Here is a 72089-nt window from a genome sequence, read left to right as displayed (position 1 = left end):
GACTGGTGTGCCCCCTCATCGAGCCTCCCCCTTCCATTCCACGCACTGTGCAAGTGAGTCCTGCTTTTGTTTCACAGTTGACTTCTTACCCAAGGTTTGGCGGGTAAAAGGAGGAAATGCTTTCATTACATGTTTGTTTCTTGCATCTTTAACATTTTCAAAGCAAAGCAAAAGATGGGTGACCCCACCCTGCCATGGATAACATCCCTGAAAAGAACCCCGTGGGCCTCCTGAGTCCAGCGCAAACAGTTCCAGGGCTTCCCCTGCTTCATATTCACACGATGCAAAACACATGGGACAAATTTATGTCACTGCAATTTGCCTGGCAGCCTGCGTTTAAATCACCAACTTTTGCAGCTCCACGTTTTAGGGTGTCGTTTGCAGTCCTGCAGCCAAGAGCTCTGAAGGAACAAGCTCACAAGAAGGATCGTTAGCCAGCGGATGTAATGGGCTCCCCTAGCAGAACTAATTAGTATGCTGCACTGTATCTGCATATCTCTCAAACAGACATTGTTTGTGTCTTTCCTCAGTGACAGGGGAGATTGTTCAGTAGGACACCTTACCTTTTAATATGCAGGGTTTGTTAGAAGAACAGCTCAATTCATATTTCCCCGGGTCTGATGGTAAGTGAACAGCAGTGGCAATATTAATCTGTAGTAACCTGTCAGTGAACTCTACAGCTAATATGATGTAGTTATGATTTTACCATCAATCAGGCCTGAACAGGCTCTGGGCAATCCTTACAGCATGGCCTCAAAAAATCTAATTGTGCAAAAGCTTCATTGGTTTCCAACATTTCTTTTTTATCTGTCACAGGCTTTAGGCCTAGTACACAACCTTTTATTATTGGCCTTATTGCATTAGCTTGTCGGACAAAAAGAAAAGGCTAAAGCAGAGGCTCCCCCTGCATTCCATCATTTGTTTGCATGCGGGATTTTATTTGACAGTCCGTATTGTTTTAGATGTAGATAGAAATGATTGGGACATATGGCATCATATGAACTTTTGAACTGCCAATTGGCAGTGTGTCCTAAAGGACGAGAGGCATTTAAAAATGTTGCTCTACCTATGGAGACAGGGATGCTACATGGACGAACAAATAAGGTCTCCCTGGGGAATTGCATTTGAGCGTCGACATAATCTTGCATGTTCTCCTTGACCAATTTTTATGCAGGGGAGGAATAAAATCATTGGGAGGTAGAACATTAGCAACTGAGATGATTTTTAGGCAAAATTAAGGTTGACTATTTGTGATAAGATAATAAAAAGCAGTTCCCTTGCTCCAAGAACGTGCACACACAGTCTGAAGTAGCATGGGGCCACGCAGCCTTTGTTCACACGCAGAGCGTTTCTTGGGGTGTCTGAGACGCAGCCCGAGTCGGTGCCACTGGAAGCACGCACAGAAAACACAGCTCCACATCACAGTAGCCCCGTGAGTCCGCAGGGCTGGAAGGAACTATAAGACCTACAACATATAAAAGCATTTAGGAAGATGAACTATTAACTTTATCTACTTAGGCATTTTAATCTTTTGTATCTTAAATGCAATCGGGCTTTCTGGAGCTGGGAAATTGGTAATCAGCATGTTCGTAAATGTTTCTATTTTAAAATGTGCACATTTAGAAATAACAACGGACCATAAAGTACATATTTATGTTTGTGATTTAATGTATCACAAACTTTGTGTTTTATTTCATTCAGCTTCACATAGAGACCATATTATTTTTTTGCAAACATTACATAACTTTTACAACAGCTTTATGACTTAAGAAGTACATATGGCAATAAATCAGCTATGTATACAATGCCTAAGTTTTACAAATTTGAAATGCCTTTCAATAAAAAAAAATTAAGGATTATATCCATTCCTTAGACTGCTCTGACTCATTTAAAGATTCAATAGAAAATTCCTATTTATTAATTAGGAAAAATCTGCGTGGGATTCTAGTGATTGTCTTTTGAAACACTGCACCCTTGCTTCAAAGGAAACATATTGTGACTTAGGGCACATTAACAGCACAGCTGAGTATTAACCCTTCAAAAACCAGGGTGCATATTGTTCACAACCTAATAAAAACATCTGCACAAACTAAGGAAATGGCTGGGGCATCCTGCAGTAAGCGTGCAGGAACGGGCCTTGGAACCACGGAGGTGGCTGCTGGGGCAAAAAGACAAAAACAGGATGTGAAAATCACCATGGCAGTGGTGGTGACTTTGGAAGTTCTCTGGCTACCTCGCCATCATTTGTGAGGTTTGCTTTTAAAAAAAAAATGTCTCTAGGGAATCCTTTCCAGCTATTCAAACGTAAGTGATTTTAGGAAGACCACCTGAAAACATCTCAGCTGTGCCAGATTTCTTAGAAATTGACAGCTGCTAATGAAAGCATTGCTGACAGTGTGGTTGGTACACATTAGCACAGTCCTTTGTCAGTACAGGAAAATGTTAGCATTTGTTGGAGCAAGATTAGTTTCAAAGTGTTAGAGCTAAAATCAGGGAAGTATACTAGATCCTATTGTGCTGTTACTCACAATCAAAGTACGTCTATGACATAGGACATTCATATGAGCAGTCTCCAGGTCTGAAAGTGAGGAAAGATCTCCAAACTGGATAAAATTACCCCATAGTAGGAAATCTAGACAGTCTAACCCCAGACATTGCCGAATACCCACACGCTTTTTTAAGTTTAAAAGGCATCCACAGAGACATAGGCACTATACTCGTACATGCAAACAGTCACCTCATATGGTTGGGAAAGTTAAAAAGGTTAAGCAAAACAATTGCAACAGACAAAAGGTTTATAGAGGAGAATTGGAGGAAAGAGTTCAGAGCAGAAGTGAAGTTCCTTACAGAAGAGTCTCAGCGGATCATCGTGATGGATAAAGGTAGAGGGTTGTGGGAGAGGAAGGGAGAAAAGCTTACAAAACCCACACATTAATCAACTATAAGTTTGGTAATAAATATTAATATGAAAATTTATCATCAATGACGATAATAAATATTACCAGGAAAATTGTTTCTATTTTCAAACATTACATGTCCATGTAAAATATACCTTTTATGCTGTCATTAGGTTTTTTCTAGTAAAATGTCAATTAAAATGTATCTTAGATACATATAATTTTGGAAGGTTTTGTCCTTCTTGAGAGTATTTTCTGGATCCCAGAGAATTTAATACAGGTCCAAATAATTTAGGTCTTATTGAGTTGTTCTTCAGTTTGGAAAGCAGGAAAGCAATAGTCACTCTGGCAGTGTTGCTGAACTGAGCAGGGGAAGAACTGAGAAGTCATGGGAAAGTCAAAATGGTAAAATGCGTGAAGTTCAGCAGCCAACGAGAAGGGAGCACAATTATAAGTTGGTCTGCATACAATAAAGCTTATAAAAATACAAAGATAATTTCAAAATTATTAGTAAAATGTCAAGTACTATATGAATCATTGAGGTAGGATCAGTCAGGTTCCTATGGTATTGTGCAAAAAAAAAAAAAAAAAACAGAGAGAGAGAGAGAAATTGAACTCAAGTCTTTAAATACAAGCATGTGTACTTGCATTTCTTTTTGGATAACACTATGGTATCAGTACAAAAGTTGAGCTCAGGTCTATAGGTCAAATGGAACATATGCTGTGGTATTTGGTTTAAACACAGGAAACTGCCATGTTGTAGGTCAAAATTGGATGCATTTTAGGAATGTCACATGATTCATGTATTGTCATGTATGTTGTAACGGGAGCCGTTTAGGATCGTTTTGAAGTCAAATGCGCATGTACAGATTCCATCTCAGTTCTACTGCTGGACTGGCTGTGAACTGGGGGCAAGTTACCAGGTCACATGCTTTTCCCTCTCCCGGACTGTCCCCACCTAGATGACGGCCATTGTGGTGCCTGCTTTTGGAGCACTGGGCGGGTCAGAGGAGTGATCCACATGAAGTGCCTTACACAGGACTTCATCCCCGCATAATGAAAGGGTGGTCCCCCACCATTTGTTTTACAGTTGATAGTTTAGAACTCAGAAAGAAGGGACCCTCTTCTGGATTTTACTGATCTTTCGGAGATACCTCGTGATGTTAAGTGTTCTGCGCTTCTGGTCACCTTCCTGAAAAGCCACATGCAGCACCAGCCAGCTGTGTTGTGTATGAGGGCATCCCACCAGAACATCTGCTCTGGGTCAAGGTCAGCTTCCTCTTTGAAAGATATCCCAAATCTTGTTTCCACACCTCACCCCGCCAGGGACAATAGAATTTAAAATTACCGGGAAGACACAGAGAATACTTCTTTGAAATTTAATAGCTATTAAATTGGGAAATACAGTGGGCGGGGAGCTTATGTCAAGCCTCTCACACTTCATAAGCAATTTGAGAACCCCTTAGGCCTGATGGTCTTATTCCCATTGCCCTTACATACTTGGGTTAATTTTCTTCAGGGTAAGCTTTCTCACACCCCATCCAGCCAGAGAGTAGGTAGGTATTTAGCAAACTCTGAAGGGCACCAGTGTGTGGGTTCTTCTCAGTGGAGTCCTGGTCTTTAACATTCACTCTGCTTTTCTCAAATAAGCCTGCAGAGTGAATTCACTGCCTAGAAGCTTTCTGGCTGAAGAACATAGAGTCCTGAGAGTGAATCTTACTGCTAAACTGAGGCTGCAATGGCTGATTTCCAAGTATTATCATGGAAGTTATCAGTGCCACTGAGGGAGACAGGAGGAAACAAGCTCCACCTTCCCAAAGTCACATACAAAGTAGAAAGGAATTCCAGAACCTGGCTTCTCAGCTAATACACCCTGGTGCTTCTGAAAATCAAGACCAATTTAAGAATGAGCATGTTATAGAGACTTTATTATTATCCTTTTGAGTAGAATTTCCATATCAGACAATCAGTTAAGATAGACTATTTCCCCATTACACCCCACCCGGCTCAATCCCATCATCCTTCAAAATGGGTCAAAATCACCCAACCTTCCCTAAGTGACTAAAAGCGTGGTCTTTCTTGTATATGATTCGCACTGAAGGGAACTCTTTCAATAAACTGATGCATTGTTTTCAGTCTTAGCTCTTGCTTTCCAATCCTTGCCACTGGGTATCTTTCAACTTCAGCAACAGTTCCCCTACCACAGGTTTTTCTGGTGTTAAAAATATCAGATTTTGCCCACTTGGGCCTTTAGAATCTGTGCAAGCCCAGGCTCCCCAGCACAAATCAATATCCTGCATTAGAGAAATGCAGGAATGAGCCAATAAAATTAGCAGAGTAATTTACTGTGCCTCAGCTACAGCTGGCGGGGACCGCAGAGGGAAGCTGGCAGATGTTTGTTTGCTAATGGTGGCTTCCTGGTGCAGTCGGAGCTTAATGCCCCAAACCTCTGTTAGCCAGTCTGCCTGGCTAAATAAAAAAGGATAGGGGAGATTTGGGTTTCCTCCGTTTGTAACGCTAGTTGATTTCTTCTTCACTATTCGTTGAAATGTTCTATGTTTTTCATGGTTATAACATGAAATAATATCATACGAAGTTTTAGATTCATTGTTATGAAAAAGGAAAGGATTTTATGTGGACAAATCAGAAATTGTTATTGGGGTCCTAACTTCCTGTAATTATAGGAGTTTCCTATAATTAAAGTCTTCAGGAGACCGCGGCCGATGACGCCCACTGCAGGCTTGGTAGAAAATAAAGTGGCAGCAAGAGGGCGGCACTAGGGAGCACATTTGGGGCTTCCTTTGCTTCCTTTGCAGTATAGTAAGTTACAGAAATTTTATTTTCTTTATAAAAACAATGAATAAACTTGTGACAATAAAACATAGAGTCTAGGGAAACCTTGTTTCTTTTGGATCAATCTCCCTCCTTGTCCACAGGCTCAACCTCCGGGGGGGAAGCAGGACTTTAAGGGCGGCGATGCCCTCTTCTGCGAGGCCGCTGAGGGGATAGTGCCCTATGAATGCCCAGTAAGGCTTGGTATCTACGTTTGTTTTCGTTTTCCTCTTTTGGATCTAATCTATTACATTGGGGTTTTTATCTATCAACAAGTAGGCACCATGATACACTTTCTGAAGCGGACTATGGCAAGGTTCCAGGTTCCTGGGGGAGACAATCTCACCAGTGAGACTGTCTGTGAGAATTGCAGAGGTCCTCGGACGCTCCTTGGGATCTCCTGGCAAGGGGAGGGGGTAGGTCTGAAAGAGTTTGGGATCCTGGACTCCCATCGTGGCTTCACTCTGGCTTAAGTTTTCCTTTGATAAAGGAGTTCTTGTACATGCAAAACCAGCATGTTCTATTCCATCTTAAAAGAAAACAAAAGCTTGTTTTTGGACATGCTGAATTTAAGGAGCAAACAGAACAGGTGGAGGTGTCCAAAGGTCAATGTGAAGAACTGATCTTAGGGACGCATACCCAGGTTGGGAAGCATGTGTGCGAAAGAAATCAGTGGAAGGGGTTGCCTAGTTCCATGCAGGAATTAGCTTTCTTGTACAAATAATCCCTTCCTGGCATTTGTACTATTAGTAATCACATTCACCTGTCTCTGCTGCGACGGCTCAACATTCCCAGTTGTGCTGGGCTGCCGCGTGCCACCCTCTTGAGTGACTACTCACCTCTGCTCCCCCCAGTTGGGTGTCCGGCTTATCCAGAACACGTGGGCGTATTCCCAAGCCAGATTTTGCTAGTTGCATTTGTTTTTGTAATTCATAATTTTATTCAATCATATGTAAATGAATGCAATCTGAATATAGGAGGAAATAAAGTTTTTCCTTGAAAAATAAGTTGAATTATTTGGAAAGAATAAGCATATTATTTTGCCTTTGTTGGAATGAGGCTGCTATAAACTATTGGGAGAACCATAAAAATCTAGACAGATTCTGGGCTCAGATTTCTTTGTTAGTGTCTTTAAATTCTTACAACACTAAGAAACTAAAACTGAAAATTGTAGATGATGTTTTATGGATACAGCTTATACAAGAAAGTTGCCTTGGCCTCCAAGCATCAGGCCTTGGCGCTACATCAAAAGAGTGGGAGATTAGTGTATATTTATGTTTTAAGTGAAAATAAAATGTTACATGGATTTGTATGCATCATTTTTTATTATGCCTCACTTTAAACAACTTTTTTTTATTAACCTACTACTACTAGTTCTGACCAAGTCAGATAAGAACCCACCGTGTTCTTCTAGTCCCTAAACAGAAAGAGGATTATTACGACTTGAGCACGGGCCAGGCACTTGACTCTTTCGACTCTTAGGTCACACCCATTAGGAATTTGGCAAGGAACAAAATATTATTGAATTGGGTTGAAGCTTCCTAGAACTCATAAATATAAGAGGGTGACACAGGGTGAGAGTTCAGATTTTAGGTGACTTAAAATTATGATTTCCATTTAAAAAATTATGTGGAAAGAAATTTCTTCTTACTTTAAATACATGTAAATTCAATGATTGCTAACAGGCACAAGTCTGCCAGTCTCCCGGTGACATGTAATAGGGTTCAAGGCTGGGCTTGCAGGGAATGGACTATTGTGAAGCCATTTTTAACCGTGTGTGCAAGGTCGGATTTTACTTCGCTGCCCTGGAGAAATACAAGGAGCTGGAGCAAGTAGGGGAGGCGCCCCGCTCCCCAGCAGCTGCTGCGTGGTGACCCGGAAGCCGTGGGCGTTCAGCACCAGCCGCGAGGCCTCTGTCTCTAATTGGCACTGCAGCCAGTGGAGCCTCCTCCCTTTGTGTGCCCCCAGACTGCCAGAGCGGGGGAGAGGAGGGCGAGGGAGGAACATGTGCACGTGGTGTGTGATCACCTGCTTCCCTTCCCTTGTTGCCATGGGTTACGGAGCCCGGAGCTGGAGAGTGGGGCCAAGCACTCCGGGTGGAAATAACTGCGTCAGCGTCTGTAAAAAAGAAATTAGAAATAGGGAGCAGGGAAACAATGGGCAAAAACGCAAAAATCAACATCCCAGGGCAGCCGGACCGTGAGCAAGCAAGCAAGCCAGGCAGCGGCAGTGAGAGCCGCTCTTCAGAAACCAGCTCGCCCAGACGCGTCGGTCTGCACAATGATGAAAAGAAAAGAACGTGCAAATCTCACAGGGCTCCTGCGCCTCTGCCCACGTGGGCCTTGGTGCAGGTCTAGGATCCACCTTGGCGAAAAACAGACAAAGTCTGTTAAGAGTCAAGTCAACAGCTGTCAGGGAGCCACGCTAAGCATAGCATTAGAGAGTACCAGGCACTGAGCCAGACGACACCAACAGGAAGGAGGCTGTGACCTTGGGGAGGCCACCATTTAATTAGGTATCTTAAGTCTGTAAGTCAGGCTTGTTGTGAACCCTGCACCCAAATTCTCATTACTCTTCTTATTTGATAGCCCATCAGGGAAAATAATGTGTCTCCTCTCTTTCTTGTGGCCTCTGACTATTTTGTATGAAGTGTCATAGAATTTAAGAGTAGAGGGGACTTTTCAACAGGTCCAATCCTTAATTTTGAAGCTGAAAAAACAGGCTGGGAGAGCTTAGGTGCCTTGACCAAGATAATCCAGTTTGGGGTGGGGTTTTTGTTTTTGTTTGTTTTGGGGGTTTTTTTGAGGCTTTTTAAATGCTTGGTTTTGTTTTTGTTTGCTAGCTTTTTGGAGAGGGAGAAGAAAATGGAGAAAAAGACTTAAAAGATGCAGTGAATACTTACTTGTATCAGTGTCAGACTGGAGGGTCAGGAGGAGAGAATCCCACATTTCTGCAGACGGAACTATCAAGAAAAAAGATAACTAAGATCCCAGCTTTGCTGATAGCGACACCCACCCCATTGGATAGGAGGGCAAGGGCTGTCCCCACCCACATTGCTCTGTCCAAATCTCACAGATGGCAGGACATTTGGAGAGATGGTAGGTGGGACATGGTTGTAGGGGTGTGATCTTTCTCATTCAGACCATGACTCTGCTGTAAATTTCCAGGAGCAATTTCTTCCTGCTGTGGCCCCCATCCAAGGAGGGGCATCCACAGGTTCTGGCTATGCCTGTTGGCTTTGGCCATTCTCTCCTTCCTGAGTTCATGGTGAGACTGGCTTCTTCTCTGGTCACCAACGGCTATTTGTGGCTAGTCTGTGTGCCTAAAGAGAACTAGTTTCTGGATGCCACGTTACTGACTAGCTGTTTGCCATCTCCCTTTCCTGCTCTGTCTTCCGCTTGCTAAATTCCGGGAGGTGGACATTCTCCTTTTAGCTTCCAGTCTATTTTGCCACCAAAAGAATTTAGGCTATCATAGTAAAACACGTGGGGAGTGGTTTCACTTGCATGCGTCTGGCACCTATTATGAACATGCACTATCTGCCTGGAGGAGAAGTAACACTAGTGGCAGCTGGCCTCCAGGACCCTCTTAGAGAAAGCTAATGTCAGAGAGGGCAAGTGCGATCCTCCACAGAAGTGTGACGAGGTTGTCCAGCTCCCTCTCTCCTCTGAGCTCCCATGGACACAAGGAGGGGAACTTAGTCCAGGTTTCTTAGAGGGCAAATAAACTAATCCACAAACCTCTGTGAACCTTTATTGGGAAGCACATGAGAGCTCTGGTTGCTGGGAACCCACAGGGAGTTGTAGGCTGCGCCTTGGAATGCAGTCCGTACCGGAAACCCCAGGAAACAGGTGTCCAGGTTCATAGCCCATCCAAAGTACCACAGTGATTCCAAGGACTTTAGAAGGGAGTTGAACTTCTCTCTGCTGAAGAAATTAATCCAGAATCTAAATCCTGCTTCTTGTTAATGGCTAGAGATCCTTGAGGTGGAGGGTTCTGCGGCAACGCCCTTTGATCTTGGCTAGCCCTCTGGGGGTGCATATTTCTCTCAGTAATCCAAGTCCATAGATCTTTTTTCTTCCTCCAGGGGTCATCTATACTCCATAAGTTTTTCAAAACCATTATACCATGGCCTTCTCTATTTCACTTCACTCTCTTCCTTGTTCTAAGCCTTTTAAATTTACCTTTCACTTTGATTCTCACACAGAAACAATGCCTTCTTGGAGTTCTGGGATTCAACAACACATCAACAAGCAACGTTTACAGAGCACCTACTGTGTGGCAGCACAGGGCAGGCTGAGGGCTGGCATGTAGTCACAAGCACAGCAGATGTGCTCCCTGTCCTCATCACACTCGTCTCAAGAGTTAGATAAGCTCAATGAAGTGAGGTTTCAGCAAGGAAGGAGGGGAGTTGGGGATGGGCAAAGGGAAAAGCAGGCAAAAAGTCCCCCAGTCAAGAGAGAGCACAGGCTGTGTGAGGAGCAGAGGTCGAGTAAGCTGGAGCACAGAGAGCAAAGGGGGTGTATGGTGAGAGGCAAGGTGGGAGGAGGGAGGTAAGGATCAGGTCATGGAAATCTTTAAACCTTCTCAACCACATCAAGGAATTAGTCTTTACCATTTGGACAATAGGAGCCTTTGAATGTTATAAGCAGTGGGTGGTGTGATCAGATTTTAATGGCAGAGATAGGATGCAAGACGGGAGCATTGTAATGTTTTGCAGGGAGACCAGTTAGGAAAATCTTAGGTGGGGGTGGGTCATTATGACCTGGACAAGGCTATGGACAGTGAGGATGGGAAAACCTGAACAGATTAGAGCCTTTCTTAGAAGTAGAACTGACTTCTAAATAAGCTATGTGGGCTGGCATATGAGAACAGTATGGGCTGCTCTGAGAGATCTTATTAATTATGGAACTTCGTGGTGATTTCAAATGCCAGTCACTTGCCTGCCCATTCACAGCCCCTGCTGCAGGGACAGCTCTAGAGGAGCTTGTGTTAAACAATGTAGCCTACTCCACCTGGACTCAGTTGATTAGAGCCAGGTGAACACCTGATCCAAAAGCAGGGCAACCATAGGGTGGCCAGCAACCAATGGCGTGGTCTGGCCCATAACTACAATCTGGACCAGTTACATTTGTTTCCCTGGGACTATGAACTATGAAAATGCGAAGAGAATGAGTCAGTAATAAGAACTCAAGTTTTAAAAGGACTGTTTAAAGAGAGAGGGGAACAAGAGAGAACATGTACAAGCTGAAGTTATAAAGAAGGGGAAGTTATGAGTAAGCAATAGAAGCCAGTCCACAGAGAGGATAGAAAGGAGCAGATGACAAAAATAAGCCAACAGAGGGCATCCCTGTGACTGCTGGGAGCAACAGACAGCATAGATGGTTCCTAGAACTATCACTGGCCCTGAGCATTTTCTATTTCCACAAGCATCCTTACAATAAATTACTCCTGTAATTTGAGTCTCTCTTCATTGCAACAGAAGAGCACTACCAAAACACTCACCTAATGTTTTGCTCAGTGTCACTGCTTGTCTCTATGCATCTTGCTGCTTGTCTCCAGTGTGCTTCAGGGATGCCTGCCTGCCCAGCATTCGCCAAAAGGAATTCCATCATCTCTGATGAGTTTCTGGCCACACTCAGTAGTTATATCAAAATCAGAAAGAATGTAAAGCCTCATACCAGAGATCCTGCTTTATGGCGGAATTTTAAACCCATGACGTGTTTCAGTGGGTTGAAAATGTCTTTGAAAGTGTGCTCCCGTCTCCAGAGCTATGATTAATTACTGGCGGTTGCTACTGGTTATGCTGCCGCTCTCAGCAAGAAAATGAGTAAAAAGTATTTGAGCTTTTACATTCTGTATCTGACAAAGGGCCTCTAGAAAGAAAGAAGGAAAGAAGGAAAGAAGGAAGGAAGGAAGGAGGAAGGAAGGAAGGAATGAAGGAAGGAAGGAAGGATGGACGGACAAATACGAGGTGTGAGGTAATTTATAACAAGCTTCTGTATTTTCTGGGCAGCTTGGACCCAGCTCGTGTCTGTCCTGGGATGAGATATGACGGAGGCAGGTGAGGTGTGCTGCCTCTCCTCACGTGCAAAGTTATCCTCATCATGCTCCGTGCACATTTCTGAATTAGTTCCAGCTAGTTAGTGTCACTGTGGGACAATTTAGACTGCCATTGTTCGAGTATTCAACATACTCTTCGATGATGGATTCCCAGAAAAGGCAAAATCCATTATTTACACACAGTAGGAAAATAAACCTTCTCCCTAGCCTAAGACATGAAGATCAAGAAAGCTTTTCATTTTAGACAGTTGGAAATTTCACATTCAAGTGGCTTTGTCAACTCTTTTAATCAATGTCCTTTAGAAAAACAAATTTAGCAATTTGGCTCCCTTATTCAGTAGGGGTGAGGTGTAACTAAGGATATTAGCTATCAACGGTTCACGGTCTGTTAGCCAGCACCGGCTGGTAATAAAGTGCAGCTAACTGACAGCTGTGCCTTGGGGTAGCATCATAGGGGGGGAAAACCCTCCAGATTGAAAAATGCAGGTAGGGAAGTTGGGAGAAAAGGCATTCCACTCTAGCTAGAAGAAATATGCTCTCCCCAGTGGATCTAAAGTGTTTCTATAACATATTCACAATAGCGTTGAAGTCAATATAGCAGGTTGTTGGTGTTCTCTGAGTTACATTTCAACAGATGCCCAGGTGTTGGAGAGGATGTGAACTGTGCTATGCCCACCTGTAGACCCAGGGTCAGGAGGTGACAAGACCCCTGCTTTATAGCAAGGCACCACCTCAGCGGCCAGGGAGACTTCCCGTGGGTGGTCAATGTCACTGGACTGGGGGATAGAATTATGTAAGGGTGTTTCCCAAAGTGTGTTTCCAGGCATGGATTAGGTGTAACATGAAAAGGGGCCCGGGTCAGACTAACTGGGAAGATGATGGGTTCCACGAAGCACACAGGTCTATGTGTGGGAGGACTTCTCAGGCCTTTTATTAGGCTAATGACCCTGGGAGAAGGGTCCAGTTTGCAATCTTCTCAATTCTTTTTTAGTGGGGGACCATGGGAGCCTTTTCTGGAGCAGCTCATCCCTGGAGGAAGTGCTGTGGGAAAGGCTTTGGGAGAGATTCTGGCACTTCAGTTCTGAATTCCTACCCCAGACTCTCCCTTCGCCAGCTGCGTTCTGTTTCCAGCCTCAGTCATTGACTTGGAGCTTCCTCTCAGTCGTCCCGACGATAACCTTGACTCCATGTCACCCTGACTGGGCTCTCCTAGATTATGCTCCTGGGCACACTCTTTGTAGCTGCCTGAACAAACATTTCTCTCGCTTTCCCTCACTCAGGACCTCACACTCAGCCCATCTTGTTCCCTTCAGCCCCTCAGCAGGCAAACTTGTGCTTATTATCCAATGGCCGTACTGCAAAGCCGGGCTTGGTCCCGGCTTTCCCCCATCTCACTTCAGGGCTCCTGATGGAGACACAGCCTGCCTGGCCTCCACCCTCTGTGGGGCTCTGGGGTGTCCTGAGGGGCTTGCAGACTCCAGGAGGCTTTCAGGCAAAGAAGCAGAGCTGAAGTCCTCCCTACCTTCTCCCTCTCATTCCAGCCCCTTCCTATCCTGCATGAACAGAGCCAGCCTGGGGCAAAGCACTGAAGAAGGTGATGCTGTTCTTCCAACCACCACTCTGTTTTCTACATCCCATCCCCTAGCCCCCCTCTTCTGAGCCTCTCCCCTCCAAGGCTTCATCTCACCTTTCTTCCCCGCACAATCCGCTCTTATTTTATAACAGTCATTTACACATAAGTATAATTTTAAGTCGGTTTTTACCTCTTTGGGGACGTTTTTAATATTATATAATTGGGGAATGGAATGAGTGGCCTCAGGAAGGAGGTTAGGAAGCTATGTTTCCTGCATGCTTAAAAACACAGACTGCCTTTGCAGAATGCTAGTCCCGGCTATGACATTAAGTAGGGGAGAAAATTCAGGGGAACTGAATAATTTTGTGCTGCTGGCTAGGTGCTGAGGGTGGATAAGCATATCTCTTATTTCAAAAAGGTTGTACCTGGAGCAAATCATTCATACTATGATTATGGTTCTTACCAGCTGTACTTTCCATTCCATTTTTCATAATTTTATGTCTTGCACTGCAATATGGCATCATATTTGACTCTGCAATATGGGAAGAAGACAAGAAAGCGACCCAGAGTTCTAATAAATATTTTCCCTCTTGATATCAGTGGGTCATTACCATTCAGACCTGGGAAGCCAACACCTACAGAACTTGAGGAGAGATGGCTGATGGGAGCAAAAGAGGCACCGAGGACGTCTGCCTGACCAGATAGTGAGCTACAGGGCCATTGACTGAGAATGGTGGTTGTTTGTGCAAACAAGCAAGCAAGCAGACTGGCTAGCCAAGAATAAGTCATTGCTGAGTTAGTGAATATTTAATTCCCCCCAAAGTTGCAGAAAACCTTTGCTAACTAAGGTAAACCTTTTTGGATTTCTTGCTCTGAAGCATCCACCAGAGTGGCCCACAAGAGAAACTCATTTCAGCTGCCCCCTTTGGCTCTAGCTTTGGCAAGGTATGAGAAAGAACACTCAAGTTTAGTATTGTGTCCTTTCCAAGTCCGGCTTTAGGGACTGTCTCTGTATGAAACTTTCTTGATATGGAAATGAAGTTGCATATTAGGTGACTGGAACCCGTCTTTGCCTGTCATACTCTCTCACACACAAGTCCTTTCCACAGACGCCTTCTTGAGCCACTCTACATTAGTTCGTGCCCTCCACAAACACACACACAGCCTTCTTCCTCCAATGCTGATTTCTCCCACATCACCTTCTTATGAATTAAATACTCTGCTTTTATACTTTGTCTCTATCTGTCTCTCCCACTCCTCCCCCCGTAATGGAAGGCCATGAAGGCAGAGTTGTTTTACATATTTTGTTCCCTGCTATTTCCCTAGTAACTAGAACAGCATCTGGCACATAGTATATACTCAATAAAAATAAGTTGACTGACTAAATAACTAAATCAAGTAAGATCATTAACCCTCTGAAAACAAAAGTCCTCTCCCTTAAAACAGGAGTCTGTTTTTATCTTTACACACTTAAACTCCATGCATGTTTTTAGAAATGTACTATGTCCAAAAGCAGGGTAATACCAGTACTAACACTTAAAAGTAAATGCTAACTTTGGGTGGGTAGAAATAATTATTTCAAAGTCATTGAAGGTTATTTTTCTTTTGCATATATGGTAAGTCATGTCTCAGTTATATTTTCCCTAATTTATACAGTATCTGAGTAGTATCTTACTTGTCCTAGACTACAAAGCATTTCCCTGTATTTTCAACTTTATCTAGTAAGTTTCCTGAAAGATAACTAAGAAATTTTCAGTATATGGACAGCTAACTGCTGAGAAGAAATGTGACTCATACAGGTCAAGGGTCTTGCCAAGGATCACGCAGCTGCAAAGAGGCAAGTTTAAATCAGGAATTCAACATCATAATTTCCTCACAAATGAGATTTCTTTCTGCTCACCATAAATGTTGTATCAGAATGTATCATGCATTTGCACCTTGTTTACTAACAAATAAATACCATTAAATTTTCAAGATTGAAAGTGATTTCCAGAGGCAAGTCTGAGTAAAGATATTAAAAGGCCCACTATAAAAATCCATAGCTTCTAAAGCACGCATTTTGAGATGGAAGTCTATGTTAAGTCCTATGGAGTATTTCTAATTAACTTTTATCACCTACTCAATAATTAGGTGCCTGTACCATCAAGAACCCCTTTTAATATTTACTTTATAAAGGTAGCACCTAAAAGGACCTTAGCCATTGTCTTAGTCCATTTGGGCTGCCATAACGAAAATACCACTGACTGAGTGGTTTAAACAACAACTTTATTTCTCAAAGTACTGGAGGTTGGGAAGTCCAAGGACAAAATGTCAGCAGGTTTGATGAGGAAACAGCTTTTTCCTTGGGGCTTAGAGAGCATTGGCAATTGGAAGATCTCAAGAGAAGAACCAACCTGAGGAAGTGAGCAAACTCTATCTGGTGTGTTAGAAGACAAGACATCAGCTGCACAGTCCACCGAATGGGAAAAGACACTTGTCAATGATATATCTGATAAAGAATTAATAATATCCAAATATATTTAAAAAACACCCTCATACAACCTAACACCAAAAAAATCCAATTAAAAAATGGGCAGATGACCTAAATAGACATTTCTCCAAAGAAAACATACAGATGGCCAATAGACATATGAAAAGAGGCTCAATGTTACTAATCATCAGAGATGCAAATTAAAAGCACAATGGGATGTCCCCTCACACCTATCAGAATGGCTGTCATCAGTAAATCAACAAACAAGTTTGGTAAGAATGTGGACGAAAGGGAGACATACTGCACTGTTGGTGGTTTTGCAAATTGGTGCAGCCGCTGTGGAAAGCAGTGTGGAGGTTCCTCAAAACATTAAAAAGAGAACTGCCTTATGACCCAGCAATTCCACTTCTGGGTATTTATCCAAAACACTGATTTAAAAGGATGTATGCATCCTTATGTTCTTTGCAGCATTATTTCCAATAGCCAAGATATGGAAGCAGCATAAGTGTCCATCAGTAGATAATTGGATAAAGAAGATGTTGCACATCAATAAAATGGAATATTACTCAGTCATAGAAAGGAATGAAATCTGACCACTTACCACAAATTGGATGGATCTAGAGGGCATTATGCTAAGTGAAATATGTCAGAGAAAGCCAAATACCATATGATTTTACTTGTACATGAATCTGAAAAATAAACAAAACGGAAAGACTCATAGATACAGAGAACAAACTGATGATTACCAGATGGGAGGGGATTTGGGGTGATGGGTAAAAAAGGTGAAGTGATCATGAAGTACAAACTGGCGGTTACAAAACAGTCATGGGGATGTAAAGTGTAGCATAGAGAACATAGTCAATAGTATCGTGATAACTAGGTGCGGTGCCAGGTGGGTACTGGACTGACTGCGGGGACCCCTTCATACGCTACATACATGTCTAACCACTATGCAGCACACCTGAAGTTAATATAATATTGAATGAAGACTGTAATTGAACACAAAGACATGCGAATCATCATTTTCATTTGTTTATTTTAATTTTATCCTTGCTGTACTTTTAAATAAATGCAGTTGTAAAAAAAATAAACAGTATTTACCTCATAAGGTTATTGCAAAATGAAATAGATCATATAAAGCAATTAATGGAAGGGCAAAGGGTACAATAAATGCATGTGATGATGCTGATGATACACATACATCTTTTTCTTGACACAGACAAGGTATCTGGGTTCAGTCACTTATTTTAATATTACAGAGGGATAGCAAGAGGTATTTCTGTGGTGATGGAACAATTCTGTATCTTGATCGTGGTGGTGGTTCATGCAGCTACACATGTGGAAAAACTGCATAGAACTGGACACATATACAACTGACTGCAAGCAAAACAGATGAAATCTAAGTTATTTCCATGGATTGTGCCAGTGTTGGTTTCCTGGCGTTGACCCTGAGTTACATTATGGAAGATGTCACTATCAGGAACTGGATGAAGGTACCGAGGATGCCTCTAAACTATTTTTACAACTTCCTGTGACTCTATAATTATTTAAAACGAAAAAGTTTTTTAAAAAAGGATTCTTGGTTTTCCCGTAATTCTGAAACCTCTAAAATATGTCATTTAAAATGTAGATGTTTTTATGTTTCCTCATTTACAGAAAGTAATTCTTAAAAGAAAGAGTCTCACCTCTTCCTGGAGATTACTATAATTAAAATGGACTTTTTTTTTGCCAGTAAATGTATTTTCAAGAGTTTGAAACAGGTTTATGCAAATGACTGATTTGTAAGATCACTCATTTAAAAATATTTTACCTTGTACATTATGGCTGTTGACATTTAAAATATTGCTGAGCAGCTGCCAACTTTTAAAATTATAATAAAATCAAAGTGGCCATTACCTAAGGTAAGAAAATCAAGCACCAGTCTACAAAATTATAAAGAAAACAGATAAAAAGCTCCAATATGTTTAAGAAAAAATTATGCAGTTGCCAATCCAAAAATAATATATTTTAGCTCTTAATTATGAATAAACTATTCTTCTGTGCATCCACAGAAACACAGAAAGCTCGGCCTATATTTGCTTCTAAAGGAAATTTTATTTTCTGTAATAAGCAGCTCAACTCAGAATGAAGGGACTAGTTTATATTTGACCACTAGGTGTCACTGTTGGTGGTGGCGTGGGTGGGAAGGAGGGGGAGGGGAAATGGAAAGAAACCTTTTAGGGGATCTTGTTCTGTTGGGAGATTTTTTTTTAACATAAAATTCCCACAGGACTGCCATTCTCCCTGTCTGTGTTCACAGGGGTGATGCGGAAAGGAAATAAAGAAGTATGAAGCTACAGCTCTTTGAGGGTTTCTATTCTCACAAGCCATCACATCCACCTTAGGAAATAGGGAGTATGTGGCTAACTATGGAGCTATAATACCTAACAAAAATTAACAGTTAAAGATAAGTCCATTTTAATAATTCCCTAACCACATAGCAGAAAAGCAGAGAAATGTCAATTACTTCACGTTAGAGAGGGAAGCATTCCTCAACCATGTCTGGCTGGTGCTGAAGAAAGTAGATGAATAATTTATATCACAGAGCAGAGTGAGGGTCAGTGTGTGTGTGGAGGGGATTTGAGGAAGGAGTTATGGCAGCAGGTCAGAAACATCATCCACGAGGCCACAAACAAAGCCCGTCGGAAGACTCTTGGGAAATTGAGTAGATTTTTTTTAAGGTGAAGTCCAATTGAATTCTGGACTTGGCTATAAGAAATGGGAACTTTTTAAAGGCTCGTGGGAAAAAACAAACAATAAAAAAGAGATTCGCTTGGTGTTGTACTTGGTGCAGACTCCAACGACAGCAAGATGGGTGGTGCCTGCCTGGTCTCAGGAGGGGCATCATCCTTTCTTTCAGAAAGCCCCTGGCCTGCCACCAAGACTCAGGGTCAAGGGCCTGTAGCAGGGACCCAGCCCCACACCCAGGATATGCAGGCAGGGTTGGGCTCACTGGCAGAGATCTGCAAAGGAAGCTGCTGCGTGCCAGTGCTATTTCAAGCAAGCGTCTCTAGCTGGAGCTGTTATTCTTTCACTTTCCTAAGGGAAAAAAAGTTTAGGAAAACCGAGGAGTTGGGAGGGAGGGGAGGTTGGAGAGAACCCAAATAATGGGAGGAAACCCCTAATGAGCATCCAAAGGAGGATTTTTTTAAAACAGAGGGAGAAGTTGAACCACTTGACTCCAAACTTTTCATACTTAAAAATATTTCCTTGCTCAGTTATGTTATAAACGAATGCATGAAATAATTATTCTGTCCTGTGCTTTAGACATTTTTGAAAGCAGTACTAGTGGTTTATTTTTAACCATATTCACTGAAGGCAAGGTAGTGGGATAATCATTTAATAAATGAAAATAATGAGGAAATAAGAGTTAAGCAACTAACATTGAATGCTAATCATGTGTTAGGTATTAACCTCGGTGCTTTCTGGGTAATCATCAAACAACCCTATGAAGCAGAGACTATTATTATTCTCATGATAGACAAGGAAACTAAGGCAGAGAAAGGTCAAGTAGCTTGTCCAAGGTCACAGAGTCTGTAAGCAGCAGTCTGCCTCTTGGCCACTTACACAGTGGTATTTCTGCACTTGCTACGTTCTGGCAAATTTGGTGCTGCACCAGCGTATGGAAGACATACTGAGAGTTTCCTGCCCTTGACAGTCATGCCTTTTTAAAAATATATATATTTATTTTTTCTTTTTCTTTAAATTTTATTTTTCAGTTACAGTTGACATTCAATATTATATTCATTTCAGGTGTACAGCATAGTGGTTAGACAATAATATAATTTACAAAGTAATCTCACTGATAATTCAAGTACCCACCTGGCACCATACGTAGTTACTACAATATTATTGACTATATTCCTCATGCTGTACTTTACATCCTGTGCTACTTTGTAACTACCAATTATACTTCTTAGTTCCTTTACCTTTTGTTACCCAACCCTCCAACCACTCCCCCTTTGGTAATCATCAGTTTGTTCTCTACATCTCTAAGTCTCTTTCTGTTTTATTTGTCCATTTATTCTGTTCTTTAGATAGTTGTGCCTTTCATGGCTGACAGCTCCCAACAATACCTGAAGTGAGTCTTTGAGATGTCTCTTTGGATCAGCTTATGTTCATATTTCCACATAATGCCTAGTCAGGGCCCACTAGCTCTATGAGACTAGATCAGCCTGTCTTTGTAATTTACATGAAATGGACACTCAAAAAGTCTAACAGGAAAACACATCTTTTCCAGGAGGTTTTTCATGCCCATAACACATACACATACTAACTAAGCTTTTGCAAAAATAAGTTCAAGCCCATCGTGTAACTGTACTCAAAATATTAGAAACTACATAAAACATTGTTTTTGGCACCGACTCAGGGGGAAAAGACAAAGAAAACACGCTTGTGATCCCTCATAACCCTGGTAGCAGTGCTGAGTCTAATGGATAGTTTGCTAGTCCAGCAGCAGAATTGCAATTTCCCATTAATGGATGTGAGGAGGCCAGTTTCCTCAGTTGGAAGGAAGCCACTGTTATTACATAGCTCCCCCTAAAAACAAAATAAAACCAAGATAAGTAGTCCCAGGAAATAAACCAAGAGGAAGCATTTACTCTGGAAAATAAAAATGAGTATCAGCGCACAAAGATTTTGTGGAGTTTCTTATTATGTGCTTTTAGGACAGACGCTGAGCATGAACCGTGGGACTGCCCATGATTCACCTAGGAAGCCGCTTACACACTCAGAACTAAAGGGACTATAGTCAACCCACCTTCCATTCAAGTGATCAAAGAAACTTAACTCTAAAATCCCCCTTAAACTGTGGTGGAGTTTTGGAAAATGTTTTTTTACTTTGCCACATACATATCCAGACCAATTCCACATTATTATCTGGGAAATTATCATTAAAAAAGGAAAAATAAGAAAGTAAACACAAAATGTTTATTAAAAGAATTGCATCTGAATGCAAAGTTTCAGAAAAATTAATTCTTTCATATTTCGGAAACCTAACTATAATAAGCTACCTATTATCAACCTATCAGAAGTAATTTTTCATTAATAACTGCATTTTATGTTAATATTTTCAACAAATATTGTTGGGCTCTGCTATGGATTAAATTGTGCCCCCCCTAAAATTCATCGAGGTCCTAATCCCCAGTGTGACTATTTAAAGATAGGGCCTTTAGGGGGTAACCAAGGTTTAAATGAGGTCATAACAGGGTCTTAGTATGATCGGATTGGTGGCCTCGTAAGATCTCTCTGTCTCTCTCTCTCCACTCATACATCAAGGGAAAGCCATGTGAGGACACAGTGCAGAGGTGGTCATCTGGGGGCCAGGAAGAGATCCTCACCAGAAACAGATGTGCCAGAACTTGATCTGTAACTTCCACCCTCCAGAACTATGATAGGTTATTTAAACCACCCAGTGTATGATAATTTGTTATGGGAGTCTGAGCCAATACGAGCTCCTACTCCGTGTCAAAGATACTACTGGGGGCTGGTCTGCACTGGTGTCCAGCTCATATGTGCTACCTAATGTCTTGGAGCTTAAGGTCTGGTTGGGGTGATAGAAATTAAACAATTAATCATAAAAATAAATGTATAATTATTAGTTATAACAAGTGAGATAAAAAAGTTAAAGGGTAGCTTGAAGAATGTGGGAGCAATTCAATTTAGTCTGAGAACCCAGGGAAATGACACTTAATCTGAGCCTTAAAAATGAGCCAAAAATGAGCCAGATAATGAGAGGAATAGAAAATTCTGAATGGAGGAAACAGTATATGCAAAGGCCCTGAGGCAGGCAAGAGGATGCCGATGTTAAAAGTACTAACGAGGAACATGGAATGAGTGGTGAGCAAAGGATCCGGGACCACAATATAATCCATGTTTTTAAAATATCACTAGAGTCTCTTTGTCGAGAATAAATTGAGGTGGGGGTGGGAGTGAGGGAGAGTTGCAGCAGAAAGACCAGCTAGGAGGCTGTCACTGTGGCTGAGGGACAGGGACATGATGGCTTCAACTAGGGTGGTGCCAGGGAAAAGTAGCAAGTATATTCAGTTTTCCCTGGGTCCTCAGGAAAAGGGGGCGTCTAGAGGGGATGAGGCCTCACTCACTTCTCTCCCGCAAAGACACAGTGCCACCACCACTGTGGTCTGCTGGGAAAGGACTTAGGAACCCCTTTGCCAAAAGCCTAGAAGAGGTGAGACACTTTCTCATCCTTCTAAATGGTCTAGTATTAAACAATAAGAAGCAATTGGAGAACCTTATTGTTTTATTGACTAGTATGCTTATCCTAACAGATATGAACCTACAGTTATTGCACAGGAGGCTGTTGGTTTCCTTCTGACTTCCATTCTTTCCACCTCCCATAGCTATGGGACCTCAGCTCTTAGAGATAGATGGTGGAAGTTTGGACTAGCACTGTGGTGGGAATGAAGAAATGTGGCTGGTGGAAGAGCAGCTTAACAGGTAAAACCAGCAGGAGTTGGTGCTCAGTGGATTTGGGGGTGAGGGAGGATGAGGGAGGGAGAGATGTCCAGAACTACTCCTGGGTGTCTGACTCGCAAAAGATAACAAATAATGATGCTGTTTCCAGAGAGAAGGATGGAAGACTGGGTTTGAGAGGGGAGGTCAGGGGTTCCATTTTGGGGAAGAATCTGGACTGGAACTATAAATGTCTGTCATCTGATTATAGAAAAGAAAGGTCATCCAGGGAAAGATTACTGACCAAAAATGTAAGGAGGGCCTTGTGAATGCCAGTGTTTCTCGGTCAAGTAAGGAAGGATAAGCCTGCAAAGGAGACTGAATGGAAAAAGTAAAAGATGAAGGAGAAAACTAGGAGAGTGTGGTATCATGGATCCATGGAAAAAGTATTTCAAGTAAGGGGGGATGGCTTATGTCATGAAATACTTCTGAGAGTCTAATTAAATGGAGGCTGAAAAAATATTCCTTGAATTTAGCCATGTGCAGATCACTGGGGACTCTGCCTAGCATGTAGTAATAGAGCCAACAAGCACAGGTAACTCCTCACTTTCCTTGCCAACTCTTCCTCACCAGTCATTATGTATCAGCAACGGTCAAAGCCCCTCTCAGGACAGTCTTCTATATACAGATCACTATCACCGTCAAGAGTGACACTGCTTGGGGCACCGTTATAGATTTTTTGTTGTTTTTTTAAAGATGACATTCACCTTTGACAACCCAAGATTTGGAATGATTTTTAAGGCAATCAGGATAGATGTGCACACTGCTTTGTTCACCCCTTTCCCTCAATTCCCTTTGTAAGAAGGTTGAACATGGGTTAGGAGTGCAGCCCATGGCATGGAAGTGACAGAGCTTCTGTTGGAGTTGCTGGCTGGCCCTCTTTGCTCTCCCATCAGTGTCCATTGAACCCATGGAAGTCCCCAGTTGTGGGAAGCAAGTGAATGAGGAATCAGGTAAGAGGATCCCCGCTCTGTAGGCACTCCAACATAGAAGGAGAGGCAAAAGCAATGGGCACATGAAGGACAAATCAAGGGAGCACTATTTCACTCAAGGCCAGCAGTATAAATTTATTCATCACACAGATGCAAGTTCATACTTGGGGAAACGACAGTGAGAGGCGGGACCAATTAGCTGAGTGAGAGGAATGTATCACCGAGTGGGGAGGTTCTCAAGAAATGGTTTAAATGTGAGAGTTCTGTAGTTTGGCAGAGACTGAAAAGGATATTTTTAGCCAATGAGAATGGGTACTTGGGAATGGCTTAGACATCAGAGAGACAAAAGCAGAGACTGAAGAGTCAGTTCTAGCTCCTGGGTATCTATAGGCCCACAATGCCTGATCTGCAACCCCCAAATTGAAAAAACTCTGAAAATTTAATGTTTTTCCCTAACTCATTTGGCAGTTTTCTGACTTGCCCTGAACCCATTTGGTTGAAAAAATGTGAAAATATTCTCAGTGACCTCACTTCAAGGTGCATAGTCATACATTCCACTGCAGAAATATTAATGTGTTTGACTACAGAGTGCTGCCCAGACCGAACTGGGGGGTGAGGCATGTAATGCAGACGGCACTGACTTATCTTTCTGAAATATGCAAAATTCTGAACTCTGAAGCACATCTGGCCTGGAGGAGGATCTGGATAAAGCATTGTGGACCTGTAGTGGGAGGGGCCGAGAGGACTGTACTCCTGACAGTGTGAGGACCGTTAACACAGAACAGATGCCGAGATCACAGCCTGAGCAACACGTGCACCTTGGTGAAGCACGTATGTGGCCCGCAGTCCCAGTCGGGGGGTGCGAATCGGCCTGGGGCTGCACCTCGCTCCCTGTCCTTGTGAGAGGGGGGTCTAAAGGGCCCTGATGGTTTTTAATCAGGAAACGCGTGTGTGTGAGAGCTTGCTGCATGCCAGGCACAACTCATTACCTGATTTTATTCCACCAGCCACCAGAAGGAAAAATAAGGATCAGAGAGTAAGGCCACAGAGGAAATGGCACAGTCGGGGATCATACCAGGTCTGCATGACTCCAAAACCCATTCATTGCCCATTAAGCCATGCAGATCGCTCACTGAACATAAGTCAACGGGCTGCGGGCTACAGAGAGCAATTATAGCTAATTCTGTGGGAAGTATTTTACAAGTAGGCACCTAGTTTAAGTCTCAAAACAATCAAGCCAAGTTGGTGTACTATGACCCCATTTTTCAGAAGGAGAAACTGAGACTTAATGAGGAGAAGTAACTTGTCCAAACTATTGCAAACCTAGTAAGTGGTGGAGCTGGATTTCAAGCCGATATCTGTCTGTCTCCAGAGCTGGCCCTGCTGCTCTGCCTGCTCTGCGTCCTTCTAAACACAGATCGCTGGTGCCTTCCGCCGGATATTTACACATACACACAAATACAAACCTACCACCCCCTTCCTTGATAGCCATGTGATCACCCGGAGTTAAGTGTCAGTAGTCTTCTGGGGTCCCTCTGATGGGTGAAGGGATAAAGACCATAGTGATGGCCACAGAAACCTGCTTCTTGTCAGGAGGTAACATTTCCTGTCACTTTAAATGAGCCAGAGACCCCCAGACACTCCAGCAAGTCTCCCATTACACTCAAGAACAGCTTCAACATCAAAAGAGAACGAGATATGGGCAAAGGAGGGGGAGGTGCACTTTTCTACATCTGTTGATAGTTGGTCAAGTGAGCCTAATGGCTTATTAATAAGAAGCAATTAATTGTGTAGCCAGCCCAGTAGTTCTAAGAAATTAAATCCCAAATCTGATACACGAAGGGCATCAGGATTGAATAACTGTTAAAAAGCAGTTTCTGGCACTGCTCTGCATCAATAAAGATGTAGAGAACAAAGGAATAGTGTGCAAGTATGGCACGATCAATAGATGCTTGAAATACAAAAGCTGAAAAACCAAAGGACTGTGGATCCTGGTAAAATGTTAATGTCTGCTTTTCAAAGAGGAAATCAGAATCATGGAGGCACAGAGTTGGAACAGACCTCAAGAGGTCCTTCTGTCCCACAGTTTAAATTTTCCCTGGCTGGGGACAGCCAGACTCTTATTTAAAATGTCCAGAGAATTATTACAGACTGTATTCCAGAGAAACCGGAGAATGTGCATTTACTTATTACAGACACTGGACAGCTGGCCCACGGGGAGCAGTAAATCTGAGTCCAAAACAATGAACTACAAAGAATTTCTGGACTCATCAGACCCCCTCTGATGAACAAGACTGACATCTGCCTGCATTCCAACAGAAATCTCATGAAATCAAAATTTTAGCCAAAAGAGGCCTGGACCCTGCAGTGGGAATTCTTATAATTCTAAAGCCAAAGCTCATAAATGTCAGCCACTTAAATGGAGGGATGCAGAGGCCACTTGGGGGAATCCCCTGCTCAGTGTGGTAGTGGTGACAACCTGTGCTACTTGGCAGGAAATACTATCCACATGGACGGGATATTCCTAGTTTATAATCATAAACTAAGAGAATTCTAATGCCAGGCTGAAATTAAAACACACGCATACACATACACACACATCTGGAGACCAGGAATGTGAGAGGATGATAGCATTTGTATCACGATGCCAATTTATTAGTTAAGCCTAAAATGTGTCAGATTTCCATTTTCAGTGAAGTTACATCAGCAATATCCCTGCTTCCAAAATGTCCTCGGTTCCTATTAATAAGGCTAAAAGAAGTTTCTTAGTAAAATATTTGGAATGTTTTGAGATCTCTACATCTCTTGGGAACACCGAGCATAATAATGGAACAGATTTCATGATCTCTGTATCATGCAATGCTGGTTGCCTAGAAACATCCCCCAAAGATTAGTAGATGCCGTTTTTGTCCATTCTCCTGTATTTCCAAGACTTCTACTTTTGTCCATTTAATCAAAAGTGGATTTGTACAGTTTATATCTGTTCAGACATTGCTTTATTTCTGGGTGCTTTTTAGGGATTTGCCAAAGAATTCAGGGGACCTAGGAAGTTGTTTCAGGGGTTGTCGAAGCATTCCTGTGAGGTTAAATACATTTAACGGTAAGTTTGGCCAGATCAATGCTTTAGCTAAGGAAACAGAATCACACACGGGGGGGTTGAGGCCGACATTTGTAAACAGCGATCCCTTCCTTTCTAAGAGGCTATCTTGGTTAAAACAACCCCTTTTATGGAAACTGAGCTGCCAAGCAAAGGCCATTCGTACTGAGAATTTTCCCTTAGTTCCATGATTGTCTTCTAAATCAGCTGAATCCTATGGGCCTTAAATATAAAACTGGCTGATGCAGCCTAAATTTAATATGGCAATGCACCATGCGTTGTTTGAAATGTATGCAAGTGATCAGGTTTTACCCTGTTTTTTAAGAGGATTTGGTAGATCTTTGTGCCTAGGCAGCCTAGCACCTGAAAGACTGATCACTTTCTGTAAGTCAGAGCTACACCCAGCTGGACCCATAAAAGAGGAACTGGTGACTCTCTGAGACAGCAGGAGGCGACAGGGCAGTACTGCCCGAATTGCTACTGTCACACCTTCTGGGAGCCAACGTTTCCTTCCATCCTACATAACCAAGGAAAGGCCTACTTTCCTTGGGGACACCCACGTAATTGGAGTAATGCATCAAGATGCATGTCCTGGTTGGATGGTAAAAAACTCCGCGCATGTCTCTTTGAATATTCATTCTCCCTTTTCTCCACTGACTTTTGGGAGGGAAGTGGGTGGCATTAAAACATGCTTGTGCCCAAGTTCTCAGGTCTTAGGAACACATCATGTCTCTTAAGAGAAAAAGAATAACAGATCTATTCATTTCCATTTAGCTTCTTGAGAAGAATCCAAATAATACAGTACAGTAACTCTGGAGATGTTTCTATAGGGGTTTCCCCTTCTATGTTATTCTTTTTCTTTGTTACTTACGTGAACTCACAGGGAAGAGTCACTACTAGTGGATATACACTGAGTGTCCAAGATGTGCCGAGGAAATTTTGAAGTACAGAAAGAAACACGATAGCATGGCCCAACAGATTAACAGAGGCATGTGCTTCATTGTATGTAGGCTATGATGTTTTTATGCACTGAGCCCATCTTCTAAATCAAATAAGTAAACAAATTTAGTTTGCAATAGCTCACACATCTAGGGGCTATTTAGACAATTGCAAGCAGGAATGATTTTTTTTATTTCCATATTTTACCAAACTTGATAATTTTATGAATGCCTGCTTTTTCCACAGGTTTAAATGTTAAAAGTCTCTTGAGGAACACAGAATACATTAATTGATAAGTTAGGAAACAGTTTATGAAATTAAAGTATAAGATACACTCTTTGCCTCATGTACATGCAATATTGTGTTTACAACCAGTAAGCATTCTGAAGTCATTGTTAAGAACGTGCCCAATTAGAGAAACAGTTGAAAGCTTGCCGGATGGTGATGTATTCCCGCATTCATTCGCAGAGAAGAAGTAACATATGCTGTCTCCGATAATTTGAAAATATAAGCTGAAGGAGTAGAAAGATGAGGAGCCCTACATTACATCAAGCCTGAGAGTTAGCACCAGAGATGATGACACAATGGAAAAGCAGCAAGAGGAAGTTTATTAGACTAGGACCTCAAACTATAATTTTAAAAAATAAGAAGAGATGAATCAAGCACACAGGTTATCAGGCAATGACCCCATGCAGTGGCCCTCTGATCAGAATCTTCTTTCCCTTTTTCTGGTAACCATACCTTTGATTTCCTAGGAGGAAACCACCCTCCCCTCGTCCATCTCAGGGCACACCAAGACTGCGGACACCACCACTTGTGGATAGTAATCTAGTTTTTACCATCAGCATATCCCCTCCCCTTGGCCTCAGTGATTGGCTCCAGGATGGGCACATGACTCCATTTTTGACCAGTCATAACCAAGCCCGGAAGCTCTTTGCTGAGCTGACCATGAGCCCAACAAGATACAAGTCTGAAGTTGCTGGGGGCCATCGCTAGAAGAGGATCCACCTAAGACTGAAGCCAACAAATGGGAGAGTAAGTAAGAGTGAGTTTGAGTTCAAATAAATTTAAACTCTAGGATCCAGCCACATCTAAAGGCACCTAAATTTTTGACGCAGCGGAGGTCACTAAGCAGGTCGGACTCCTCTCATTCGCTGGTTTCGCTCCGCCTCCTCGGCAACCCGAGTCTGACAAACCCTACAGGGAGGGCGAGATGGAGAAATTCGGTAAGTCGAAATTGAAGAAGACAGAAATGCAAGCGAAAAATCCACTGCCTTCCAAAGAAACATTCGAACAGGAGAAGCAAGCAGGTGAATTGTAATCAGGCCCTCACCGCCAGTGTGCACTCTGTCTTCCATAAGCATTGCCTTCTTATTTTACTTCTTTTAGCTGTTTAACTTTGTAAGATGCAAAGAGGTGGGGTCATTTTAAATGACTGTGCTGCCCCTTTCCACATCAGAGAACTAGAAAATGAAGGCCTCCCTGCCCCTCCCACCTGCCTGTCTGGCTGGCAGGGAAGGAAAAGAACTTGCGTGTTGGTGAAGGAAGAAGCTGAGTGGGAGGACCGTGAAATCTAGAGTAAAAACCAAGCCGGTCCAAGGTGCCCTACAGGCTGTAAAATGAAGTTTAATCACAGCGCCATTTTTTCCGTTACAATGATTTTAATTGTTGGAATGTACAATTTGTAAAAATGCAGCTAAAAAGTTTTAAAACTTGAATAAAAATAAAAGGCACCTAAATTATTTTTTATTATGTGATTTCTTTCTTTTTTCTTTAAATTTAAGTCAGTTTGGAAGTGGATTTTCAGTTCCTTATAACCAAGACACTCCTGTCTAATACACTCCAAAATAATGAATATGAACCATATTGGGCCAGTGACTATCAAGTCTGGGTCGGTTGTTCTGGTCGATGACCCAGAAGCACTCCCATCTGTGTCCCAGATGAACCAGGACCCTTCACTTGCTGAGTCCATGTGCCAAACACAGAGTCAGCCAAAGGTGGAAGGGTTCTATGAAAGATTACAGCAGTCATGGTGGGGGAAAACCATCTCCAAGCTAAGATGATCTGACATAATTAAGAAACTGAAGTCCAAATTGACGCAGGTAATCTCTGATTTATCCACTGCCAACAGCAAATGAGGAAAAGAGAAGACAGAAATGGAGACCAGCTGGTGGACATGTTTCGGATTTGCAGAGCATCGGAGCCGGCTGAGATGAGTGAACACGATGGACTGTAGAGGTTCCACGTCAGCAGACCAAGCGCAGACTTCCAGGATGCCTTTGAAAGGCAGGCTTCCCTGGGTTGTCTCTACCATTCTGCCAAGCTTCTGACCTCTGTATGATATGAGTGACAAGTATCCAGAACATTGAAGAGGAATAGAGGCAGAGAGAAGGAACTACTTTCCTTTGATCAATTGGGTACCATTTTATGACAACATATTAAGAAAGAGCTGCTGTGTAAAATAAAAAATATAAGCAGAATCTTAATGTAGTAAGTACATATACACTTAGGGAAAAGAACGATTTCTGTGTAAGAAGAATTGGAAGCCAGGATCAGTGTACCACAGGGTGACCTGATAGAGAGTCCAAAACTTAATTCTGAAATGTTGACAGTCTACAGAGGAGAAAATTGGAAAGGAGAATGAGAAACAGATGAGGTATAAAGAAAAAGATTTTTAATATAGGTGAGAGGTAAGTCAAGTCTCAAGAACATGATCCAGGATGATGATTAAAACAGAAGCACCAGTGGAGGCTTAACGATCCAGACAGACCCAGAAGAAGGACCCGCATCCCACGTTTCCCAGTGTGATTGTGAGAACCAGACCTCCCCCGGGGACTGGTTTCCCACCCATTTCCTGTGCCCCATCTAGAAAAAGCATGGACTTTAAGCCAGATCAAGAGCTTCTCAAGGGCAGGAAATACTTCTTTCTTATTCTTTCTTTTCCTTTATTTCCAGGGCCTTCCACAGTGGCTGTCAAATACTGTTGAAGTAGTGAATAATTAATTCCATCAGAAGTGATGATATTCTGAATTAACCCCTAATTTTATTAATGAGAACCTAAGGGTCAGAAAGGTGAGAAGTTTAGTTCAAAGGATCATCTAAGACAAGGGTTAGAGACTCCTGAATTGAGGGGGAGAAATGTTCATATGCCTTTAAAAAGGATGCTGAATGGAAGTGACTCTCCCAATTGATTAGAAGAACGTTGCCACATGGAAGAGGGGTGTATCTCAACTATGGCAGGGAAGAGAAGAGTCCTTTCCACACTGTTTTGCCCAGATACTCTTTAAGCAAAAATAGCTCGTAACCTGGGGGACAGAAAACGTAGGGGCGTTGATAAAAAGAGACTTTCTCAAGTGTATTGCCAAAAGGTTTATTTGGACTCACTGGGCAAAAGCATCCAGAGACATTAGCCTCGCAGTAAGCCAAGGTGTTTGTGATGCCTTTAGCTAGGGCTCTAAGTTAGAGGCAGAGGATGAAACCTGGGAGACCCAGGACAGCCCTGGAGAGGGGGAAGGCTCTCTGATGTACACGGGTTTAATTTCACACAGCTCATTTGACAGCAGTTGTTAGACCCGGACTAATGCTGCCGACATCACTATCTAACTGTGCGGCCCTCTGTAGGTCTGGTTGCCTCATCAATAATAACTGAGGGATGAGGACCAAATGATCACTAAGATCCCTTCCCGCTCGAACACTACCACATTCTGAGTGCCACTGGGGACGGATTAAGGCCCGGTTAAGTTCAGGTGAGGTTAGTCTAGAACTGTCCATCCCGCCTTCCTCTTCTGGCTTTCGCTGACAAATGAATCTCAACCTGAAGTTCAATTTGTTTCCAGAATTCTTGGGATGTGGAAATTATTCAGATTTTAATCAGATTTTAACAAGAATAGGTAAGAAAGAAAATTAGGGCAATTAAGAAATAATGAATCCTTTATAAAAACAGTAATGATGTAAAAGCAGGGAAGGGAATACTCTTACTGGAAACGCTGCATAGCTGCAAACGAGCAGTTAGAAGCGCACAGAGGGGGTAAGGGACTTCACTAATGGGTAAACAGAGCCATTTACAATTGTTTCCCCCCAAAGTGAGGATAATGCAAATGGCCCAATTATTACCGGAAATGTGTGTTCTCTTTGGCCATCCAGCAGGATGTTGGATAGTATATCTGACGATGTTATCAGCACTTTGCTCAGATGTATTCTCATTTCAAAGATAGCAACTTCCCAGAGTTTTCTTATAAATCATGCTTTTGAAAACTACTAGAACCAGACTTGCTCTCTTTAAAGGAAACAAGTTAGGGTTGACGCTAGAAGCTGTAACAAATCACAGGTGCTTACTCGCTCAGAGTCCAGCGTGAACGCGCCCAGCCAGGGGTGCTCTCCGGTGGACACCTCCTCTAAACGGTGAGGCAAGGGTCTGGGGCCCTTCCACCGTGAGGACCCTCTATCCTCAGGGATCTCAGAGGATCTCACTCCGAGCCCCAAGGACAGCAATGGGGGGCAGGCTGGGAGGTTTCACAGAAGGTTGTATGACCAGCCCTGGTGGCAACCCATGCAGCTCCTGCCCACATTCCATCCACCAGGACTCATTCATCCTTGTGGTCCACTTGTTCCAGGGTGATAGGGAGAATAGCTCCTCTATGAGCTCAGAAAGGAGAGAGGACCTGAAGACTGGCGCACACTAGCAATCTCTACCACAGTACAGACACTAACCCCACAAAAGAAGGTGAAGGAGAGCTAGAGGACAGGCGGTGTTCTGTGTTGGGGGGTCATTCAATACCGCCGATCAAATAGTCCACCGATCTCCTGGGTGACCCCTGTGTGTGTGGCTCGGGTGCTGTGTGGGGCGATGGGAAGAGTGTGGGCAAATATGTCCCAAATCAGACAAGGCCATGACCCTCATGATGCATACAGTGTGGGTCAGGGGACAGCAGATGGAAATTTACGTACCAAGAGGCCATTTAATTATATGAGACAACATTACCCTGAGCTTTGAGAACAGGGGTTTGGCTTTCTTCTTCACCGCTCCCCCAGCACCGGGCACATGGCATAGCATCCGCTGGCACAGAAAATGTGCAGGTGATTTCCTGAAGTGCACTGTAGCAGACAGTGAGAGCAGGGCGCTGACTGACTGTAATTACTAAGCCCTCTAAGTTCAGAGATTGCTGTGGAAGTGGTACAGTAGACATTCGTTTGCTGCCTGCCCAGGATAGTCACAAGCCCCCATCTGCCACCAGACAGTGTCCTAATGTGGGAAGGGAGACTTCTCAACTCTCAGACATGTGGTTTGTCCAACCCTAATTCCAGAGGTAAACACCAATTGGCTTGTATCAAAATTCCCTGTACGTAGCCTGATGCAGGTGTGGGCATATGACCCTGGCCAGATTAAGACAAAGAAGCAGTGCATCTGGAAGCAGGTACCACAAGAGACACTCCCTTCTTTCCTAGAGGAGAGGAAAGACGTAATCCTTGGGCAGCCCCATCACTTCGTGGCTCAGAGTTGTGAGGAGGCTGCCAGATGGAACTAGAGGAAAAAAGCTCATCGGGACCAGGGTTTCTGGAAAAAATCGTATTCTTTGACAAAAAGAAACACACAAGAGGAAGTCTTCCCCCTTGCCGTGGGCCACTGTTGTGCGAGGACATACTGGCCAGAGCTGGGACAGCCAGGCCACACCTAGGAGAGGACCCGTGAGGGACAAAGTCAACACACACTCTGAGAGCAGCAGAATGCAAGAGCCTGGGGCCTGATGACTCCAATCAATCGTTGAATTTACTAATTTGCAATTGTCTTGTTCCTATCTTCTTTCATTTACTTCAAGTTATTATTGATATGATGAGTTATCTCATTGTTTAGGCTGCTTTTGCCTGAGTGGAGGAGGTTTAGGAGTGGACAAGAGCTTAAGGGATTTATAACTGAGACAGGCAGGAAGAAGAGCAGGGAAAAGGTTTCCATGATAGCAAAGCAATCCTATCTACAATTTACTGAGCATCTACTGCAAGTAAGGGACTTCATTTATCTTCTCATTTTTAATCCTCTCATCTTCACAACAATCTAGAAATAGACATTAGTGTGCTATATTACAAATGAGGAAATCGAGTCTCAGAAAAGTTAAGTGACTTGTCCCAAACTACCCACCTATTTTGTGGAAGCACCCAATTCCCACACCACTGTATTCCCCCTGAAATACCACACTATAGCTATACATTTTAGCTCTAGCAAGAACAGTTGTCAAATTTTTAGAATTTGAAACAATATTTTCTACACAGGGGCAAGCCTAAAGTTATATGGGAGGTGAGCGACACTTAACGGAGTCACATTAATGTGACAGGTCACATCAAGAAGTCATCACCAAGAATTGAGAGAATCTGTGCCTTTGCTTTCCTTCAAATCCTATTTCCTCTCGGAATCTTCTTCAGCATTTATTTGCTGCCTGCGTGAAAAAAAATAACCAACTAGTTTATTAAATCTGGGTGCAAGCACAGTAGGAAATGACAAGGAGATCTTTTAGGCAGCCCAACATCCCTTCCCCTTTCTCTTGATGGCAGTCCCATGCTATTCCTAAAGGAAATTACATACTCAGCCCCCTGCATTGTGCACATTCTGGTGGGGCCATAGGTCAAGGGGTCCTGTAATCTCCTGGCCAAGGTGACAAGTGACCCAGACAAGCCATAAAGATGCTCACTCTGCATCCTGAGGGGAGTGAGGCATGAATGGGGTAAATGGCTGGCACCCTACTACCTAGACCCCTGCTACAACCCTTTCCTGAGCCTGGTCCACACCCTTCCCAGTGACCACCCGGTATTGTTCGACAAATCTCTGTCCTGCCTAGACTGTCTTCCACTTCAGCGGAGGAACGCAACCCTAAACAGTCAACTCTGTGAGGGGAGGAGCCATGTCTACTTAGGCTCATCCTCTGTAGCCCGAGTACCTAGCACAGAGATTGGCAAGTAGTAAGCAATCAACAAATGTTTTAATTTCTCCATTAATTAGTGAGGTCCAGAAATAAGTGAATCATCCCAGTCAATAACCAAGTGGAAGTTGAAGTTTACATTGCAGATTTTCCTCAAGGATTTTTACATGGGAAAGCATCTGCTGCTCGTCCTCACTGAACAAGAGCAGAACTTTTGACACGACGAAGAGTGAGTGACAGCTTTATGTGGAAACAAGAATGTGTTTCTTTTTGCACCAAGTCTAGAATGTGATGCTTGAAAGACAGGCAGAGAAGTGTGTGCCTGGCTGTGTGAGATATTTCTATGCCACACATCCCAGGGCCTCCAAGTCTTAAAGAGGGCAATTACGTGGGCAGAGAGGGGATAGAAAAACCAGAAATAGTTCCAAAGGAAGCCACAGTGTCCCTCTGCTAAGAATTGTATGGGCGGGAGTTGCTGACCAGGCCTGGTAGGCTACTTACCAGACAGATAATCCAGCCTGGACTAGAGCAGGAAGGAATCCTCAGCAATATTTCTGCCTATTCTCTTTTCCAGCTGTTTTTGATTTCCCCCAAGTTCGCTCGCTCTCTCCCTCAGTCTATTCCTCTGTCTCCTTACAGCACACACACACGCATGCATACACACGCACATGCACAGAGAGGCTATGGGGAGCCAGAAACATGCAGACATAAAATAAATGGAACCAAAAGAAATCACAACCCCCTGGTAACGATAATGATGAAGAAGAGCGGCTGCCAGATGCATCTTGTGATGATGCCAATGATCTAATTCTCTTATTATCAAGAGATGCAGGTAAAGGAAGCCTTGACAGAAGGCTTTAAAAAATCAAAAGAGCGCAGCATCACTGGAACCGTGTTATCTGATTTATGCCTTTTCAAAGACCAGGCTTGTGTCATATGCTGATAACAGACTCTAGCCATCAAAACGTTATTTTATCTGGTATCTTGATTTTAAAGAATTGTGGAAACTAGCAAATGAAACTGGGCTATTTATACAATGTTTGAAACTGTTCAAACTGTTCACTAGAGGAAAGCGACAACACACACACACAACAAAAATCAAAACCCAGGCAAGATAATAACATAATGAAAAGCAATAGACATGATGTTAGAGGCAGCCAATGACATAAAATGTAATTGCTATTAGAACGAACATTTTCTTTTCCTAATTTCATAATGAAAACAGGAAGGAAAAATAAGGTCGCATGTGGGTTCCCACCAGATGAGACCCTTACCCACACCATCTGAATTCAAAGCCATCACCGCCAGCAGGCGGAGACTCCTGCTAAAGAAGAACCCACACCAGGAAGCGGCCCCGTTCATCTACTCAGTTCCACAGGGAAAGGAGGGTCTCTTGGAGCAGATACAACACACACATACACACAAATTTTTCCAAGTTTTTAAAAAAGTTTAAGTAATTGAACATAAAAACTCCCAGAAGCATGATCTAATCATTTCCCATTTCGTGCAACTTAAAAAAGACATCTTTTCCCTTAAATGACTAGACATTAATCAAATGGACCTCCACACTCGAGAAGATAAATGCCAAGAAAAGGAAGCCCTCTCTATATTTACCTTACTTTTTAAAGCACAGACATTAGAAGTGAATGAGATTTTTGACCATTTATCATACAGAGAGACCAATTGTCTCGCAGAAATTTTTATGTCAAACCACACCTGGCCATACATGTTTGTCTCTTGATTCATGAGCTTTAAACATCCCATTGCAACATTGCTGGTCCAAAGCCAAAAGTAATGTGTTTAAAACTCCTTCCCTGCAGTCTTAAATTAGCTGCGATACGGGAAGAAAAAAGCTGCCTTGATGATCCAAAACTATGGATCATCTCAGTGTTATTTATTCAGTGTTTTAAACATATTATTTAATGGGGTTTGGGCAGTATATTGACCTTCCTAATGAGGTTTGACTAAAGCCAATATTAAAATTAATGTGCCCTCCCTCAGCACCAGTGACGGAGGATAAGCGTTGCTGGCTCGGAAGGGTCTGTGTGGCGGGGAAAAGCAGCCTGGCAATAAAAATAGGCCTCGGACGGTCTGTATGCAGATTATCAAGAACTGAGTTCATCATTGTTAGGGATTCCAGGAACCGTCTTTCCAGACCAAGCTCAGTGCTCAATGATCAGAATATATTGATAGGAAATATCGATCACAGTGGTTATAGTTTATGGAAACTCAAGAGGAGAATATAAAAGATTCTGAAAGTGGTTTTAAACAGAAAGACAAGGACCACATGCACCAGAAATCTGTGGTTGTTGAAAACCAGAACAGGGCCATATAATTCTAGAGACTAGCCAGTGGCGAGTGCTACCAGGCCAGTGGCGAAGTAGGTGAAGTTTGTCATTTCCATCTCTCAACTTCCCCATTTCCACCCTTTACCCCTTTCTATCCCTGAATATCCAGGTTGAAATGATTAGTAATAGCTTATAGTATGACATCTCCTAGCAGCTCCAAGGTCAATTTCAGAGTATGGCCTTTAGTGAGTATAAGCCCCTGGGTTCTATTAAACATCTCACCTGGCCACTTCATAGTTGTGTGACTTTGGGTGGGTTATTTTACCTTTTTCAGAATTAATTTCTCCACTGAAAAAATTTGGGATAAAGAATGAAGTTATATCCAAAGGCTCTTAACATCAAGAGATACTTCTTTGTAATAGAATAGATGTAGGTGCAACAGGGTTCTCCTCATTTTTCTAAGTCTGGAAATTTAAAGACTATAGGTTATTTTCTTTAATATAGTCCATCTGGATATTTCAAACTCCAAAAAAGAATTTGAAGGGCCCTGGCTGGTGTGGCTCAGTGGATTGAGTACCGGCCTTCAAACCAAAGGGTCGCCAGTTTGATTCCCACTCAGGGCACATGCCTGGGTTGTAGGCCAGGTCAGGTCCCCAGTAGGGAGCATGCAAGAGGCAACCACACATTGATGTTTCCCTGTCTTTCTTCCCCCATTCCCCTCTGTCTAAAATAAATAAATAAAATCTTAAAAAAACAATTTGAGGGGCTAAATTACCCAATTCATCCTCAGAGTAACCACATTTACACTCGCTGCCTGTTCCACTGCATCCCAGACAGGACCATTCCCATCTCAAATCTGTTTTGGTGAAATCCCTAGCGATGTTCTCTGAGTGGATGAGTATAAATGGTCTGTTCTTTGTCTTTGAATCTTCTGCTTGAGTGGACAAGACAAGCAGGACAAAGGAGCAAAGGACGAGGACTGACTTTCTGGTGAATTTGCCTATCTTCCATTTCATGGTAAGATACCAAAGCAGTTTTTCAAATATGCTTGCACAGTAGCCCTGTCCTTGAATATCTTCTGCCAGCTCCTGTCTGAGTCAGTGTAATGAGTCTGCATTTTATAAGAGCTGAGCCTGGTCCAAATGGAACCATGTAACTGTTAGGAAGATTAATGGACTGTATCATCCCACTGTTGACTATAAACTTCTAATTGTACGGATCTCAGTGTGGCGTCTACAGCGAGATTGGAGCTGGCTTCCTCAGTCACTAATATCCACTGATATTGTTCATTATTTTTTTAATGTCAACCCTAGGTACATCCAGGCTGGGCAGATCCCTGAGGAAAACAACAACGTTTGTTGTAGGTACTTGCGAGCAGTCATTATCTCTGTTGCCAATTAATTCATCAATCAGTGTTTACCAAGTTGCCACTGAGAACAGGGACCAGCACTAAGTCCTGCTGAGCCAGGGAAGGATGGAGGGGTCTGTGAAGACCAGGGCTGTGCTCCACAGCAGCCATACCTAAGAGCCAGGAGATGATCTCTTTCTGACTTGGGACTGCGTGACATCAGGCAGCTCATTTATCCCTCCAAGCCTTAAACTGGGAAGCAGGATACCATCCAGGCCACCTACCTGAGGAACAACAGACACAATGTGTGTGAACACTCTTTGAAAAACATTAAGCTTGACATAAATGAGAACATTCATCATGACCTGTAATAGAAAATACAGGTCCTTTAGAGCTAAGAATAAATCAAGTTAACTTGGTATATGTACACCCATTTTCTTCCTTAGAAACTCATGCTCCTCTCTTCCCACATTTCAGAACATCTTGAGTGGTTTCTTCACATAGCAACCCTGATTCTTTTTCAGCTTTGAAATCGTGTGCAGAGGTGTCTTTAAGTTGCACTTTATTTGTCCTTGACAGACCACATTCTATTAAAAGAACCATCAAGCATGGCCCCTGGTTGGGATCAAGGAAAAACTAGAGAGGACCTTTTTCCTCTACCTGCTCCTTCCCTCACTCCCTTTTCTCCGGGTCCCTTCTGCTTCCTCTGGACAGGAAACAAAAGTGCTCAGCCAGGCTGCCCTCCACCCTACAGGAAACTGGATCACTGAGCGGAAGTCCCAACAACCTCTGGGTCCTTCCTCCCAGGCATCTAATTGTATAAGCTGCTTTTAATCGCTTTGCAAAAATGTCCCTCTTTCCTTCCTTATAGCTGTATTCAATGAGCACATTCCCTTGTGTTCTGAGTAATCTTTTTTTTTTTTTTCAAGAAGTGGAGAGAGGAATATTAGTTATCTGTATTGCTACAGTACGTTGTGAAATTCTGGAAAGCAATGCTTATTGGCAAACATGACTGAAAATCTCCAAAGTTAATCAAGTTGCTGAGGTTTTCAGGATCCAGATGTTGGCAGAATTTCCCCACACCCCCATGCCAATTTAAATGTTTAAATATCTAGGGAACGGTAAATGTAGAACACACAACTCCAGCATTAAGAAAGAAAGGAGGCTACAGTTCTGTCTGACAAACATATCCCCTTATGTCTTCCAAACTTCCCTTTTCACTGGATGGGGAATGATAATATGCATGCCTTCCCCGGTCCTGGAAAGAGCTCTGCTGGAGCTCTCCAAAAGGTTCAGACATTTGCCTGCCCCTCATTCATAACAAACCAATTTATGCTCTGTGTGTCAGAGAAATGGGCTGATTAGGAACAGATTTGCGTAGACTCAAATCTGCACTCTGAATGATGGAAAAGCTAAAGCTTATTGCACTCTAGAGTTTAGAAATAACTCTGATTCCATCAACTGTCTCCAGTTGTTACAATAAGGCTATAAAAGTACAATCCCAAAGAAACCTGAAAATAACGAGTTGGCAAAAGGTGCAGTATCAGATTTTACCAGCATTACCCAAAAAGTTCTTTACCAGATATGCGAAGATTATATGTCTGCCAAGACATCTCGATATATCACTAAGGCAACGGTGGCCAAGTTTAGGTCTTAAGACATCATCACATGTTTTCTGCTTTGCCCCAAGGACAAGGAATAGTATGAAGTCTGGTCCTGCTAGAGCTACTCTGCTGCATGAAGGGGAAGAAGGTCTGGGGAGGGAAGTTAATGCAGAAGGAAACAACAGAAGGTAAAGATTCCTCCTACCAATGAAATCCTGCCATTTGCAAGCAAGATCTTCCATCAAATCTGGACTGTGTGAACTTTGGTAAGTGAACAAAATGTCCTGGTTGCTACGGGAATGAGGGAAGAAGCAGCTGAAGCTCCAGAAATCCAGAGAGAAGGAGCCTGCTGAAGGCACTGGTGTTTTTCCTCTCATCCTTAAGAATACAAATTGTGGAGGATATGAACAAACAAAAGCCCAATGAGACTCTTTGTGAGGAGAAGCAATAAACCCACCCCGATAATGCAGGACAGAGAAAGGGAAATGAACTTTCCCAAACAGGGCACTAAGGCCCTGTTGGTGGGCACAACGCCCAGGATAAATGATGCCACCACCTTCAGACTCCTTGGTGGTGTTTCAGGACCTTGCTTTACGGCTCCCTATCATTTCATTGGGGTGTAAATAATTGATAACTCGAAGGGACCCAAGGAACCCACTGCAACTGAACAGAGAGATTTTTTATGACATCAGTTACAGGGCTAGTGACTTGATGGGAAAAGGAAAAATATTTGAAACCACACTTCAGTCGTCTCCACCAAGAACCCCTAGTGTTGCAAATGAAACGTGAATCTCCGGGCCTTGTTTTTGTTTGCGTTTTGTTTTTCTCCATTTGCCTCCTCAGAGGAAACGTAAGTTACAGCTGAACAGAAGAGATGGCTAATTGTTTTCACGTTTGTACTTTGCAGTGGTGGCTCGCAGGGCCGGCTCTTATTCTAACAGAGGAGGAAGGGCTTTGAGGGCAGGTCCCTTGTGTGTGCCCTATCAGGGCCACCTGTTATACGACAGCGGCGTTGTGGAGTTAGGCTTGGCAACGAGGGCTACAATTGTAGTTGGGATTGTCATTTATGACACGACAACACCAGGGCACATTAAACTGATATGGTAAGCAGTACCGTTTCAGGCTGTTGAAAGGAAGTCAGAGTTCAAGTATTTGTACACGAGGCACTTTATGTGGTGATGACTTCTGAATTTATAGTTGTCAGAACAGGAGTAGAAATGTTGATTTGCTTTGACAACAGGTCTGTTCACGCTTGTGTCTGGTTGATTGTGACGTCCAGTTCATTTTTATTTTTTTCTGGGAAAAGTCTTGCAAGGTTGCTGTTGCTTCATGACGAAGGTCCAGAACTATGTCTGGAAAGTTATCCAAAAACCCAGATGATGCAGCGCGGGGGGGAGGTGTACTGACTACTCCTTGCACATGGGTCCTGCGGGAGGGGCACTCTGAGGTAGTGCTGGGGTGGGGGACTGGAGAGGACCTGGGCATGTCTCAAAATGAAGGGGGTGGTGGGTAGGGGAGATGCTTCAACCCAATTCCAAGAACAATAAAATCCTATTCTCTTGTGACTCATTACATACATTTGATTCCACTGTAAGCCAAAACACATCTTGAAATATTATTACAGGATACAGGAAAAGTCTCCTGGAATTAGGTTATAATAGGCGTTTGGGTGTGTTTTTCCACTACCACCACTGTCATTGTTGGATTGCATTTCTTGCTTTCTTTGGAGAGGCCTGAAAAACCAAGGGGAGAACATTTTGGTTAGTTTAAAACTCAAGAGTTCTGCCAGGCTGCTTGTTCTCAAGTTGAAAAAGATACTGGATGGCTGTTAGGCCAGATTACTGAAGCTCTCATACTTTAAAGCAATGTAATTCTAAGCTTCCATGCCTTGTAAAGAGCTATTCATTGACTTGGCTCATAAGCAGGAAGAGAGGGGGGCAAATGGTGCAATGAAAAGAAGAATTCTTTCTCTTCCTTCCAGGTTTTTAATACGAATACGTCCTGTTTCTCCAGTTTCATTTCCTCACCATTCTTCTATACTTTCTTAATGCTTCCCACCATCTGATGATGTAAAATAAGCCATAAGATCTTAACATCTTCAAAATGTCAGCAGCAAAGTGCTTCTTGTGGCTTCCTTTCTGGCTAATCTGTAAATGGCACCAGGAAAAATCAATCTGTTTTTATAAGTCTTCCAACCCAACTGGGTCTACTTGAGAAAAATCTCCAGATAAAATTTATTGAAATGCTCCTAAAATGCCTCCTATTTATGTATCGCAAATAAAATGTTATTCAGAATTTGCCAGTGGTTTGTGGAATAATTGAGTCATTTCAGATTCAGCCCATAATGAAAACTTATCAAAGGAGTAGATGCTTTATCACATCGGTGGTAATTTGGGACTGCTGATTTATCATCAATAAAGCATTTGGGAGAAAACGATGTCCATATTTGATGGTCTGGTAACTTTTTCTCCCATTTGATGCCACAATCACTGCTCAGTCATACTGCTGCCCATTATAAATGCGTAAAGTTTTATGGACTAAATAATGTCAAATGATGGAGCGTCAGTCAGACCTGGAGACAACTGGGGAGGGTTTAGGTGGAGAAGGAAGTCATGTAGTCAGTGCCAGCCTTGCTTGTAGTTTTACTGGGTATCGATCCCTTTTTGCACACTGCCTTAGCACCCTGAATGATGATGCCACATTAAATTTAAACACCAGTCGAAAGCTTCTACCTTAAAGGTCGCTCTGAGTCACGGCCATTTTTGCCTCTGTGGTCTCTGCCTCTCTGGAACGAGAGTTTTATTGGAATTGTTCATAAAGGACTGCATCCCTGTCAGCCTGCAGTGGAGAGGACATGTGCGTTATAAGCTTCTGGAGGGCTATGAGCAGCATATGAAACAATGAGCAGTTTGGTAAAATTAAAATATTCACAAAACCTCAGTCCTCAAAGGAACCTCTGGAGGTCATTCAGTCCTGTCTGCTGCCTCTGGGTAAGAACTGCACTTACAGCATTTCCTAAAATCTCCAGAAAAAGCAGTTCCACAGGCTTTGTTGATAACAAAGCTCACCGTACAACATGCTTAACCCTCCGAAACTTTCCCTAGCTGCTCCCCAAGCCCCTGCACTTCACATTCCTTCCCATTTCTTCCAGATCAAAGAGCACTGAAATCCCACATGGTCTACAACAGGAGGAAGTAGAGTATGATATATTGGTCAGACTTTTTAAAAATCGTGAGTCCTTAAATTTTTAATTTGGTATAATGCATTACACTTCAGGCGTTATTTATATATCTTCTATTTGTTTCATATGCACCAGGGCTATTTTTGTGAGTAGAATATGTCTGAAGATCATGCTAGAACTTCCAGGGTGTGTGTGTGTGTGTGTGTGTGTGTGTGTGTGTGTGTGTGTTTAAGAATGAGGCAAGCTGGATTGTGTTCTAGAGTCTCTTTTTAATAGCTGTCAGTTGCCAGTTTTGCAAAACGTATGCTCTATTGCTATGACATTTAATGTCTACAAATTAAAGAAGGAGGGGAGAGAGTGAGGCAGAGAGGAAGGGAAGCAAGAAGAAAAGAGGGGAGGGAGGGAGAGAAGGAGGAAGGAAAATACTTGTCTAATGATTCTTTGTGGGCATGGAACTCACTCCTATACTTCCTGAGTCTGATGTGAGGTTGCCCCATATCTCTTTGCTTATCATTGAGGCCCTGCAGGGAAAGGAAAAGGAGCAGACAGACAGCCAGTGGACTACAAATTGCTCTGTGTTCCATAAAGGTCAAAGGTTACTCCTCCATTGCTGGGCCTAGATTCTGGGAGGGCACCGAGCGTGGAGGGGACAGTAGGAGGACAGAATGTGACTTATTCATGGCAATCTGAGATGATTTCTTTTTTGCTCACCTTTCCTTCCCATGCCTTGGGAAAACCTATTATTCCTTCCCTTACAGTGGTAAAACAAGAGACAGACCCAAGCTAGGACCACGTCAAGGTTAAGGTGTGAATTTTCTCTTTTGCAGTATGGAAACATATAGGTTCCAAAAAATTAAATAGATTAATTATATCTGGACTCCTTATTAATCTCTATGACTTATTAAAGTTCAATAGTTCATCAGGTTTTATAAAGAGTTAATTATTGAACCTCTAATAAATTAAAATGTAACTTTATTTCAATCAAGTGACTAGCTGACGGAACCATGTGGTTTGCAGAATCATCACATTCAATTTTCGCCTAACGGGTTCTCAAACTGTGGTTCCTGGAACAGCAGCGCCACAGGGGCACTTGTTCGAAAGTTGCACATTCTCAGGCCTGAGCCCAGACCTCCTAACTCAGACACACTGGAGTCAGGACCAGCCACCCATGTTTCAGCAAGCCCTCCCAGTGATTCTGACACGTGCTGCAATTGAGAATCACTGGGTTACAGGGTATTCCCACTTTAGAGAGAAGAAAACGGAGGCACAAAGAGTTTGGAGCAATTTTGCCAACACCACACAGCTAAAAAGTAGCGGAGGCTGCATGACTGCAAAGCCTTTGCTCTGAATCAGCAGGTCTTGCTGCATGATGGACCTTCATTTACCCGGGACACCAGTGTCAAGAATATGGATAAATGAGAAACATATTCCAGAGGAAGAATTTAGGTGTTTTTAAAAATAACTAACCTATATGGCTTAAAAGAGCCTTTCGTGGCTGAATTTCTGTCTGTAAAATGCTTGAACTGAAAGTTATGACTCGAGATGTTGAACTCCAACATCAGGCACGTGATGGGAAAGACCACCCGGAAGCGGAGGCCTGGCGAGCAGGCAGCCCTGGCACCTGTGAAGGGGCGGTCACTCAACTTAGTGCCCGCAGAAAGGTGCCACCTGACACGATCTCTGGAGAAAAATCAGGAATTCAAATTTGTGAGTGAAAGCTTGCCACTTCAAAACATTAGCTATTCATTCATACATTCTGAAAAACTATACGGATTTTAGAAAATGGATTTTGCTTTCAGGATGCCATTTTGCAACCTCTCACTGAGAAATCCTCATAACATTTAATGAACCCAAATCAACAGACTGAAGGGGTGTACGGTGTATGGAAAAGATGTTTGTGGAGAGGCGTGGAAAACTGAATGCACGGGGACTGTGCCAAGTGTTCACGTTATCAAACATAGTCTGAACCTGATGGCTATGTCAGGGTGGCCACTTTTATTGATTTATAGTTTAGAACGGTGTTTTACAATATCTTCGTGCTTGTACAATCTTCACTGAGATCTGGTGACTGCAGAGCCTGGTCTCACAAGCGACAATTTGAGTGAACGTTGGAAAATTACCTTTTGAGATGTATGTCAAGTGTTTATGCGGGCACCATTTTAAATTCTCATTGAGAAAGCCACTCTGCGGACTGAAAAATATTCAGAGGAAGCAGGTTGGAAAGGTTATTGCAAAATCCATCTCAACTGCAAACAGAAGTGATTTTAATGCCTGTTGTTTGGAAGCAGTTCAAAGTTGTTTTTTCCATGGTAAATAGCATTAAAGTGCTCTGTGAAGGCAAGTATTACTTTTTTCTTGGCCCACTGCACTTCAGTAATGGTTCTTATACACTGAAAGCATAACAATAAGACTCAGGAAGTTACGCTCAGTATATCGGGGATAGCAGAGGAGTGGGACGGGAGAGGAGGTCATATGGTAAGTATAGAGAAAAGAAATTGGGGAGGGGGTTTTTGGGGTGGGGGAGAATGCTGTGCATGTGAATAGCAGCCAAGACAGGGAACATCTGGAAAACCTGCTCTATATTATGTGGTCATTCCACAAACTTTTCCAAGGAATCACATAAGGAGAATATTACATTTTAATTAGAGCTGGGATTGATCCAGAGAAAAGGGGGGGAAAGAGGATGGCGTGGTGAACGAGCTGCATTTTAGTTTGGCTGGGTCTGCTTAGCTCCCTCTAGATGTGCCCTGCGTGGTCCAATAGCTCAGTGACTTAATGAAACAGCGCACTGGGCTCTTGTCCAGCCTGAACCTGTAGACGGAGAGCAGACGCAATGGACGAGTGTCAATGGAAGGAAAGGGGTCAAACCTGGGACATTGTTTTGTGAGGAAGGCAGCGGAAAGCCAATGTGATGTTCTTGTCTCTACCTTCCTTTCCTGTTTATGTCACATGACAAGTTTATCCGTGATTCGCTAATAGTAAGAAGGTAACAAGGCAAGATGGATGTAAGAATGTGGTAAAGTACATGATTTCTTTAAGGTAATATTATTCTATTTCATTTTATAAGAAAATACAAGTATTATGTCAGGAAACGAAATAGTCCATATGTCTTACATCTTCTTTAATAGAAATGAAATGTTAATAATGTATTAGTTGTGTAGTTAAACATCTTCCAAATTAAATTTAATAGATCTAATATTAATAGAAAGAAATAAAAGAACTATTTCTCATAACTTTATGTTGTTGTTTAAAAACTCATCATTGTACATTTATTGACCTCAGACTACATAGTGGGTAATATCCTAGAGTCCCCAACCCCTTCCGTTTAAGGGACTAACAGTCAAGTAGGAATGACAAAGTACAGAGCCTTGAAATGTTAGTGACAATATAAGGCAAAGATATATATGATGGCATTAAGTAAATTGCCACACTAATGGTTCAGAAAGGAGGCCATGGACTGTGCAGGCAGAGAAAGCAGGGGTGGCTTCCTGAGAGAGGGTGCGTTTGTCTGGGCCTTGAAGGCAGGGCGGAGTCTGGAAATGTGGAGAGGAGGAGGATCAAGCAGGGAGTGAGCTGTGCTCTGAGTAAAGGCCCCAGAGGCATTAAGAGTGTTCAGAAGACAAACCAGAAAGGCTGAGAAGAGGCTCCTGCAGGCAACACAGGGAGGGTGGCATTTGGAAGGAGCCACTGGCCAGATTTAGAGGCACTGACAAGCCCTATATAGGGCATTATATTGGGTTCTAGAAGACTTTGTGTGAGGAAGGATTCCTGGTTTAGGGACGAAAAGTGTGTAAGTGAAAAGTGTCCAAGATGAGAAACTAAATATTTCAGGGGTGCACATACTAAATACATACAAGGGGAAGTGGAAGGGGAGAGAAGGCCATATGGTAAGTACAGAGGAGAGAAATTGGGGGACTGGGATACTTCCAAATGTTCATGGAATGTTTTCTTCTTGAATGGGATCTCTGTGGCATATGACAGTTTGGACATCACGTCCATTGTGATTTCTGCTTCCCTTCCTTTATACCGCAGGCCTTTTGTCTGGTGTTATGCCATCTGAAATACTCAGAATTCCTGACCCCTTGCATTATTGACCCCATGCCAATAACATGTCAACTCCTTTTCTTTCCTCTCGCAGCGTATCTTCTCCAGACAGTATTTTGTTCTCATGCACACAGGCTTCCCAAAAGTCGGAAAAATCCTGCAAAGAAAGAACATGGCATCTGAGTCTTGGAAACCCTCCCTGTAGTCTTTTGCAGCTGCTGTACGTACTTATACTACTTAATTTTATTTAATAAGAAGACTCAAAATGTTTCCCAATTCAGAGCATAACCCTGCATGCTGCTCCCTCTAGCCTAACCAGAAATCCCATTCTCCTTTTTCTCTAACTCAATAAACCAAATCTAATTGGAGAATAATTATAAAATACACTGATGTGCAATTTGTTTCACTAACCCAATAATTAATTAATATGCTACTTACAGTTCCGAAGAGCTCCTAAGACACAGCACTAACTCCACAAGATGAAAGGGAACACCGAAGACAGAAACCAGGGGCAGCGTGTTATGTAGGACAGGCCGGGAGGAAAAGATAAGAGGGAGGAAAAGCCAAGATCTATTTGGCCTTTTTGAATCTGCGGTGAAATTTGTTTTACTCCATTTGAGGATTCTCCTCTTGCCCCGTTTTTTTTTTAACAAGTGAGGTAGAGTGTGTGTTTTGCACATGAATTGGCAGGATGACTCAGGCAGCTGAATCCAGCTGGTGGATGGACTTTTTTATGTTTAAACTTTCCAGCCACCAGATGCTTTCCAGTGAGAGAATCGTCCTAATCAATGGAGCCCATCTCCTACTGACTCCTGGTGGGTTTGAGTACGCATCCTGGGCTCATCCCGGTAATATGCGACTCCTAGCCCCTCTTGCCTTTTTTACAGTTGAATCTGGCCACAGGAAATGCCTTGGATTTTCCCTTTCATTGTTTAAAATGTGCAGTACACATAAATTGCTCTAGAGATTTTATTTGAAATGATTATAAACCTATCTTCTCTTTGCCTTTGGGAGTTGAAACTAAATCAGACTTCTTGTCATTACTGCAATGAGCAATTATTAAATGAGCACTAAAGGCACCAAATCTTTTATAAGACATTTTCTTCTTTTGGGGCAATTGAGTTTATTCCTCATAGCGGCCACTAGATTTTGGGTGGCGCCAGGCCATGGTCCACCAACACACCTTCATAAACTGAAGGATGCTAGTTTTATTTGGGGCAGCTGCAGTGTTTCTCATCTAAGAGTGATAGAACCTCAAATGATGCAGAATGGTTCGTGTCTCCATGTCCTTTTCTTCACGAGGCTTCTGGCAGCCTTTCTTTGAATCGGCTCCCTTTCCTTGACAAAGCACGTTGGAAGCGCTCCCCCAGCTTAGCCTGGGTGTGCCCGTGTCAGAACCCCGCTTTCCTGGAGACCTCGTGTTTGTGCAGCAACACAGTTTGCTTTGGCAGGCCAGCGCCGTATATGACGAATGAAGACTCAAAACCTACAAGTTCAGCTGATTTCCAGTCCAAAGCCTATGTGAAGGAAAACAGTGACTCCACCACACTGTGGTTCTCTGCCAGGGCCTGCATATGCATACTGCTGCTTTATATTTTTATTGCTGTTAACATGAGGTTTGATATTCAGCTGAGACTTGCTTCATCTTATAAAAAGCAACTGATCAATTGCCTACCTATTGTCTGCAACAAAGGATGTACTGAGTAAGTCATTGTGCTTTTAATCCACATTTCTTTTACACAGGATGTTATGTAGAAATGGGGGAGGCTTTCTGCTCACATGCAATGTAGTTAACTATTGAAATCTCTCTCCGGTGTGTCACCTGACCCTGTTTATCTCCCATTAGAAATCCCCTGAATTTGGCATAAAGAACAATTTTTATGCAAGCTTACTGTTTAGACACATGGACCTATTTCAAGAAATTCTTTTTTCCTTAAAAAAAAAGTTTCTTTTACAGCTGTGGGATTTTCGTTAACAAAGAGAATTAGTCAAGCCAAATCTTATGGACTCATCATCCCGTGTCTATTTATGAAAGGAATGTTAATTAGGAAATTCCATTTTATTATATGAAGCCACATTGGACAAAGATGAGACAAACTTGCTTAAATGAATTACTATTTCAAGATTGGAGGAATTTCCAAACTATAGAAAACTAAAAGGAACAGCTCCCTTCCTCTCCAACTCTTCAGGTTCTGCACTGGACGTACGTCCTCAGTGACTGTCATCTGTCAGATTCTATAAATACCATCATATTTCAGATTTTAACTGTCTGGAGTCTAGAGGGAAATCCTCTGCCTGTACTTCTCACTCTATAGGAACGGCATCATGGCACAATATGTGCATGTACAGTTTTAATAAAGATGATGGTGATGCTAAGCAAATAGAAGCACTCGACACTAGAATGCATCACACAACCTGATAAAATAGATGAAAATAGGTTACAGGCTTCTTAGTGATTATTCTCATAGAAAGGAAACTAAACATGCAGGGAACATAGGAGTTGCTTAGTAAATGTTTACTGACGTGATGATCATGTTCACATGATACAATGCTCCTCAGACTCCTTTATACCATAGAGTCGCTTGGGGTTGTGTTAGAAGTGCAGCTTCCTGAGCCCATCCCCAGAAATTCTGATACGGTACTTGAGGAATGGGGCCCGGGAGTCAGCAGTTTGGAACAACACGCCCGGCAACTTGGACATACTCTGAAAAATCCAAATGTAGGTGGTCTGTGGGCTATGCCACGGGACATGAATTATGAATAAAGCATCATTTATTTCCAGGAAGTCAAGAAGCACTTCATAAGGCAGTAGGGGGACAAACGCTCTCTGACGAGCAGGAGGAACACTGCAAAGCTAGAAGGACATTCTGTTCATTTGTTCATTTACCCATTCCTTCCTCAGTCTTACAAATCCTGCTGGGCTCTATCACAAAGCATTGCTTTGCTCGGCGGGCCCTGTGACTGCTCTGTGAGCCCCCGGCATACGGGCAGGGGTCATAGAGAGGCCCATTGTCAGAAAGAGAATATCAGGTGCAGAAGAGCATTCTTTTTGTACTCGAATTTGCCTGTCTCTGAGGCCATTAATCATCGTTCCACAAGCACATAGTCTTTGCTTCCAGCAAGGCCCCATACAAGCGCCACATTCTGGCCCTGCTTTTAGCATCCAGAGCACCCTTTGACTCTGAGGTTTAAGTGGTTGCTTTTGGGCTTGAGCCCACATCGCTCGACATCAGGCTGGACCCTCTTTGTTCTGATGACAGAGGTAGAGCATGGAAGCCAGTTTTAAACCAATCAGGCAAAATGGGAACATTCTGTGTTGGGGACTTGATACTATTTTTCTCAACTTAATTTGCTACTGAGGATAAATTAATGACACCATATAACTTGCTTTCAACATTTATTGCTTTTTTCCTTCAAACTAAAAGACAGGCCAATTAAGTTTAGGTTTTAAAACACACCACATCCCAAATTCCTTATAATTGTATGAAAATGCATCGCCTATCACACCAGCATATGTATTACCTGATAGAGCTCAGGTAAGTAAAATACTCATGAAATCTCTGCTACAGGATTTTAATATGCAAAATAATGGAATGTGCACTGCCAACCAGTGTGGGAGAAGCAGAGCTGGCCTCCTTGTTTAACCTCTGAAGCTGTAACGTGATGCCGTGCTGCCTTGAGGTAGGATTTAGCTGAGGATCAGATGCTTAGAAACTCTCACCCCAGTTTTACATCTAGAGAAGTTCTGTATCACAGAAGTGGCGGGATAGGCATTGTAACAAGGCTGTAAGGAGCCACCAGGTCAAAATCTGAGGGAAAGAAGGAAGTGGGACCTGCGTGGCACAGACACTTTCATCCCGAAGGCGTGTGCTAAGTTTTGTCAGTCTCACGCGGAGGTGGACAGAAGGCAAGGCTCAAGGCCAGTGCCTGAGGGGTGTCTAAGAAAAAACCTTCCCCACATTAATTGGGCCTCAAAGTCTACACCCTCAGAGTATGTGTTAACCAGAAGCAAGCTAGCTTCCACTACACACCCACAGGTGGAGGGGGGAAGGAAGTGGGGGTTGGGAGGGGAGAAGAAAGAAAGAAATCCAGTTCTGGGACATTACAACCCCAGGCCAGCCCTCATGTGGGTTTGCACCTGGATTTGGTTTGCTTAGAGATGTCAGAGAACCTCCAACTCTGAACTTGACTTAAGGTGACTGAGGACCCATAACACCCACAATGCCAAGCAGAAGCCAAAGGTCTCTGCAGGGAGGTGCCTTTGTGACAAACCTCAAGAGTCTTACAAACAATTTTCAAAGACAATGGCAAGTACACACAAACAAAATTCCCAAACACACCAAAACAAGACACCATGATCAAATTTTTTATCTGCTGGGACTCCCTAAACTCTGCTCTGTGAAAGAAGGACCACTAGGAGAGAAGACACCTGCCCATCTACTCCAGAGCAGGTGTCCTTTATTTATCTCTAAAGATTTTATTTATTTTAGTTTTAGACAGAGGGAAGGGAGGGAGAAAGAGAGAGAGATAAACATCAATGTGTGGTTGCCTCTCACGTGCCCACTACTGGGGACCTAGCCCAAAACCCAGGCATGTCTCCTGACTGGGAATTGAACCACCAACCTTTTGGTTCACAGGCCAGCACTCAGTCCACTGAGCCACGCCAGCCAGGGCAGAGCAGGTGTCTTATGATCCATTTAATATTTGATAAAAAGTTTCTGTGGCTAGAAAAGACTAAACACTACAGTGTCAGTGAAATATAAGCACTGGGATTCTCAATTAATTTCATGATTTAGAGTGGCTTCTGACTCCCTGACAAGTCAGAAGTCAGAGTAAAAATCATCAAATTCCTCCAAGTAAGAAACGAATCTATTTGGAAACAAACTTTAAGTGTGTTAGGAATTCAAAGAGCACATTATTTTCTTCAGAATCATAAACACACACACATACACCTTGGCAGAGGAGGGAATTAGCACATTTATCCATTTCAGAGACAAAAACTGAGGTGTAAAACTAAATCCCCAGGACAAGAGGTCCGAGGCACAGGGGCGTGGCCTGTGGGCTTGGGAGCCCTGCACTGTCTTCTGAACTCACCAGGCCTTTGGGTTTTGTTCACGTGTTTTAGATTCACGGGGGGGGGGGGGGGGGGGGGAGTATTTTTTGCCAGAATTCTCTGCTCTTTATTTTTAAAGCCATGTGTGTTTTAGGGTCAATTTAATCTGCATGTTTCCTATTTTCTTACAATTAAAACATCAAAATATTGTTCTTTAAAAACTATTTGATGTCCACAAAATCTGAGCCTCTTCAATAAAGCTTCTTAAAGGGTTTTTATCCCACTTAAAAACATGCACTGTGTTATGGGTGACCTGATGCAGAAACCAAGAATCCCCTTTAAATCCTTGAAGTCTGAATAATTTCTGAACTTGGAGAACATGAGTTCACCCATTGCTGAAGTTTCTGTGTTGCTCAAGAAGACATTTGGAGCAAAGATGAGCTCCACAGAAGGGAAATCAGAGCCGCAAAGACTGGAGGTATGTGAATATAGCGAGGGCCCCTGAGGAATAGCTGGAAGCCTAACTTGTCACACTGCCATCCATTCAACAAGCAAAACCTCTGGTGTACCTCAGATGTGTGACAGGACTAGAGAGAAATGTGACATCCATATGAAACAATATTTGCTCACGGCACTCAGAAAACAATGGAATTTAAATATATGGATTTCAGCACTTCCTATTTGCTCTCTAGTATAATTCTGTTGACGGCAGAACCCTCTGTAAACTTACCAACACTGAATAATTATTTCCTCATAAAGGATAAACAGGATCTGTTATTGTAACAGTAACTCCTTTTCCATAAAACCAGGGAACTGAAGGGCAGGGTCAGTGGACGGAGGTGGTCTTTCACAGAAGGCCATGGAGCGCGAACAAGGGAAGCGAGCTGGGCTGTAGAAAACTCTTACTGCGCCCCCACCCTCCGCCCCCGACTCTGCTGGCATTGACAAGAGGCCAAGAGCTGAGCGCGCTAAGCGTGCCGGTGTAGGGACAGCTCTCCAGCCAGGCTCCAGGGTGCTTTCAGCAGGCATTTCCAGGGGATCCATAAATACCTCGGTCCCGAGAAGTTCCCAGCTCTTGGAGAGCGCAGGCCTGTTATCATCAGGCATCAAATACTGAACAGGCAGGATGCAGGGGCTTCCCCACCAGGGAACTGGCACACGAGCTCTGAGGAAAAGGGATCTGAGGCCGTTTCCTGCAATTGTTAGAGAAGGATGGCAACCTGGCCCGGCCTGTTTAGAGTCCCGCGTGCAGTACTTTTCTCATGTGATAGCTGGGATCTCCGCTTATCCCAGCCCTAATCTTCTGACAGAAACCCCCTCCGCCGTGGGCAGGCAGGAGAATTAAAAAGCTGGTATTTCTATTGTGCTTAATAAAATAACGTGTAGAGAACCTCACAGTTTGCAGAGCTCTGACACATGCATTAAATATCATCTTTGATGATCCTGTCCATGTTAATCACCCCAGCAACAATAACAGTAACAATCAAAAGCATTATTTGAACCAGGGAGTTTAGCAAAGTTGCAGGATACAAGGTCAATATATAAAAATCAACTGTATTTCTATGTAGCACTAGTGACAAAAAGAACCCTGGTTTTCTTGAGGTACAATTGACATATAATAAATTGCATGTATTTAAAGTGTGTACGTGTGTGTATACATACATACACTCATGAAACCATCACCACAATCAAGAAAATGAACATATCACCCTCAAAAGTTTTCTTTGTCCCTTTGTAATCCCTCCCTCTCACCTCTCCATGCCCTTTCCCACCCCCGTCTGCTTTTTGTCACTATAAATTAGTTTGCTTTTTCTAGATTTTTATATGTATGAAACCATAAACAATGTTTTCTTTTGGCCTGGCTTTTTTCACTCAGAATTATTTTGAAATTCATTTACTTTGTTGCTTGGGGGGTTGGGGGGAGGGCGGGAGTCCAGCTTCTTGGATCTATAGGTTTATAATTTTCCTCAAACTTGAAAATCTGTTCAGCCATTATTTCTTCGAGTGCTTTTTATGCTCCCCTCTCTCTGCGCGCCTTCACGGAATCTAGAGCACCTATATGAGGACCTATGACTCATTAGCTCACTGATGCTCTGTTTTCATTCTTATTTTCAGTATTTTTTTTAATCTCTGACTTTCATTTTGGATAGTTTCTACTGCTTCAAATTTACTATTTTTTAACTATTTTTTCCGTGTTCAATCTGCCATTAATTCCATCTAGTAAATTTTTTCACCCAAACATTGCAGTTTTCATTACTAGAAGTTCAATTTAGGTGTTTTTAATATTTATATCACACTTAACATTTTCATCTTTGTTGTAGCTTCTTGAACATAGGAATACAGTTATAGTAACTCTCAGCGTCTTTGTCCACTAATTCTATCATCTGGGTCAGTTCTGGGTCAGTTTCAATTGAATGACTTTTCTCCTAATTATAGGTCACATTTTCCTGTTTCTTTGTATATCTGGTAACTTTTTACTGTATGCCAGACAGGGTGAATTTTATCTGTTTGAGTCCTGGATAGTTTTGTATTCCCAAATAGTCTTGAGTTTAATCCTGGGATGCACTTACACATATTACTTGGAAATATTGTGATTCATCTGAGTTCTGCTGTTAAGCTTCGTCAGCTAGGGCTGAAGCAGCATTAGCCTAGAGTTCATGAATTTCATGAGGTTTTCCTACTATGACTGGTAGGAAAAAAATCCATTCTTGGCATTGCATTACTCTAAACTTTTTTGAGTGACTCTTTCCCTGACCTCTTCTCTAGCACGCTCCGCTCTGATCGGCAGTACTCAGCTGAAGACTTACGGGACTCTGCAGATCTCTGGAATTCTCTCTCAGTGCAGTTCTAGTCTCTCCAGTACGCTGACCTGCAAACTTTAGCCATCTTAGCCTATGTGAACTCTGAACTCTATTTCCTCAACTCAGGGAGACCACTGGGCTCTGCCGGAGTTGCTACCCATTTTGCTGTGGCCTGGAAACCCTCTCCAGAGGATGAGCTGGGCGATCATAGGGCTCACCCTGTTTTATTCCCATCACTGCGATATCACTGTCTTCCATTGCCTGATATCCCAGGACTTGGAAACCATTGCTTTATATATTTTGTTGAGCTTTTTAGTTGTCTCAGTTGAGAGGACAGATCCAGTCCCTGTTACTCCATCTCAGCTGGAAGCAAAATTCCATATTTGTTAACTGAAATTGACATATATACATACTACTTACAGTAGCATCAAAGATACAAAAATCTTAGGGGAAAATTAGTACAAGGTATCAATATGTAAAGCCTATATACTGAAAATTACAAAAACAATTCTGAGATAAATTAAAAAGGGACCTAAATAAATGGAGACATTAACTGTGTTCATTAACTAGAAGACACAACATTAATAAGATGTCAATTCTCCTTGAATTGATCTATTCACTCAATGAGATTTCAAAAAAAATTCCAGCAGGCTTTTTTAATAAAAATTGATAAACTGATTTTTAAATGTATATACAAATGCAAATGAAGATCTAGAAAGTTAAATTAGTCTGTTAAAAAAAAGAACAAATTTGGAGTAATTATGCTACCCGATTTCAAGACTTACTATAAAAGCGTAGTACTAAAGATGGTATGGCATTGGAATAAATACAGACATACAGATCAACAGAATAGAATACAGAGTCCAGAAGTAGACCCTCAGATCTACGGCCAATTGATTTTCAGCAAAGGTGTCAAAGTAATTCAATAGAGGAAATATTCTCTTTTTTTGTAAATGGTTTGGAAGAAATGGTCATATGAAGGGGAAAAAACCCCTAGATCCTTACCTCACACCATTTACAGAAATTAATTCAAAGTGGATCAAACACTTAAATGTAATATCTAAAACTATAAAACTTCTAGAAGAAAACATAGGAAAAAATCTACATATTGGAGTTAGGAAAATAATTCTTAGATAGAACACACAAAAATAAATGAACCACAAAAGAAAAACTATGATAAACTGCTCTTTCTAAAAATGATGTTTGTTTTTGACTGCTGACAGCTTTCAAGCCCCACTCCCCCTTCCCTTTTGCCCCACGTCTGGGGTAGCGGATCAGAGACCCCAGGTCTCCCACCTTTGTTGCCAACAAGAAGTTCAAAACAGGCGAGCCCTGGCTCTCATGCCCAGGAACACTTACTACAGCCGCACCCCTGCACCACAATAAAAGCAAAACTAGTCTCTTTGCTGTCTCAGGCCATTTTTGGACATGCTTAGCAGCATGCCCTTCTCTCCCAGAAAGTCTCATAATTGATACCTTCCTGGGGGCATCAGTAGACTCAACACCTAAATCAAATTTGGCAGAGAGGAATCAATCCTGTTTGGGATAATCACATAAAACCTTTTACACTTCAAAAGACACTGTTAAGAAAATGAAGAAGGAGTCCACAGATCAGGAGAATACATCTGTAAACACATATCCATAAACAGCATTTTTTCTAGATATATGAAAGAACTCCCACACCTCAATAGTAAGAAAAGAAACAACCCCATTTTAAAAAGTGGCAAAAGATTTGAATAGATTCTTCACCAAAGAAGGTGTACTAATGACAAATAATCATGTGAAAGCCTGCTGAACAACATTCACCATTAGGGAAATGCAAATTAAAGCTCAGATAAGACTGACAATACCAAATGCTTGCTGAGGATGTGGAACAACTGAGCATTTCAAACACATCTAGTGGAAATACAAAAGGGTACAACCACTTTGGAAAGCAGTTCGGTAGGTTCTTTCAAATTAAACATGGACTTGCTATACAACCCAGTAATCTCACTTGTAGGTATTTACCCAACAAAAAAAAATGAACATATTCATGGTACTCAAATGATTATAGCGATTTTGTTCATAATATCCATAAACTGGAAATAAGCCAAATGCCCACCAACTGGTCAATGAATAAACAAAATACTATGCATCCTCATAAGGAAATATTACTCAGTGATAAAAAGGAACTATTGATACATGCAACGTTATGGATGAATAATAAATGTTTTATACCAAGTGAAAGTAGCCAGACACACAAGACTACAGACTGCATGATTCCGTGTATATGAAATTCTACAAACGATGAGTGCTGGGGTGTGGGAGGAAATTGGTGGCGATGGAGCACAATAGAACACTCTGGGGTGATGAACACATCCCATAACACCACCATGGTATCAGTTACAAGTTTGTGAAAACACACAGAATTATACCTTACACTTGGTACGTTTTATTGGATGTGTATTACACATCAATGAAAACTTTGTAAATCAATAGCTACTGCCTATTGACTGATGAAGCGCTGTGCTGGCTTCTGTAGACTGGTCTGGTCTGCACGCATCATCTTGCTCGATCCTGGCACATTTTCGGTATGGTTCTGAGGGGTGATTCTACAAAGGTGGGCTCAGCAGGCCAAGGGACTTACCCAAGCTCATACTATCTGTAAGGTGCAGAGTCGGAATTTTTAATTCTAAATTAAGTGCTCTTATACTTACAAAGTGTCTTGTTCGTGGAAATCCATTTTTAAAATCTCCCCATGATGTAGTCAATGTGTTGGTTTGCACTACCTTAGGTACCTTAAAAGAGACCATTTTTAACAATCTCCTTTTTTAAGAAAGACTAACTATAGGTCAATTATTTATAGAGGTCCTTATAATCCTGTACGTGACCCACTTATTTAGCACTTATTTTATGTTTTATAGTAATTCCTCATTCCGATAGAGTAAATAGATTACTCTCATATAACTTAGAAATCAGCATCTTCTCACTTTTAATGAGAACCTTGGAGGGACCAACTGCGAGGCCGAGAAGGGAAATGTCCCATTGTAGGTTAGCCACAATGGGGTAGAAGTTTGGTGTTTAGTCCTGAATAAGCATTGTTTTTGTCACAGTTGGGCTGGAAAGAGGAAGAATGTGCTGTCTCAGCTTTACATTCTCCCACTTAATATGACAGCCTGAGACTATCACCAGGAGCATTTTTGCTATATCCATGAGTCACTGGTGCTATTATTCATTTTATTTTCCTTTAAACCTCCTACTTTTTGTATCTATTCTAATCCAAAACAATGTGTAGGGGACCATAGATTTGGAAAGTTATATGACTTTTGATGCATAGTAAAATACATATGTCACAGGATGTGAAAGGGGCCATATTCTGTCATTTCAGAATTTTGGATAAAGTTTCAAGGCTTTAAAAAAATGTGATGAGATGTACCCCAGGAATCTAAGCGAAGTGCTAATAGGTGACCAAACTGGTCCTTTGCACCTATCAAGAGAAGTTGGGGTAGTGAACACATAATATAATATACACGTGAAGCATTACAGAACTTTATAGATGAAAGCTATATAATTTTATTGATCAATGATATCTAGATACATAGTTGAAGATCCATCAGGAGGAGAATACCTGCCTCATTCAAGCAGAGAGTACCATGGTGTCTTCCTGTCTTTCCTGTGAGTTCTTCCACCTCCACCCTGAAATAAAGTAGGGAGACCTCAAGAAAACCACTCATAGAGGCTGATGATACATAGAGACATGGAGGCTGGCCTCTTACTCCCTAGGCAGATGCAAGACTTGGGCTGCTTCAAAGTATTAGTGAATTCTTGGGACACTCCCAGGTTGTGTTCCCTGGAGCCTGAAGGAATGAAATCAGAGGGCAAGAGGTTGGTAGGCACTGCCCTGGACAGCGGCACAAGGAGAGAGGGCCAAGTGGACACCACTGCCCTACTATAACTGACAGGCAGAGCTAGTACATGAGCTCCTGCAAGTCATGGGGGTGATGCCCCTGCAGACAGTGGGGTTATAGCCATCTTGAAAGGATGCTGCCTAAGATCTGCACGCTGAGGGGCACTCCAGCGGAAAAATGGTACACACTGGCAAAAGATAGGAACCATGGGGGTTGCAGTAGAAAGAGAGCCCATCAGCTCATTGCAGAGTGGTCTTTTGCAGGGTGGTGGAAGCATCTCTTATAAAAACACCCCCAGAGAGAGCCAGCTTGGGCCTCTGTCACAAGGAAGGCATTGACCACAGCCTTACAACAGCTCCAAGCAAGCCAGTCTTTCTGTTTTCTTCTAATCCTCCTCTTGCTCCTGGCTTCGAATCTGGGAGCAACAGTGACAACACTGTGAATTGGAGTTGGTGACTCAAGAACAGCAAAATAAAATATCATTTCCTTTTCCTACTACTGGTGTTCAGGATCAAGGATCAGAGGGTGGAGGGTAAAATCTCTGAATTGAATGAAAGATTGAAATCTGAATTTCCATTTGACTGGAATTTTTAATACATGAGCATGAGACTGTCTCATCCAGCAGCAGGACGGAGATCTGACAGAGCAAGTGGGAAGGTAATAGAGAATTAAAAACAATGCTATTTCTTGATTGTGCCTTATGATGTTCTGCCTATTCAGTAAGTTCAATAAATTGTTAAAATGTAAATTATCCATTCATGTGCTTTAAAACCATGCTCCACCCTGCCAGTGTCCCATCTTCTCTATTCCACCTTTGGAAAGACTGAGTCACAGGACCCTAGAATAAGGAGACTACAGAGATGACAGCCTTTCAGCATCAAAAAGGTCCTTGGCCCCTGTTAGGTGTCAAGTAGAATCATTTAGATGCAAGGACAGGCTCTCAGAGATAGCAGATACCTTGCCCCAGATCACATAGCTATTTACTTAATCAGAACTCAATTTTGCTAATTCCCAGATCAGAGTGCTTTCCTGATATTATATTGCATTGCTGGTTCACCATTGGTAAGTTTTAATATTGTGTTGGAAATCTAATTATCAACTATATATAATTTGTCTGCCTGGTAGTTTTACCAAAAACAAAAAAACAAAAAAAAAAAAACCCCAACAACAACTCTCTAAAATTCCCTAATTTAATTAATCCAAATTAACACTCTGGGAAAATGCATTGTCTTCAGATTCCTGCTCCATCTCTAGTATGTCTGTGAGGCCACCCTCTTATGTCAGAAGCTGGGCTGGAAAAACTTGGCCTAAGAACTTTTATACAGAGTTTTCATTAATTCAGCAAATGTTCATTAAACCTTGCATGTGCCAGGCCTTGCACTAGGCACTGGGAGTGTGCCAGAAACAAGTTAGAGCCCTCGCCCTCCAGTTGCTGGGCATCCACAGGTGAGAACACAGGCAAAGCCAATGAACACGCCGATGGAGGAGTACTGACGAGTGACACAAGAACCAAGAGACACCTGAGTCAGTCTTCGCGGGCTGAGATGGCTCAGACAATGTTTTACCTAAATAAATACATATAAATGTGTATGTTTGGTTGACATCAGAGGTCATGACTGACTAAAGTGATATCAAGATTTCCACTGGTTTGCATGATTGGGTGGTTTGGGTGGGCAGAAAAAGATCTCCTGATAGACCCCCACTCCCTACATGGTTTAAAAGAAATATCACTGTACCCTGAGCAGGTAGAAGAGAACCAGGTTGTTCAAGAACAAGAATATGCCTTAGAATTGCATTCTTTTCCATCATTTTTCAAATGCAGAGATCAAAATGCACAGCTAAATTGGTCAGAACTTGTGTTTGGAAGAATAATAGCCTTCCAATAATATTCATCTCCTAGTCCCCCAAACTTATGAATATGTAACCTTACATGGCAAAAGGGACTTTGCAGGTGTGATTAAGTTTAAGGACCCTGAGATGAAGAGAGTATCCTGGATTATGAAGATAGGCCCAGTCTTCTTAAAGGTAGAAGAGGAAATCAGAAAGTAAGAAGGAGATATGACTGTAGAATAAGAGTCAGAGAGACACAGCCTTTTTGTTTTTGAAGAGGGATAAGTGGGGGGGGGAGTGGGGGCAGGGTTCTGAGCCAAGAACTCTGGGCAGCATCCAGAAGCTGAAATAGGCAAGGATTCTCCCCTAACCCTGCCAACAGGTCAAATGCATTGGACTTCTGATCTACAAAATTATAATACAATAAATTTCTGTTAAGTTGCTAAGTTTGTGATGATTTGTGATGGAAAACTGGCACAGAGCCTATGGCTCCTCACTAAAGTGAGCTGAAAGCGCGATTAAGAAAGAGTTACCAGAAAAGTTAATGCACATAAGTTAGTGTCAAAGATAACCATCCAAACTGGTTGTGTGTGTGTGTGTGTGTGTGTGTAAAGCTGGACAAGGTAGGCTATTTTAGCTATTAAAAAAAAATGCATTTTCATTGGGGGGAGGGAGGGTTCCTTAAAGAAAATGCATAATTTTCTGCAGAGGAGCATGGTTGACCTTCAGAGTCTAATGAGAAGTTCACTATGAAAACCATGTACCTCTTCTCCTAAATGGAAAAACCAAGGCGGCGATCACCAGTGGACTGGCTAAAACTCCGGTAGGAATGGCCTGGATGCCGCCTGAGCACCAGAACCTAAGCACTCACTCTCTGACCAGTACTCTGTGCTGCTAAAAATGTACCTAACGAGACAGATAGGTTGTTGGGGCAATAAAAAACAGAGATGTGTGGTATGAGACTCATTACTTGCTTTTACTGTTCAAACCATCGCAAAGAGTAAGTCATCGCAATCTGTAAGTATTCTCTCACAGTGGTGTTGGAAAAGAATCCTTCTTCCCTCCTCTTGGCCATGAAAAGGCACCCGGGAGGATATGTAGAATTGCATCATGAATTTTTCCTTTGTCCTCAGCAGAATCCTGCTTTTGTGTTTGCCAACAGTGGAATTTATGTGAAATAATCTCCTATTCTCTCTAAAAGTTAACCACAGGCACGGATCACACCGTAATGGCTGTGTGACACAGTGTGTCTGCCCTTACGATGCAATGAAACCGCCCCACATGTAACTGCTTCAGAGACCTTTTCCGTCTTGGCTCTTCCTGACACACCGATCGTTCGTTGTTTCAGTTGATCTTCCTGCCTTGTTCTATGCACTTCTTTTTTATTCACATTCCTGGTGATTAGGTATTAGGTTTGAGGAGAGTTACACAATATCACAAATCCCTAGAACTGACAAGGTCTTCAAGAATTCTTCTAATCTTTCCCTGTGTCCGAGCCAGTTGAGGTAGAAGATGTTTTCCATACTCCTAAAGACTCCTGCTTTGGTGGCTGTCATGGGCTGAACCAGTCCCCAAATTCATACGCTGAAGTCCTAACCCCAGTGTCTACAATGTGACTATCTATGGAGATAGAATCTTTAAAAAGGTAATTAAGTTGAAATGAGGTTAGCAGGGTGGGCCCTAATCTTAGATGAGTAGTGTTCTTCTTATATGAGATTAAGACACAGAAGCACAGAGAGGGAAGACCGTGTGAAGAGATAGTAAGAAGACAGCCATCTGTAAGCCAAGGAGAGAGGCATCAGAAGAAACTATCTCACTAACACTTTGATCTCAGACTTCTAGATCTAGAATTACAAGGAAAAAAAAATGTTTTCTGTTGATTAAACCACCTGGCCCGTGATACTTTGTTATGGCAGCCCTTGCAGACAATACAGAGACCAAACCCGCTAGTCCCTGCACTGTTAGGAAAAGTCTTCTTATGTCTAATACAAATTGCACTTGCTCTAGATAGTGACCTTTTATTTTGTCTTTCATGGAAAGGTTAGCAAGTTCTTTAGAAAGTACCCTGAATCTATTAAGGGTATCCAGAGTGTTAGACACAGAAGGGGTGAAGAGATTACTATTTCAATCACTTCTTTCTCCATAGGAGGAAACTTAGGTGAGTCTTCCAAGGTCACACTGCCAGATGGCAGTGAAGTGCAGGAGATGGGCCCGCTGCTTTCTAACTCATGCCAGAACAACTGGAAAAGTATTTAGAGAAACAATGTTGGGAGGCATGAATCACATGAGTTGGGAGTGGAAAGTGGGAGCACAGGTTTTCTCTTTTTTCTCTTTTTTCTCACAAATCCTTCAACCCCTCATGTGGCAAAGGAGTGGCAGAGTTCACACATAAAACTCAAAGCACTAAACTTCCTCACTTTGAGTCCAGCTCATCTTCCACTGGACACATGGACTCTACCCATCTCCCTGCACACGGGTGACCACTGACACCACTGGGAGCCCAGGCAGGGGCCGATCCAGCTAATGGTGCAGATGCCTGGAATCGCGATGCCACTGAAACTCAGAAGCAAGTGGAGGCCAAGCCGGCGGTTCAATGGGGTGAGATTCAGCCCATTCACTAGAACACAGAGGCAGGGGCCAGAGCTGAGCCGGACTGTGCACCCTTGGCTATCAGCTAAGCCGAGTTGCCTTCTGTGAACCTTCTGACTCATTAGGCTGGGGTTCTCAATGTGATGCCTGTAGACCACCCGTGTCAGAATCCCCGAGAGGGCTGTTCAAAACTCAGATGGCTGAGCTGGGCCCACCCCAGACTTACACTGTTAGCAGCTTTCAAAAATCGGGGTGATAGCCTTTAGTATAGCGGCCTAAAATTACAGGGTTTATTTTCAAAAAGCAATTGAATAGACATTCTAGAATATCAAGAGACTTTAGCAAAATAGTTACTTTACTGCCTCTTTATTTAAAAGAAGATACTATGAAATGGTATTTTGATACCATTGAAGCTGTTTTAGTTCAAGGGTTCACCCCACTTCTGATAGGTAAGAAATCAGAATCTCAGGGCCAGGACCTTGGGGCCTGCATGTTCATTAAGTTCCTAGTGATTCTCAGGTTCACTAAATTTGGAAAACTATTTCTTGTGTTTTCCTCTCCCTACCCTTTGGTTGATATTTTGAGGAGAAGAAAAGAAAGGGGAAAAAAAAGAGGGCAGGAGGAAGCAAAATCTCTATTGTCACTTTGGTCTGCCAGGTTCAGTTTGGTCTGTATTTGCCCTGTCCAACAGGTGCGTTATCACCTGGTTTTGCTCTGCCCAGCATCCAATCTTTTCCCCGATGTGGGGTAAACCATTTCCTATGTGTAGTATTGGTGGGGCACAGTGCCCCACGTAGCCAGGACTTTAGCATGTGGCCACTGTTGCTTCTACCACTGGGAGGTGAATGATGGGTTTGTAGCTATGGCAACAGCACCCTGCAGGAGCAGTGATACCTTGGCCAGATCACATTGCCTAACTATCATCCAGCTGATAATGGTACCATTTGATAATTAGACAATTTGGTAAGACAGAGAGCCCTGAGTTCATCATTGCAAATTCAATACCAACACTGGCTCTATGAGTGGTGAGCCACCTGATACCAGGCAAGCCTCTATCTCTTCTAGGTCTTTATTTGTATCATTTATAACTAGGAAAATCATTGTCTCTAAGCTACTTAGTAGAGTTATAGTGAAATCCAAATTTTACATATACATGTGTTTGGTAAACTGCAAAACACAATAGAAATATTAGTGGAAAGTGAATTTTTAATATTGATACCTATGCTCACAGAAGCAAAAAACTCACTCAGCCAGAAGTATTTTTAGAAAGAGATTCTTGGTTTTCTCATGTGACTTTTAGATTTAACATCCAACTTGCTGATTTTCAACATCATGAGTTTTTGTATAATACTAAGTCCCTATTGTTTGATCTATTTTCAGGCAGACAAATCCTCCAAAGGAATAAAAGCATTAAAGAAAATGGTATGCACACTACAGCAAAAAGGTCCATCCATTTCCCTACAGCTGCTGCTTTCTAGAGAAACTAAACATTTTTGGAAAGGGCCACAAACATTCTGGATTCAGACCATTCATTAGCTTTGGAAATACAACATACAGTCATCTTGCCAGTCTTAATCCTGCTGTTCCGTTAAACACACCACGACTGCATCATAAAATAGAAAAGGGAAGAATTTATAAACAAATAAAGCAGTTAATTGGGGCAATAAAATAGCAGCGCCCTCCGAGTGTGGAATTGGTGGGTTTTAACCTACGGAATCCTGAAATCTGTTTTTCAGGGGTCTAGTGACGACCAGAGGCAAACGTAGATCAAAGGTTTCAGGATTGCTCTGACCTTGCTTTGGCGGCACATCTCTCCAGGGAGATGGGGAGCTCCAAGCCCCATACTCTCCCGCTCTCTGTTCCATAGCTAGGGTTCCAAAGAAGGAAATGCACAACTGTGGCTCTGTCTACAGCACAGCACTCAGGTGAAGGGATGGAGACCTCTTCTCAGGTCCGAGTCTGTTTGGGCCGCGCAGTGGTTTAATTGTGCAGTCTCTCACGGGCATTGTCCAGAAACAATGCAAGCATTGGAGCCACATCAACTGAGCTGGAATCTACCATTCCCTTTTACGTGCTTATGACCATGAGCAGAAGCAAGATCTTTAATCTAAGTTCCATTCAACACATATTTATTGAGCACCTACTACATATCAGTCTCAGAGTTTTAGATTTTTTTAAGTGAAGTGGTGAGGCTAAATCCCTACTTCAGAGAGTTGTGAGAGTCAAATGAGAAAAAACTGTATAGAGAACAGGTGGCTATATGTGTGTGCACACTTGCATAAAATGTGTATCACAAATACCCACTCCATTCATTCGAATAGCAGATGAGAATTACATAATTGTGTGTAAAATTAAAATTATATTATCTCACATAGTACTGCTTTTACTTAAGAAAGAGACAGAGAAGACTTAGAGACCCCCTTGCTCCCCATTACCATTACTACCTCCATAAATGAGCCCTGGCTTCGCTCAGGTGACCTGCGGGAGAGCCAGAGTGCATCACAGGCCCCACGGGGCTGTGGAATGGAGCAGAGCCAACTGGTCCATGTGGGAAGTGCACTCACAACCTTCACCTTGTGAACACACAGGACCTGCACTCTCTCCCACCCCTGGAAATGTTTCCAGTCCATTCGTGTAATCAGAGGTATGCACACACTATCTAGCAGGAAATTGTGTCTCTTCACAGAGGTCTGGCTTTAGGTATGTTTTGTTTAAACTCTATAGAGATAAACTACCATTTACCTATGTTTAACAGCCCTCATAATACATAAACTAGAGCTATACCTTAAACGATGTTCACTTAACAACACAGTACTCATGAACAATTATTTTCCCGATTTAAAAAGAATGAGATTAGTGTACAGCACTCTTGTAAACTACTTCCCAGGTCCTAAGTCAACCTAAAAAAAGGTAACACCTGACAGTCAGAATTTGTGTGATGCCTATGTAAGTGCTTGACACTGCTTCAAATCTTTTTTTAGACAGCAATTGCGCCTGGGCTGCTGCTCTAGAAAATGTCAGCTAGGCACTAAGGGGTTGGAGTCAGGGCCCAACACTAGCCTGAAAAGGGAGACCATGGAGGTGGGACAGGGGAAGGAAAAGGACTTAATCTCTCCTCCAGGTAACTCTCTTAAATACTTCTAATTCAAAGGTCTCCAGGCTATGCAGGCAATACATTGGGTTAACTGGTTTCCAGATACACTGGGTTTGCTCAAACTTAAATGAGCCTTTTATTTTTGGACTCATATGTGCTTGGGGAGATGGGACCCATGTGTCTCATTCATTTGCACATTGGCTGTAAAAAGACCTTTAGGTTGTGTCCTGGAAAAGATCTGCAAACTTTAAGCAAGCGCACCTTCTCTTTCACCTTGAGACCTACTGAGAAACTTCACAGGTGACAGTGCCGCCTTCTCATTCCTAAGCCTTGCCTGCCCTTACATGTAAACAGAGCTCGCGCAAACCAGAGTCGTTGAAGGCAGTCCGAGTGCCGTCCTTTCATCAGCTCACCTGGTGCTCTAATAAAATAGCCACGAGGCCCACATCTGGTAGGTAATAAAATCCAGAGCGACTGAAGACGCCACTGGGCTGCTGAGATGCTCCAGCCACCAGACAAAGCCACCGTGACACTACTTCAACCATGGCCGATGCCAGGATTTTAATGGGGCAAAACTGAGAGCCCTCTTCCTCCATGTTTGTCCTGCTCCCATCCCGCTGAGCACCCCTCTATAGCACCGTCCAACCCACTCACAACCCACACAAGGAAACTGCTTCTTAACAGGACAGCATCAAATGCAGCAACAGTTATCTCTGCTCCCTTTGCCCCTGGGTGGCGGCACTGAAGGCTGGATCTTCATTTTTGCTCCACCTCTTCTTAGTCTCCCAAATACGAATAACTGTTAGATCTCTTTGCAGGAAGAGACAGTTATGCCAACCGCAGAGGACATGTCCCAACTGTCAACAGTGATGGATGAGATTCTGTACATTTAATAAATACAAATGTCATAATCCAACCATCAAATTTAATAAACAAAAATACCACAAACCATCTTTCCTCGCTGCTCCATGTGCTCCTTTAAAGCTGATAACATTAGAACACATTTTGCCCACGCTGTAACCTCACCATCTGCCTGGCTCAACATCTGAAGACTTGGTATGGGCTAGAAAAAAAGGCAAATGACTTCACACTGGGAACAATATGGGGGGTAGGGAGGCTGGATTGTTTTTTTCACTCCCCCTTTCCCTTCTGACCCATTTGTTAAATACAGAACCAGATGTAACTATCCGAGCATAAGTCCAGCCCTCAAGAATTATTAGGGAGGCAGGTCACAGGGAACTTTTTTTGCATAAGCTACACAGACTGAACTCGAGAGCCTGCTTCATCAGCAGGCTGAGTTGTACATTTCAGGGCTTTGATTTAGAAATGTGGCGATGAGACGCAGAAACTAACTCACTAAAGATATACTTTCTTTCTGATGGAAAATTAATAATAATCTTGACCATGACAGTAAACACGTACAAGAAATCATTTCATTCCCAGGGGATGCAGAAGGCCAGATTCAGAGCTAGAATGATTTCTTTACATTGAGTTTGGAAAAACTCAGGAGCTAAGGGAATGAAGAAAATGGTAACCTAGTCCAAAGAACCTTAGAGAATGTCTAATATGAAGAGAGAGCAAAAGAAAAGCTAGATCTAATTTTTTGAAAGATTTTTATTTATTTATATTTAGAGAGAGGGAAAGGGAAGGAGAACAAGAGGGAGAGAAACATCAATGTGTGGTTGCCTCTCACGCTCCCCCTACTGGGCACCTGGCCTGAAACCCAAGCATGTGTCCTGACAGGAAATCAAACCGGTGACCCTTGGGTTCACAGGCCAGCACTCAATCCACTGAGCCACACCAGCCAGGGCTAGATCTAGTTTTTTAAAACTCCCTTTTACTGAGAGCTTGTTATGTCCCGGGCACCATACATACATTTTTACAATTTAATCTCATTGAGTCCTCCCAAGAACACACGTCGAATGATACTATCAACCTTGTTTAGAGTTTGAAGCGTACAGAGGCTCTATAATGTGATCACGTTTGCAGCACTAACTTGGGGGACAGAGGTCTAACTTCCGCAGAACTGCAGCTCCTTCCTCTCGGGGCACCTCTGTTTTCCTTCAGGGACCCACCCCTCCTTCACTCTCACGCCACACCTCCCAGTTCCAGGGCTCACATCTAGGACACTGGGCTTCACGCCCACATTCACAACTACTAGCCAGTGGTGGTCAGGAAATAGTTCCAGATGTTCCAGCAACATTGGTGACTAGGTCATTGTCAGCTATGGAAAGGATATATCTTCACACCTAAAAATCTCCTAGGTTTGCAAGAGAAATTAAAAGAGACTATGGGCTTCAGGATGTGTCCATTGGTTGCCGCTACTCTCATTTCCCATCTAGGCAGCACCCTGTGCAAACATCTGCGCCAGAGAGATCATCTGAGTGCGTCCAGCTGTGCTGGACTTCCCCTCTCTTGGGTAAGCCACCCACACCCTGCAGTTCTTCCAGAGCACACTTCCAACCTCACCCTGTACACAGCATGTTCCCTTCTGGCTCTATGTGTTCAGAGGAGGCTTAGCTTGTCCAGCTGCTGGAGCGTGTCTCCGTGACTATCAGAGGAGCATGTGCCCCAAGACAGAACTAACCCAGCAGGGATAAGGGGGAAGAGGAGAGGGGTGGTCTCTGCCCATTTGTCTGTCCAGGCAAACTCATTGGAAATTATGAGTCTCCTAGATTCTTTCACTGTTAAACCCAGAAGGCTGCAGTGCTGGGCAAGATGAGAGATGAGAGGGCAGAGCCTGAGCAGAGGAGTTCTTTTCCTCAAGTCGAAGTCTGCCCACGTTCTCTTGATACACGAGGAGGGAAAATTGTAATGGACAAAAGTGCAATGGAAAGATCTCACAGAGATCTGCTGCCAAATTACCAGTGGGGCCTTACGTTGCAATCGGAAATTCTTATTTGCAGCTGGGTGGGATCTTTGATACCCTTCTTCGTTTTGATTCTGCCGCAAGTCATTTGGCTAGTGTCACAAAAATGCAGTAATGTCAGTGCAACAATTATCATTTTTCTCTTGACAGCATTCTCAGGCAATGGGAAGCAGCACAACTCAGACAGAACAAATATTATTGCTTCCCAGCAAGGAAAACTGGGGTGAGCAAAGTTTTGCAAGAGACAGTCCTGCCCTGGGAACCAGGATTCTGATTTACAAAAAGGCCACAGTCAATGCTACATTCTGGAGACTTCTACCATTTTCATAGCATGATTTTACACCTTAAAGGCCGAAGTTTATTATTGTGAATTTCTTCTTTCCAGAGTCTTCTATGATAAAAAAAAAAGGGGGGGGAGGTAGAAGGGCACAGGAACCAAATTTTCCACCCCAAATGCCCTCCTTTCCCAACAAAAAATATATATAATGGCGGTAGTTGAGAGGTGGGAAAGTAGAGAGGGAAGAAGATGGAATCTGTGCCTCCCTCTGCCCAGATCTGTCCTTTCTTACTTGCCAATGCTTTGAAAAAGAAGTAAGAGACAGAGGGGATCCTGTGGGCTGCTCAAGGAAGGTTACCTAACCTCTGCCACATTCATATTCAACAGCAGAAGAATCTGGCATCTGTTCCCAATCATCTCTTTTAATTCAGAATACTAAACTATGAGCTCGAACACTGCCTCCTTAGGTGAATCTCGAGATGCTCATGTCATTTTAACTGTCTTCCTCGGGCACTAGAATCCAGAAAGGTTAAGTGTGTTCCCAAAGATGCACAGCAGATGCTTAAAAAGTAATCCTGGACATCTGACTTGCTTCTAACTCTGCATGAGTTAACAGTGGATGACTAAGAGCAAACTCATTTTGAAAGTGCTTGCTAGCTACTTTTCCATCACTGGATATTACCTAGTAGTTTGCCTTATAAATATTGTATTATTATGCTTCCTAATATCTCTGTCAGAGTTCTTAACTTTTACGATAATAGGCAACTAAGAAACACTTTGCAAGGCATTAGGCTCTCACGTGCAAAAGCAGTGACTTACAAATGGGTGGCAGCTCTCCACGGCACGTCTGGTAAACAAATGACGGATGCAGGACAGCAGCGCAAGTCGGAGCTTAAGTGCTGTCTTTGTGCCGTGACATGAAATGGAGAGATGGAGAGAGGACTGCTTTCTGGTTCTTCGTCTCACGGTGAACTGCTGCAGCAGCTGCTCTTCCCGTTTAATTAAAAATAGCTCCTTGAAACGATAAACCCAGGAAGAAACTACAGGAGGCAAAAATACAACTCCAGCCATTCTCCAACGGTATCTATTACACTACCCGCTGAACGGCTCTATCGGTGTAAACTGAGTGTCTCATTTCCTAAATTTTAAGTCTTTAAATTCCAAAAGCAAAAGCCCTCAGGAAGACCTGAGGCCATCTTTTGAGGGTGAAGACCCAGAAACAAATTACTCTTGGGGATACTACCACCCAAGTTCCAAATGAGAACGTTTTTATACAGATGAAACCAGACAAACCCAAGGGCGGTCCTGAGGAGAAAAATGTAATAAAATTTTGAAAATTCAAACTCTGGGGGAATTGCAAATAGAAGGATAAAAGGCTTTGCTTGGGTGATGGGGAGGTTTAGGCTTTTTTTTTTTTTTACTTATTTTATTTATTTTAATCCTCTGCCTCATTCTACCAAGGATCGGAAATGGCTTACAGAAAAATAAGAGGAAGATATTTTTAAATGGAGGAAGTGTAAATAAGAAACAAAATTACTAACTCCAAGGAGTGATATTAGCAGAGAGGAATGCAGACCACACGGTGACACCGAGTTGCTCCTCAACTTCCGAGGAGCCAAAATAAAAAGAGAAACAGACATTTATAAAATTCAGCATGTCAATAAGTCCAAAACAAACCAAATGTTCAGGAGAATCACGCTTCCTGAAACTGAGGCCTGGAAGCATTTCCCCGCGACTTCCCATGAGGAGGATGCAAGCCGACGCCCAACAGCCTCCCGGTGGCAGGTGCTGCCCGGGGATCCTGCAGACACGTTCATCTCGCGTCTGCTCTGACGTCAGGCCAAGGCCAACTGAGTGAGCGCAATCTAAGCGAGATGCGGCACTGTGTTTCAGAGTAACGTAACATAGTGAGCTTCGATCCTGGTTTTGCAGCAGAACCTTAAATGGAAAGCTTTGAAATATCCTGATACCCAGACAACATGCTAGATCAATTAAATCAGAATCTCTGGGGATGAGTCCCAGAAGTCAATATTTTTCTCCGTATTTTTTAAAATACAGTTTCCCAATTGATTCCAGTGTACAGCCACGATCCAGAGCTCCCTATTCTTTCTCCCAGAGGCACCTCCCCATGCCTTGCCCCCATTGTGAGACCCAGGCCTATCTCTAAGGCACCGCAGCTTAGAGGTTTCACTCTCTCCTGCCTCTGCAAAAAGTGGCTTTGACTGCAGCCGTCTTCCCTTGAGGGGCCTCCCAGACTATCTCTGATTTGGCTATGGCCTAGCTCCTATTGTCATTCTTTATGTGTAAACTTTTAATTCAAAGATGGCAACAACTGTAATCTTTGGGGAGACATTTGTCTCTTTAGTCACAGTCACACACACAGGTACTAATCATGATATTTTCCTTTTCTTTCCTTTTTAAAAAAAATAATGTAGAACAAAGCATGCATGTTGACAGGTGCTATAGAAATGGCTCACTCAATACCCACTCTCTCTTTGTCCATTTCCTCTGCCCTCTGCGGAAAGGGCTGGAAAATTAGCACGCCTTCCCCACTTCCCGCATCCCCAGGGTGGCCATGCAGCATGGTTCTGGTCATAGATATAGGCAAGGTCCTCGGGAAAGACTCCTATTCCTAAATAAAAAGATGAGGCTTCCTGAAGAGAAGGTGTTTGCTCATCTCCTTTTTTCCTTCCTGGAAGCAGCCAACTTTAAATTAGATGGAGGAAAGGAACACACTAAGCATGAGAAGAGAGAACATGAGTGAGACACGGAGCAAAGGTACCAGCCCTAAACTGCCCACCCTCGGAGTTCTTGTTACGTAAGGGCAATAAGCTTCTGCTCGGTATCGAGCCGCAGTAGTCAAGCTTCCGCTGCACGCGCAACACGCAACCTCAGCTGACACGTGTTGGTACCACCACACACGGCAGACTGGAACAGCACTTCTCAAACAACAAGTTATAGTGCTACACTGAATCAACCTAAGGCTGATACATAGATGCAGAC

Source organism: Desmodus rotundus, chromosome 2, assembly GCF_022682495.2.
Source record: "Desmodus rotundus isolate HL8 chromosome 2, HLdesRot8A.1, whole genome shotgun sequence".
Classification (NCBI taxonomy): Eukaryota; Metazoa; Chordata; class Mammalia; order Chiroptera; family Phyllostomidae; genus Desmodus; species Desmodus rotundus.
Note: the sequence above shows the minus strand (reverse complement) of the source record.